This window comes from Corvus kubaryi, unplaced genomic scaffold, assembly GCF_017639235.1.
Source record: "Corvus kubaryi isolate FWS band 111438036 unplaced genomic scaffold, C.kubaryi_AGA036_p1.0 138, whole genome shotgun sequence".
NCBI lineage: Eukaryota > Metazoa > Chordata > Aves > Passeriformes > Corvidae > Corvus > Corvus kubaryi.
In genome coordinates, this window is record NW_024580672.1 from 5320211 (window position 1) to 5390255 (window position 70045).

General features: G+C 45.6%; 2 protein-coding genes across 4 annotated transcripts; one reads left to right on the forward strand and one right to left on the reverse strand.

The window, feature by feature from the left end:
- The first annotated feature begins 3799 nt into the window (after positions 1–3799).
- Positions 3800–35056, forward strand: SEC31B (SEC31 homolog B, COPII coat complex component). Of its 3 annotated transcripts, none has more exons than XM_042018794.1 (27): positions 3800–3821; positions 4137–4225; positions 6245–6368; positions 7168–7363; positions 8142–8237; positions 9317–9457; positions 9939–10081; positions 10321–10420; positions 12373–12534; positions 14392–14544; positions 15280–15510; positions 16910–16984; positions 17561–17641; positions 18571–18679; positions 19064–19242; positions 19895–20021; positions 21105–21250; positions 22642–22815; positions 23449–23631; positions 24322–24535; positions 24918–25241; positions 26284–26322; positions 29175–29230; positions 30478–30624; positions 31053–31160; positions 32564–32635; positions 33171–35056. In XM_042018794.1, exons 2-27 carry the CDS (start codon positions 4147–4149, stop codon positions 33348–33350), a joined length of 3639 nt encoding a protein of 1212 aa, XP_041874728.1. In that variant the 5' UTR covers positions 3800–3821; positions 4137–4146; the 3' UTR covers positions 33351–35056. The 3 variants fall into 3 exon arrangements, with proteins under 3 accessions (XP_041874728.1, XP_041874727.1, XP_041874729.1); XM_042018793.1 differs by having other exon boundaries at positions 3801–3821; positions 31044–31160; XM_042018795.1 differs by lacking the exons at positions 3800–3821; positions 26284–26322 and having other exon boundaries at positions 31044–31160.
- Positions 35057–38490: 3434 nt separating this feature from the next.
- On the reverse strand, positions 38491–51857 carry WNT8B (Wnt family member 8B). The gene is made up of 6 exons (XM_042018796.1): positions 51584–51857; positions 45559–45592; positions 44436–44574; positions 42939–43064; positions 40789–40931; positions 38491–40404 (listed from the first exon to the last, which is right to left on the reverse strand). Exons 1-6 carry the CDS (start codon positions 51640–51642, stop codon positions 39847–39849), a joined length of 1059 nt encoding a protein of 352 aa, XP_041874730.1. The 5' UTR covers positions 51643–51857; the 3' UTR covers positions 38491–39846.
- Positions 51858–70045: the final 18188 nt, after the last annotated feature.

The window sequence follows — 70045 nt, forward strand, 5'->3', positions numbered from 1 at the left end:
GTCCCATGGCACCGTTTGTTCTCCGCCGGCTGGCAGGCAGCGGGCGGGGAACGGCCGAGGGAGCTCAGCTGTGTGACCTGGGCCGCGGAGAGGCCTCTGGCGTAGCCCAGAGCCTGTGTCTGACACCCGTGTCCGAGGTTAACGCTTTCCTCCTAGACCCTTGCTCTTTTTCACCATCCCACCGTGTAATGCTGTTGTGCAGACAAACACACGTGAGACGCGTGTGCACTGCCATCTGAGCAGCACTGTGTAGTGGGCAACAGCTTCTGAAACTGCGCAGAGCACAAGAAGTTTCTTTACATACCATGGGAGCTGTCATGGAGGAATGTGCTGAGCCCTGCCCTGCAACAACCCCGCCTTGAACACACCAGTGATTAGCTGAGATTAGCTGAGTGTCTCTGTGCTTTCTGTAATCGGGGTTTATAATAAGCACATACGAGAACAGCTTGGCTATAGGGTGTTGGGGAGCTGTGGAAGGAGGGTGTCAGAACAATGCAAGCGGAAGGGGCAGTACAGAGATTTTAAATTGACACTGGGATGTGAAAACTGTAGGGACAGTTTGTGTCTTAACCATTGTGTCATGGTTGAGGGGTGTTTTTCAGGTCTTGGGGTGGCTGCTTGTCACCCGGGTGACCTTGGACAAATCTTTTTGTTCTGCCCAAGTTTCACTTTTAGCTAACTGGGGGGAGGTCAGCCTATCAGGTCCATTGTGTGCAGTGCTGGAAGTCCAATATCAGCAGGAACTGTTCAGAGAGGAATGGTTGGGTGTCCAGAGGCAGGAGGAGGACTGGGAAAGTCAGTGGGAGGGGAATTCTGATTGACAGTATTGGGGTGGTGCAAGAGAGAGAAGGCCTCTCTAGAGTGCTATTAGGGATAATAATCATGACAGCTTTGAGGGTCAGTTAGCTCATACAACAACCATAGTCTTATTATAATGTACTGTAAAGCTGTAAGTATTTCAGGTTAGCAAAGGTGAGGAATTTTTGCCTCTAACAGCATTGTTTGCATGGTCTATTGTGATTTGGGAATTTTCACTGTTTAGCTGCCTGCTCTCCATTTCTCAGTAGTGAGGTGTGCTCTGACCTGTCAGGTTTTGCTTTGCAGCCTGTTACCCTTTAATGTCTGTGCAGGAAGCCATGGCTGGGGAAACCTTTGGGGCTGAGATGCATTAATATATTAGATCTGTAATCGGATGGATGTCTGTAGAAGAACGATGAGGAATTGTCATGATTAATTAATTAGAGGTCCCGAGAAAAGCATGAGCTTTCTTGGAAGTCTTAGATGCTATTTTGAGAGACGACAGCAGGTGGCAACCTCTCCTTAAAAATTCTATTGTGGAAGAGTTCACTGCTTGCAAGTTTTTCTCAGGCAGCTGCAGGAGTTTGCTAAAGAAGGGCTTTTTCCCCGCGTTAAGGATTATGAGTCCTCTCTTGGATCCAGACACGCATAATGTATAGAAGGATCACTTCTCTAAAAGTAAGACTTAAATCAGGCTTTTTTATTTTCCCCTTGCAAACTCAAATCTCACTGACTTAAGAAGGAGATGCTGCTGTATCTCTGCAGATCCTCATTTGCAGTGGATGCGAACTGCTCGGATGTTCTTAAGAGATAGTGTGATACTGTGATCTTTTGGCTTCTTATGCCCCCTCTGTGGGCCTTCTCAAGTGTTGGAACTACTGCTGGTGTGCCTTTAGGGCCAGGGACACAGTGAACCTGTTCAATACCTATGATCCAGCACTTCCAGTTGTTCTGTTGACATTGAGCCACTCTAAATGGAGTATTGTTTGCTTTCCTCCATTTGGGTGGGCTACCATGACCAAGACACTTTACCTTCACATTCTATCCTGACTTAAGTTTGTGAAAAGAGAACAGTAATGATGCAGTAATTGACTTTCTTACGTAAAACACTCTATTGACAAGAGAATCCAAACAATTGATTAATACTGTTCCACACAAGTTTTGCAGCTTATCTTTATTTGCTCATTAAATGTAAATTATTTCAGCCATGCAGTCAGTCCAGCACAGAGGTAAGGAGGGGGAGCTTGTACCATTTACCCAAGTTTGCGATGGTTGCACTCTTCACTAATTCCTTACCAGTTAATTTCCTATAGGGAAGAGGTCTCTTGGCCATTGTCTGTTAATGTTCACAGGGAAGTTGCCCTCTCAAAAGTCAAGAAACAGTGAGGTCTGAGTGTACAGCCAGCTCCTACAACTGATGGATTGTAGCTGGAGGAGGAAGAGGCAAGAAAGGGACTGGTAAGGAACATACCAGCTGTCCTGCCCTCCACACTGGTGGAGTCAGGTAGAACCTTGTGCAATAGACTGTTGCTAGCAGATTCACCTGACTTCTGGGGATATTTTCATTCCCCTCTGCCAGTGAAGGGAGAAGACCTGGACAGGGTTCCTGCAGTAGTACAGGAGACATGAGTAGGTTCTGGAAAATCTTGAGAGATGCACTGCAGAGAGAATGTGGTGGACCACTAATGAATACTCCACAAAGTGTCTACTGGAAGATTGGAAAGTAAGCTTTAGAGTTTTGTTATGGTGATGAGATGACCTTACCAACTCTGTTCCTTTGGGGCATGAAGAAATAGTTGCACTTTTTTAACTGTTCAGAGTCTGTTGGGCCTTAACTAAGTTGGGATAAGCTTAATGTGAGAATAGCAGTTGGCAGTTTGAGCTCTGGGAGACACTGCTGCAGACTAACGCTAAAAAGCATTAAATAGATTCTAGTCAATCAGCATATACTAATAGTACACGGGCGAGAGAGAGGGGATGTCCTTAACTGACTGGTGGGGGAGAAGAAACCCTAAGAAGAGGTGTAGAATTATTAGCTGGGAGGTCCAAGCCCAAGAAGTAATGCTGACCAAACTTCCCTTGTGTGGACCTCAGGAGGCCGTAGTTTCTTACAAGCCCTGCATCTGAACAGAGGGCCATGTGATGCAGGTTGTGGTTTATGCAGTGTCAAGTAACCAGGATAGGTTAATCACAGCAAGCTGACAAGATGCAGAGGGTTTTGCTGTGCTGCCTGCTGACAGTTTTGCTTCATTCAGCATGATACCATCTGAGCGTACAGTTCTGTTTAGCTGGAGTTAAAAGACTGCAGTGCAGCCAAGCTCGAAAAGTTTAGGAACTGCTCATGAGAGTGACACCACTAGCCTGTGAATGCTATGTCCACACATCACTTACGATGCTTAGAAGGTCAGTTTGTGGTCAGCGATGGAGAGGTGCTGGGTGCTTTCTCCTCAGCAAGAATGGGATCCTATGCAGAAAAAGAATTATTTGTATTGTATTCAATTTTATTTATAATCAGTTTTGCAGCTTCCCAGCTGCCTGCTGTTGATGTTTGATTTTCAGTTAACCTGCTACATTGTTGGCCGACTAATCTCTATCTGGAGACATGGGGAAATTTTGTTCCCATTTTACAGGTGTCACTTGATCTATCCTGAGTAAATAAAAAGAATTGCTGTCAGCAGTGCTGAGATTGAAACTCCGTAGTTACTTGTGGATTACTTCTCACCTTCTACCATTTGCTGGTTCAAAGAGAAAGTCAAATTATTTTTTTCCTTTTGTTTTTCACGGGAGTAAGAACAAAGTACATTAACTGAATTGGCACATTATAGCATTGCACTTTGTTTTCTGTTGCCACGTCACTTTTCTGCTTGGAATTTAGCCTGCCCTGAGATTCCTTCTGCTCCCTTTTTGCTTATGTACATACTGAGATTAGCTTGTTTGGAGAGAGCAACTAGTGCTAGAGCAAAATACATTTGTTTAAATTAATTTCTGCAGCTGATCTAAACCAGCCTGGACTGAAGACTTGAGTATGTTGTTTAATTTAGATCCCCTTCCTTTTTCTGAAACTCTCCTGTTATTGGGACATATGAAAAAGAGAGATATATATGAAAGAAAATATGGGGTCAGACAGTGGGATTGTAGGGGGTGTTTTTTAATGACTTCTTTAATGTCCTGATTCATTCCAGTAAAACTGTATTCACTACCTCAGGAAGTAGCAATTAACTTCATTCTTTTGAGAGCAATGTGTTCTCATCTTGATAAGGGGAATATTTTGTTTCTGATGTGACCATTTTCATGTCAACTGTATCTCTCTGTTCTAAACTGTGTGAAATTTCTTTCAGAGTCTAGAAAATGAAGCTAAAAGAAATTGAGCGAACAGCTGTGCAGGCATGGAGTCCAGCAAACAACCACCCTATTTACCTAGCAACAGGTAAAGTTCTTCACAATTTGTGAATATTAGAATATGAATCACAGAGAAATTTTATGTAGAGTTGTATGGGTTTTAGCTTTCAACAGTTTCCACCTTGGTAGTCTCTGGAAAACTTAAAAGCAATATACCAAAAACATTACAGCTTTTATGTGTTTTTCAAGTAACTAGTAGAGGATTACTTCTATGCCCAACTTTGACATTTTAAAGGCGAGTGATTTTTCAAAGGTTGAATACATGATTTTTTTTATTTCTGATTTGTAATTAAGACTGTATGGACTCCAGTGCTGCTTGCTATTCTACATTACATACTTGCTATGCCTGTGGGGGGAAAAAAAAAATTAATTCAAGTAATGTTCATTTAAGGTCACTTTTATTTGTCTGTCTTCAGTCATTATCATGTGGCTTGACAATCAAATACTATAAACCTCTTCTCCCTAAAGTTGCCTGTTTTGATTAACATTCCATTTTCAGTACTTCTGCAAAACCTTAAATTATGTTTTGTTGATTTTATTAATTAATCACTATTCTTACAGTAATTTTATTTCCTGAAGCAGAAAGTCAACCTCAGTCAGTCACCGAGTTGGCAGCAGGCAAGTTTGTCTGTGTGGGGCTGACAGCTGTGGTGGTTTTGTTGGGTTTGCATGGTAGGGCTTGGTAGCTGGGGTGGCTTCTGTAAGAAGCTGCTAGAGGCTCCCGCTGTGTCCGCTGGAGCCAATGCCAGCCAGCTTCCAGGCGGACCCACGGCTGTCTGAGCCCATCAGCGGCAGTGGGAGTGCCTCTGGGATAACACAGTAAGAGGGAGAAAAAATGCCCTATGGAACTGAAGCACAAGAGAGGAGAGAGAGTATGTGAGAGAAATAATGCTGCAGTCGCCAAGGTCCATGCAGAAGCATGGGCCAGAGGTGCTTCAGGTGCCAGAGCAGAGATCCCCCTGCAGCCCCTGGTGAAGACCTTAGTGAGGCAGGCTGTCACCCCCACAGCCCATGGAGGTCCATGGTGGAACAGCTAGACGGCTACAATCCATCATGCTAGAGCAGGTGGATGCCAAAGGATGCTGTGGCCCTGTGGAAAGCCCACGCTGGAGCAGGCTCCTGGTAGGTCCTGTGGCCCCATGGAGAGAGGAGCCCACACTGGAACAGGTTTGCTGGCAGGACTTGGGACCCTATGGGGGACTGAGGCTGGACCAATCTGTTCTGAAAGACAACCCCATGGAGGGGACCCACATTGGAGCAGTGTGTGAAGAACTGCAGCCTCTGAAGAATTCGCATTGGGGAAGTTTGTAGAGAACAAGGCCAGAGTTTTGGTTAAACCAAAGGTCTTGGCTTCAGTTTGCTTTGCATCAGAAACTGTGTTGTTTCATAATTTGTACTGCTTTTTAACAGTCCTTTGGGCACTTTCCGTGCTGTAAGCATCCCTGTGGTAACTGGGGGACTGTTTGCCTGGCAATGTCCCACTAGGCAGTGTTAAATCAACTTTTAGCTTTTATTCTGTAAGAATAAGGAGAAGGAAGGAAGCCACCAATTTGTGACTGCTAGCTGTCTGTGGGTTGCTGAGGCACGTTTAGTTGGTTAAGGTTGAACTTAGGCTGTAGAGTAGGTTTAGAAGGTCTGATTAAGACATATGGTCATGGTTGAGGAGCAGTGTGCAGAAGTACTTGGGATCATAATTGTAGCTGGATTTTATGATGTCACTGCAGTTGTAATTTAGAGAAGAACTTAATATCAAAAGCCATAGCTGCTTGGAGGAGGTACGTGAGTTACATCTATCCCAAGAAAGAAAGTTATCTGTGCAACAGTAACCTTGGTGTCCAGAATCTCCTGAAGAACTTTTAATTTCTTTCTAATTTGTTGTCATAATTGTTGATTCCTTTTTCTGAGGTGTTCAGGCATGTCCTGTTTTGAGCTGTTACAACACCAAGGTTGTGTGACTATGAAGAACAGGTTTTCAGTGCCTTGCTCTTTTTGTATCTTGTGCTTTTGATAAAAATACCCACTTGTGTTGCCCTTGTACTTCTACTAGGAACATCTGCCCAACAACTGGATGCATCCTTCAGTACAAATGCCACCTTGGAAATATTTGAGGTTGACTTCAGGGATCCCTCCCTGGACATGACGCAGAAAGGAACACTTCCTGCCTCAAACAGGTACTAGAGGCTCATACTGATGTATCAATCAATGAAACTGGAAAGGGTTTTCTGGTGCAAGAAAGGAGAGGAGGAGGTAATGTTTACAGCATATAAAGTGATCTTTTGAATCAATTGACCTCTCTTCAAAAATGGAACATTTTTGTTGATACAGATCTTATTGGGTATAAAAGTAGGGCAGTTGGACTGTTACAGAAATCTGAAATTACTTGTATGATAGTCAGTCAGTAGAGACATTATGTATAATGTGAAGTTGCTGGGACTAACAGTTTGCACTGAAGAGGCTATAGGGAGTGAAACTTACCTTCCAGCTTTTTAAGACAAGATGGTTTCTTAGGCTCATCAGTGTGAGTGACATTACACCCAGTGTAAAATACAGCCGTGATTTCTAACTAGTGGATTTTAAAGGGTGTTAGCATATATTTCAGATAACAGCTCTGGAAATGATGGCACATAGATCTCTTAACTAATTTTCAATAAAGTGTAGGCTAGAGGATTTCACCCACCAAATCCCATGTGAGGTCCTAACAGTTTTAAACAAACAATGAAACAGCCAAAAAAATAGAGACAACCTCTTCCTTTTTAAGTTCCCTTTAAAAGTCTTGGGAAGGAAGCTTATTTCCTTTTTTTGCATGCATGAGCCACAGTCCTCTTAAAAGGGAGATGATTGTTTAAAGTGCAGACTGATGGATATGTTTGATAGGTTGAAACATTTATGTGAGTTTTGGTAATGAGGAGGGTGTCTTGCTTTCCACCAAAAATCATGGCTTATGCCAGCTTTATTTTCTTCTTTTTTTAGATTTCATAAGCTGATCTGGGGGAACTTTGGAAATGGGGCTCTGGAGTCTTCTGGAGTGCTCATTGGTGGAGGGGATAACGGAGTCCTGACAATGTACAGTGTGCACCGCATCTTGACTTCAAAGAGCGACCCTGTCATTGGGCAGACAGAGAAGCATTCCGGTCCTGTTCGAGCCCTTGACTTCAACCCTTTCCAGGTGTGTAACATTAAGATACCAAAGGAAAGTTAACCTCTGTGTTAGAAAATACGTTCCTTTGTGCATAGAGATTTATAAATTGACAGAATAATTTTTAAATTTAGAGGCATGGTAGTTGTGGCACAAAGCTGGTTTGAGACTCAGATTTGGGTTCTGTTCGCAGCTTTGCCACTGAATTCCCCTGTCATCTTGTTCAAATCTCTTACCTCTCTATAAAAACATGTCCTGTAATATTGTTGTATGTTAAACCATTGTTCTTTCGAAATTAGAGCTTCTATTTTTTTCATTTGTTCTGTTGGTATTTAATTCAGTGGGTCTCTGATCACACTTGAAGGGACTGCAACATAAACGAGGAGTGAACAGACCATGGTTCTTGTGGTAGCACAAAGGCAAATGGAAAATTGTCTGCAGTCAGTTGTGAGAAACCTGCATCTTCTCAGAAGAAATGTCCTTGGTGCCAGGATGCAGGGCAAAGGCTCAGCTGGCCAGAGATGGTGGCTTCCAGGCCTGCAGCAGAATTTCATCAGATTAACAGCAGCCACCTGAACAAAACAAATAAATTTTAAATGTGTCTGTACTATGCCACAGTGGAAGGCATGCAGGCCAGAGACATGCTTGGTTTATAATCCAGTTAGTACCTTTATACTTGCCAGTGGCTGTGAAATACAGCTCTCATCTCACTTTGGAAGATTTTGGGGTTTTTGCTTCCACTTATTTTTAAGAAATCTGTACTTTTCCCTTGTGAGCAGGAATCTCAGCTGAGCTTTTCCTTTTACAGAGTAATCTCTTGGCTTCCGGAGCCAATGATTCTGAAATTTTCATCTGGGACTTGAATAATTTCAGTGTGCCTATGACTCCGGGGACTAAATCCCAGGTAAACAAGCTTTTCCTCTGGGCAATACTCCTGCAGTTTTATATCTCAGTAGGCAAGACAAAAAGATGTGTGTGGACACATACCAGCCTAGTCAGTGTGTGAAAGGGGAATGACTTTGATGTCTGTCAGCAGAAAGATGAATCAGAAGAGACTGATTGGTTTCATGCTTGGGGGTGGAAGAACTGCTGTAAAGGGGAGGTAGGCTGGCAAGTTCTGGAAGGATGCACTTTGCATGGATGGGTAAGGTCTTTGTGGATTTGAATCGAGTAACTGACCAGTTTTATCTTGTGATCCAGCTGGGGCATGTACGATGGATTAAGAAGGTTTATTGGACCTTCTCTGAAGAAAGAATTTTTTTCAGGCTTCAGCTGAGGCTTTTCATACCTCATGAAAGTCATATCCCTAGCAGAGACAGCAAGCCATTAAATGCATCTTGGCTATTGCTCCCAGATAATGTTTCCAGAGTTTGAGAGGAAGAAGTTTCTGATCTTCTGATGCTTATTATATTATTCAGGGCAATCAACTCCTGAAAGTAGAAAAATCATAGTAAACTTGGCTAAAAGCAGGCCAGGATTTTCCTCCATTAAGTCTCTTGTTTGTTTCCTTGCCTATCTCCTGCATTGCAGTAGATACAGTAACAGCAATTAGCCATGAATACTTCATCGTTTTCCATCTCACTGCACTCCTGAAATGTTGCACAAGGTCGTCTTTCCATTTAAGTTCATCTAAGAAGTTGGGGTAGAAACATACATATATGCTCAGCTGCAGTTCTCTCTGGAGTGATTTATAACACATTTGGCCGATGTCGAATCCAGTACCTGCTTCTAAAATGCAAAGGTACTTTTCCAGGTGACATTCCCTCATAGAATTTTACTGTCCACTGTACTCTGAGTAAAGGACTTTCCCATGTCTTTCTGGTCAGTGCTGCTGGTATTTCCAGTTAGTTGATCAGCAGTTGAAGAGAGAAATCTATGTATCATCAAATCTCTAATCCCTTAGTTAAGCTAGTGGCAGACTCCTGTGATTGATGTTCCCTCAGCTTGGGAATAATGGACATGTGGCCTTTCCTGTCTTGGCAGCCTCATGAGGACGTCAGTGTGGTGTCCTGGAATCGGCAGGTGCAGCATATCCTGTCCTCTGCTCACCCCAGTGGCAAGGCTGTGGTTTGGGACCTCAGGAAGAATGAGCCCATCATCAAAGTTAGTGACCACAGCAACAGAGTGAGTGGAAAAAAGCCTGCATTTCTAACTACCTTAAAACATGCCACATGTGACTACAAAGCAGTGGCACAGACTCTTGGCATAAGGGGTTTTATTCTAGGAGCTGTTGGAACTAGTTCTCTTGGAGCTGTAGGATGTCATTTTATTCTTTCTCTAATGAAATGGGGCAACAAGATCCCTTACTTTTCCTAAAATTCAGGCACTTTTGCATTCAGTTTCAGTGTTCACAACTCATATATGAGAAGCTTCCCAGCTTTCTTCCTAGGTCAGCTTTGGACTTTGACTTCTGTGTGGTTAGTGGGGGTTTTTTTGCTGTATAGAGAAGGTAGAAATACTTGCTGCCTGGAGCAAGACATTGCTAGACTTGGTTTATGTCAGGCATTCAAGGCAAGTTCAGTACAGAATGACATGGCTCTGTGCCATTTGTGCTTTTGGCAGCTTGCTTTGCTGAATTTTCAGCCTGTGCTATTTTTGTCCCTAGATGCATTGCTCAGGAATGGCCTGGCATCCAGAAGTTGCAACCCAGCTAGTCCTTTCCTCTGAGGATGACCGTTTGCCAGTGATCCAAATATGGGACTTACGCTTTGCTACCTCTCCTCTTAGCCAGCTGGAAGGGCACACCAGGTGAGGACTTGCGTGTTGTGTTGCATCTTTTCAAGTCAGATATCTGGGAGACTGGACTTGGGGGGGGAAGTATGATTTTCTCCTTGGTCTGCTTTCTTTCCCAGATGAATCTGGTTGAAGGTAGAGATGAGAACTAGCATTTCTGAGCCTGAGTGCGGGTGCATGGTGCTTTCTTAGTGACTGGGTGACAGAGTTGTCTGTACAGGAAATACGACTGATTTCTTTCTGATCTATTTTAGGGGAGTTCTCTCTGTTTCTTGGTGCCAGGCTGACCCTGAACTGCTGTTGAGTAGTGCCAAAGACAACCGAATCTTGTGCTGGAACCCAAGTATGGGGGAGGTACGTAACCACAGCTAGCAGTACACATGGTATACTTTATAGAGTTGTGTGCTTTGCTGTGTGTTTGTGTCCTTCCCTGTATTCTTGTGGAGTGTCAATGTAATTCCCTCAAGCATGTCTTCTGCACTCTTTCTGTCTGGAGTGAATGAGTGTTGTCCATATCCAGGCTGAAATCGGTTTTCATTGAGTCTAGAGATCATAGAGGGAAGAAAACATTAATTTAAGATTTAGTTTCAACTATTTATGATTACTCTTGCTGTGCTCATACTTTAGTGTTCTCTGTTTCCATGTGTTTCTTCTTTTTCCTTTTCCTAGAGTAGTAAGTTCTTTTGGGAGGAAATTTGAAGGAGAACTAGTTAGAGAGGGTCACTGAGAAGCCAACAATGTAGCTAAATAATGTGTGTAAACTTTGTTTACAGTAAAATGGTTTCACAGGTATGTGCTTACCTAGTCACACATCTGAGAATTACCATACTTGGTATATTTAGGTATCACCTGAATTAAACTGGGCTTTAAAAAAAATTTTTATGCACACCCATTCATTCAATGCTGAGTTCGTGGGTAAAACTGAACTTTGGACAGTGCAGTTGATCTTGATGATAGCATGGGGAAAGTACTCTAACAATACTGAACAAAGTCCATCTGGGATCCCCAGGCTAGATTCATTTCATAGGACAATATCCTCAGCTGACCACTTTTGCCTTGGAGGCAAGGAAAAAAATGAATCAATTTTCCTAAAATGCATGAAATGCTGCCGTTGTAGTTTCATGGGATTTGATGTTCACTTTGTCTAGATCTCTAGTGGTTAGAAGACAATCAGACTCTAAAATGTTCCTGATGCCTAATTTTTACAAAAGTATTTTCACTGTCTTTTAACGGAAAAGTTAAAAAAAAAAATAGTGTGGCTGACTAATCTTTGTGCATGCTGCTGTAGATTTCCGGAGTCCAAATTCAAATTAGACTTTCACGTATAAACGATTGTTAGGGGGCTCTTTTTGACTTGGTACCAATGAACAGCAAATTTTCACGTGAAAAAGCTGGGAAGGTTTGCAGTATTAAGGATTAGTACAGTTATACACAATGGCTGACCTTATAAGGTTTGAGGGAAGTACTGGTTTCTTTGGGTTTGGGCAATGTTTGGTTTTTTGGGATTTGTTTGTTAGTTTTTCTATTTGGCAATGTAGATTTTAATATAAGCAAATTACATTAATTTGCTTGTACCTGGAAAAGAAAATACAGATCATGTTCCCACAGAAAACAAAGTTGTGATTGTCTATGCTTTGTTCCTAAAAACTGTAAAGGAGATATATTTATTTTACAAACCAGAGGTTTAAAGTCAAGGCTGCATTAGTGAGTTGCCCAACATCAGGCAGGAAGTCTGTGACTGGGCCATGAATTGAACTTTGGGTTTTTGAGTGCTGAACCATAAACTTGTTGGCTGCAATGTCCTTCGTAGTTCATGTGCAGCTATTACATTCCTCTCTTCTTGTTCTTTTTTTTTTTCTTTAGGCTCTTTATTTTCCTTGTCACATTTGTTACTCCACACTATTCTTTCTGTTTATGTGTTCTTGCTCTTGACACATTCTTGCCTCTTGAGTTCTGGTTTTATTGTATTGTTTTCTGGTGTCTCTCCTTTGGTTAACAGCAAATGTGACAATGCTCTAGTACTCTGATTCAGCAGTATTTGGGAAGCAGAGCAAAAGTGACTTCTTGCTTTTGGATTTTGTTCTACAGTCAGAATCCAGTTTTTCATGAGCTTTCTGTGACTTCCAACTGTTTGGACTCAATGTGCTATAATTTGGTTGCAAATGCACCCTTCAAGAAGCAAAAATAAGAGATTTGTATGGAATGGTGACATGTAAATAAAGTGATGTGCTTGCTGTGGGCAAGTAATTCGGGGAAAGCAGGAGGCTGTTAGTGTTGTGCTTCTGTCTTCTCTCTTTCTATGATAGGTGGTGTATGAGTTGCCCATTCGGAGTCAGTGGTGCTTTGATGTTCAGTGGTGTCCTAGGAATCCTTCGGTCTTCTCTGCTGCCACTTTCGATGGGTGGATCAACGTTTATTCTGTTATGGGTGGGAACTTGGAAGCTCAGCAGAGGACGCAGGCTGACAAGGTGAAGTCCTGTGACCGTGTTACACCTTGACAGACTGGCAGTTTCTCCCGTGACTGCTCAGAGTGGTAGAGGCACACGTGTGTAACAGTGTGATTTTTAAGCAATGCAATCTGTCCCATGCACCAGGACCTATGGTTGTATGGTGTGGGAACCGGAAGCTACCTGTGTGGGAGCTTAATAATCCCACCAAATCCCAAAGGTCCACATGGCCTCTGACAAAGTGTGTAAAGAGAACCAAGATCAAGTGTAGTTGTGATGTTAAGATCTATTTTATTGTTATTACCGTTAGACTAAAATTAAAGCAGCACACAAGTTTTTCTTGTCATTAAGTTAACATTAAATACATTGATACTAATTAATAGGATACATTATTCTTCATTACTTTAGAAGATAATTTTATAAAGTGGCTTGCAAACAACTATTAGCAATTTTCCTCAAGTGTGTTGACTACAACTTGGAGCATGTTAATATTTTTGATACTGAAACCCATTACTTAGTCAATGAATAGATGAGCAAACTCTGAACAGATTAAATGTCACTACTGTCTAAAATTTTAGTTTTAATCTTGTGTCTGGTCTTTTAATTCCCTCCCTCTGTCCCAGCCAACAAATGCCTTACAATACAGGTTTTAAGAGAATACGTATGAGCTGGCTTAAGTGTTATTTATATAGTCATTTACAGCTGACTGAGTTTAGTTTCATAGGATTTGCAAGAGACCGAAAATACTTTATCAAGCAACAGCTGTGGGAGATTAAGGATTTATTTAACCCATGGAGAATTTTCTTTATCTGTGTTCTTTATGTGCATGCACCGCACTTCCACTGTTCAAAACTGGGGAACAGTAGTGTCAAATAATTCCTGCATAAATTGAATAACAAGCTAGAACACAAGCAGAAGGAGATAATGACAGTTATGGTGGCAGGGAGTTTGTGACCAAGAGTTCTCTCTCTTACAAATTCAGTAGTCTCAGGACAGAAACTCTGTTGCAGGCCTGGTTGTGTATATTTATTTCTTTAAGGTTTAGGATGTTTGATTTGTTGGATATAAGCTGTTCTTCAAGAAATATTCTTTCTTTGGAATTGATTTCCCCTGAAGAAAGACAAAACATTGCCTGTGATTCTAAGGTTTGGCAACCTTAGCTTGATCAGGCTGATGTTGCTTCCTTTTGGGTGTGCTAGTTAGCTGAATTTTAAGGTTATTTCCTATGGCCCAGTCAAACTTGAGCAGGATTATCTTTAGCAAACAACAAATCTCTGCGAACGATGTTAAAAATGAAAAGTGCTTGTGAACAGCATTGTGCCTATGTTCACTGACTCCCTATATGTAGAAATCTGGCTCAGGGGCCACTTTTGACTCTTGTCTAGACAAGAAAGTTTTATTTCGTCAGTCTCATCTAAGCTATAAAAGCTTGAGACAGTCCTTGAAATGAACCCATTTGAAAGACTCCAGCAACAAAAAGGGAGTCAGAATTCCTTTGTAAGAAAAACAAGAAATAAGTTGGACAACTTTTGACCATATGTTGTCATTATCTTGCATAAAACAAGTAATTTTGCAACTGCTATGTTTGAGCTGGGTGCTAGGCCTAGCAGTGTTTGTTAGGAAATTCGCATCTTGCTAAGGAAAAATTACTTGAAAATCTCTTAGGGTAAAAAATTCCTTGAGAAATGTTTTCTGGAACTGTTTTGAAATGCCATTTCTCTTGCATCGGGGCTTGGTGTTATTCCAGAAGGAGGTGCTGTATTAGTCTCATTCTTCATCAGTGTGGAAAGTAACTAATTCCTAAGCAATGTTTTATTGTGCTTACTCCATACAGAAAGGAATTGAATTATATTTCTTCCTATTTCCATCTGATTCTAGATCTCTTCCTCCTTCAACAACCTGGATCCCTTTGGCACAGGACAGAGCCTTCCTCCTCTGCAGGTGCCAGAGCAAGTAACTCAGACTACGTTGATTCCACCATTAAAAAAGCCACCCAAGTGGATTCGCAGACCTGTGGGGGTTTCATTTGCCGTAAGTGAATGGAGCATCCTTAGCTGAAAATGCAATAGATGTGTTGTCATGTGACACAATCCTTTTCTTTCACTGGAGAAACCTGTTGCTAGTTGGTTTAATGCCTGTTTAAGGTGCATTGTGGTGTCCCATGAAGTGAATTTTGTTTACTCTCTACATTCAGGTATATTTCCAACAAGAAAGAGTCCTGTAGCAGAGAATGGGAGATTATAAGTAGGAGTTAACAAATCTAAGAAAAATTCGTAAAAGCTGTCCTTGTAGGCTGGCATGCATTCCCATTCTTTCCTCTCTGTCTCCTTCCTATCCAGGCATTTAATTTTCTTCACATCTTTGCTCCTAGATTGTAAGGCTGAATTGTTCTTTTAGCCTGTTGCTTGACTTGTTCTCTGTCTGTCTAGTGCCTGCTCTTCACCTGATAGTTTTTATCATTGCAGTCTGCCTCTCCATGTAACGGAAGAACTAACAGTTCCAAATGGTACTTTTTCCTCTGTGCCTCTCTGGCATTCACAATTGGCTAGGCCTTACTGGATCTGCACAAGCATCAAGTTTATCAGTGTTCAGCTGAAGGGCTCGTACTGTGAACTCCCTCAATGTTCATACCGTCCATACACACTAAACTCTTGGGTTCCTTGTGATCACTGCTGGAGCTTGGGTCTGCCTTGCTAAATGAAGAACTGAGTAGCTTTTACCTTTGTTTATAAGAATACTTACTGTGTCTCCCTCTGTTATTCTCAGTTTGGAGGAAAACTGATTACCTTTGGTCTTACCAAAGCTCCTGGGCAGCAAATGCAGCAGACTTACCCACACCAGGTATTCATCAGTCAAGTCACTACTGAAACTGAATTCCTACTCCGATCCAAAGAACTGCAGATGGCCTTGCAGTCAGGGAACCTCCTTGATTACTGCCAGGGCAAGATCCAGACAGCCAAGCTACCATTTGATGAGAACCTTTGGAACTTCTTGAAGGTAGGATGGCTGTGGTGAAATACAGAGGTCAGTTCTTTTATGGTCCTGGGGTGGAATATGGTCCTCTCTAGCCATTTATATTTCTGTTCTTCAAAATATAAAATGGAATTGAATGAATAGACTAGTTACTTATCTAAAGAAAGTTGAGGTCTTGGAGGTTGTCTTGGTTTTCATTAGGAGTGGATTTGTTTGGGCTTCCTGAAACAGGATGTTTTCATCTCAACACACTGCCAAGCTGTATCTGCCTGCTACCTGTGGAGCTGTACATTATTATTTTTCAAGGTGAAGTCCAAATGGGCATTGAGATACCCCAGAACAAGGGAGAGAGCTGTGGTGGCATGAGGACTGACTAGCCTTCATGGACAATTTGGTAATGTGAGAGTTTGGTAATAAGAGGTGGTCGTCCTTCTGAAGAGGCAAGGCTTAGTCTTGGCAGGGGTGTACAGACACTCATAGCAGACTGTGTGGAGGGCAAAATACTGGGATCTTTTCCATAGTATTATATTTGCATAGAGAATCTTGAATAGGATGGCCAGCTGTTAGTCTAGGTGGTGACAGTGGTCTCCATTGCCACAATGTCTTCAGTTGCATCAAATGAGACACATCAAACTGTCATTTTTAGTCACTTTTTATAATCCATCTGGTGAATGGTCCCAAGAGACCAGTCCAGCACTAAAAGGATCTGTTACAATTGATTGTCTTAAAGTACAAACCAGGCTTCTGTACAAGAAGTGTCCTGCAGCACCATTCCTGCCTCTGCAGGAACAGTTTCTGAAATGGACTGTTTACAAGTATCTTATCCATGTACAGTTTGATCATTTGTGTAGTAGGAGCAGCATGGGACTTGACTGAGACAGGCAGATTCTCCTTGCAGAATGCTAATCATGCATTAAAGCATATAAATAGTGCCTATCAATTAGGCTATGTGCAGCCTGTGGGAATTTTTTGGATAGTCTGAAATCCTCATCCAGGGAGCTTCTGTAACAGTTAACTAATTCTTGTGAGGCCAGCTAGCAATTCAGGCAACCACCTTGTCTCAGTTTCATCCAGACTCAAATCAGTCAATTTTCTCAATGAAGAGATTAGCTTGGCTGTTCCTAAACTATCCAGGGAATTGATGACCAAGGACACTGGGCAGGTTATAGTCATGGTCTTGATACACAATTGTATCTCAGTTGTAACTGTGGCAAACTTGAGTTTTGCCCTTTTATTGTGATTATAACTTAAATTCTGTAAATGTTCCCACAATAGTCATTAGGTGGACTTTTCATAGTTGAGTTCTTTATCTATAAGCTGAGCTCTAAACTTTGCTGCTGCCAGAAGGAGCTAACTATTGTCAATGTGTAGATGTCCATGATTTTACATGTTTTTTATCTTTTTAATATCCATTGGGACTCAGGTGAATTTGGAGCAGGACTCCAGGATTAAACTTCTCAAGCTGCTGGGCTACAGTAAAGAGGATCTGCAAAAAAAGGTAAGGGGTATTTCCAATAGAGAGAAACCTTTACATGACTAAAGCTACTGCAGGAGAGTTTGTAGGGTCCCAACTGGAACTGAGCAAGTGATCTCATAGCACATGAAAGACCAAACTGTATGAAATTTCAGCTGGGACTCATGTGAAGTATACCCCACTAAAAAGCAAATGCAAGCACTTGTAAGGGTGTAACTGTAGGTGTAATGAATCAAACCAAAGGGGTCTTGAGCCCATTTATCTTTTTTTCGGTTGTTGGTGCACTGGGAAATGTTTAACAGCAGTGCAGTTGTGAGAGCTTCTTTTAGCATTCAGCTCTCTGCATCTCAGGAGATTCCTTAACCGGGAAGAAGGTGACAGGTGGAGACAGTCTGGCATAACACTGATGGATGCTTTGAAAGGAATAAATAGCCACTGATAGGCAGACAGCCAGGAATGGGGTGAGGTGGAAGTTTTCCAACAGGTGAAAGAGCTGGGAGAATTGCTTCTGGGACTTGGCAGTTTCTTGGTAGTTTTGCTGTCCAGGTGCTTACTTTGATAGAGACTTAGATACTCTGTGTGTGTCTGTTACTTTTCTAGATTGCCTCATGTTTGAGTAACGGGATCCCAGATAAACAGCCTCGTCCTGAGGCAGATGGTACAAATGCTGCACCAGATCAGGTATGTCCTGTACCTCTTGCCAGCCTGGGAGAGCAGAGGAGGGCAGAATGAACTGCAAGGTCTAATTCCAACCGCAACTTATTGGGCTCAATGCCGGCATTGCAGAGGGCAGTTCACAGGCCTGTCAGACCCTCACAGGGTCAGACTAAATGATTATAACTTTCCCTTCTGGCTTTAAAACTAATCCATGAACAAGGAAGAAGGACTCCTGGCTGTTATTCCTGGAAGAAGGCTTGCTTCTGTGTTGATTTCTTCAGTGGTAGAATTAGCCTCACCGCAGCTTAACTTCATGCTACTGTTCTGGATTTCCTCTGTGAAGCTTCTGCTGTGGTATTTCTTTCCTTTTCACCTCTATCCTCTGAAATGTATTTTCACATAATTTTGGGATGTCCATCTTCAGATGCCTTCCAACGCCTGGTACACTGTACATTTTTCTCCTCTGAGGTATCTAAAACTTATGTCCTCTGATTAGTAATCTTCTTCACAAGCCTCAAACACTGGCTGAGATACTTTAGGAGTAGCAATTGTGTCCTGCATTTCAGTAGAGCACCAGGCATGGCTGTGATCCAACCTGTTATTTATAGATTTTACTTGTTGGTCTTGTCTCTGTTCCCTCCAAAATAGTTCAGCTTGCTCAGGGGCTGATGGTTGAGCTGATGAATGCTGCCCAGCAGTGCTGTTGGCATTGCAGGTCTTGCACCATCATTCTCCTAAGCTTTGTTAGTTGCAGCACTGCTCTTGTTACTGCCCTTGTGAAACTGTGCAGATTGATAGCGCAGTGACAGGAGTTTCCAAATTGAAATTAGATTTATATGAGCATGCACAACGAAATGGAGAGCAGCCCTGTCCCACTCTGTGATCCACTAAACTGTTTTGGGTAGGATCTGTGTCTGCAGTGAGTGAAATAAGTTCTTGCACTTTTTGCACAGCTTTTGATGAATTCCAGCGATGATGTAGCTGCTGTTTCTTCCTCTTCAGCCTTTTTTGATAACCTCATCCCACAGAATATGAGCACATTGGAGATTCCTGTCACAGAAGGTACGTTACATGAAGAGTATTTCTGCCCTCTTAGGAAAAGGGGAGAGGAGAGAGAACCAGAAAATTAAGGGGGACCAGGAAGAATCTAGTTCACTCCAGCAGACCGACACTTTTAAAACACATGACCCCTTCAAGTGTCATGCAGCATATCTCATTGAGCAGAGAAATACTTTGCCCAGATAAGAGACCCATTAAAAATACAGAAGAATCTTCTAGATGATGGAAGACTTAGAGTCAAGTCAGTGGGTTTTTTTGGGTCTCCAAATTTTCCTTTAGCTGGGCTTTTAGCTGTTACTGCTTTTTACTGCCTGCTCTTTAAAACAAGCATCATCAGTGCACCTGAGTGATAACCCTTTGGGTTGACTCTACTTATCACTTCTGTAGATACAGATGGACTCATCAGCCAAGCCCTTCTGTTGGGGAATTTTGAGGGTGCAGTGGAGCTGTGCATGCGAGCAGAGCGCTTTGCTGATGCCATCATTTTAGCTATAGCTGGTGGGGAGAACCTCCTAAAGGAAACCCAGAAGCGCTACTTTGCCAAGCGGAAAACAAATCTCTCTGTGGTAAGCGATGGTTTTGTGTGTACACTGAGCAGGGGAAGGTGTCCACTGTCCTGGCAAATTTTTCTCTGAATATATGTGGAAATGCTTTTTCCATAATGCAGGAAGTAGAATGTCAGCAGAATCTGGGTGTTTCCTATCATGGGACATTTACTCTAATATCGTGGTAGTTTTATGACAACTTTATGTTGTCTACATAGTGTGTCTGTGTTCTCTGTCCTTTTTTTTTTAATGGTTTCTGTCTCAGCTTCTCGTGCTTATAACCTGTGGTGCATACTGCTCCTTTACAGCTCAACTAGGAAGTTCCTAGCTTATTAATTTATGAATGAAAAGTGTAACAGAGGTTGGGATATCTTAACACTGTGTTCCAGTTACTGATACCAGCTGCTCTGAAACAAGATATGTGTTAGATCTTTAGTCTTGTCTAGTATGGCTGTTTCTATATTCTTTGAAGTGCTTTGTTGGGCATTTTTACTTTCCTTAGAGGCATCAGGTTCCAATTACTGTTAACACAGGGATGCTGAGATTGTTGGACCTTAACGTACAGTGAGGTAGTTGCTGCATAGTGGGAAGTGTGTTTGAAAGTGAGCTGTTGCTTAGGCTGTGAGCTTATCTTTGTCTTCAGTGGTTGACAGGCCTTCTGCTTCCCTTACAGCTGCTTTCCTGCATTGTGCAGCAGAACTGGCAAGATATTGTTTGCACGTGTGATCTACAGAGCTGGAAGGAGGCACTGGCCATCTTGTTAACATACTCAAAGCATGAAGACTACACTCAGCTCTGTGGTATGAAGTGTAATATGTTTTGATACAATTTCCCTTGCAGGGGGTTCCTCTGGACTGCTTACAGAAAGAAGTGGATAGAGTTAAGAAAGGAAAGCACTTCTTACCCATTACAGCTACCTGGAACTTAAATAAGTGTGGACTGTTGAGTCAGGAGAATGATAGATGCACACTGTAGCTGAGAATCATGGTGTGAAGTTACATTTGTGGGTATTTCCTGTGCCCTCTAGGAGTAGCATGGAAAAAAACAGGATAGATGCTATCACTAAGCTGAGACATGAAGAAAGTGATTTTTATTCCATAGAGAAAGGTATTTCCTTTACAGTAAAAGGTCCAGTGGGCTTCACTCCATCTAAAACGGGTTTGAGCACCCTACTATTGCCTGGAGATTCCCACACCTGTTTTGGAAATTCAAAAAAAAAAAAGGTGTTGGACCTTTTCACTGAATTCATCTGTCCTTTCTTTCTTTTATGTGTTGGGCAGACATACAAAAATTGGCAGATGTAGGAAAGGTACTTTTTTTTCAACCAAGTTGGCTTTGGGGTTCCTTCCTGATGCCCATTTCTGTGTTATCCAGTAGTTATGCAATGGAGCTGGTGAAGGGTCTAGATCACAAGTCTTATGAGGAGCAGCTGAGGGAGCTGGGGTTGTTTAGCATGGGGAAAAGGAGGTTTGGAGTGACCTTACTGCTTTCTATAACTACCCAAAAGGAGGTTGTACTTCTCCAAAATAGCAAGTAATAGGACAAGAAGAAACAGCCTCAAGTTGCACCAGGGGAAGTTTAAATTGGGCATTAAGTAAACCAGCTGCACTCAACGGGTTGTCAAGCATTGGGAACAGGCTGCCCAGGGAAGTGGTGGAGTCACCATCCCTGGAGTTATTTAAAAAACATGTACATGTGGCACTTAAAAACTTGGTTTAGTGGGACCTGGCAGTGTTAGGTTTATAGTTAGACTTGATCATAGTGGTCTTTCCTGATCTAAATGATTCTATGATTCTAATTAGGTGCAGATCCAAAACATCAGGGTTAATGAGCTCTTCAAAAGGGGAGTGTGTTAAATGTTGGCTACATCTCTTCCTCTCTAGATGTGCTGGGTGCCCGCCTGGAGTCAGAGGGAGATGCAGCCCTGTCCAATGACGCCTGCCTCTGCTATATCTCATCAGGAAATGTGGAGAGGTTGGTGGAATGCTGGGTAAAAAACCATGAGACTTCGTCACCACTTGCCCTACAGGTACAGGTGCTATAATGTTGGTTTGACTCTTCTTTAGGCCAGTCTGGTAGCCCTGAACTGTTTGCATTATCCCATCAGAGTATCTGGTTTCCAGCAGACAGTGGAGACCTGTTTGTACTCACCAAGGTATCTCCTTCTAGCCTGAATTGTGGGCCTACTTTGAAAGGAGGCTTGCTCTCTTAATCATTCAGTGTTTGTGTGTTTACATTGCACATAAATCCAGCCATGGACAGGAGTTACAGCCTATCTGCTTCTCATACATACTGATGTCATCTCTGAGCTTCCTTTTTCTCAGGGAAGTTTGAGCTGTACCTGTTTTCTTACTGGTAGTAGCCTGGGAGTACATTTGCTGCTGTGCTTATCATGTATAACTTAATGTTCCAGTTATCTGGCTGTACCTTCAGAATAGCCTTAGCAAAATAAAATGAAGTCTGGACCATGTTATTCCCACTGCAAGTAAAATGATCACGTAGGGGGAATCGCATCTTGCAGATGAATCGGTACTTCTAAGTCAATGTTTTTACCTACCTCTCTTCATTCCTATTGATTATTTCACAGAATTACAGAATAATCCAAGTTGAAAGGGACCCACAAGGATCAAGTCCAGCACTTAAGTGAATGGCCCATATGAGGATTGAACCCACAATTTTGGTGTTACCAGCACCATGCTCTGACCAACTGAGTTAATCTCAGTAGTATTACATTTAAACCTAAGTCACTAAGCCCTGTTGTGTCTGTCACTTGCTAGAATGAGCTAGACAAGTCTTCCACTTGGATATCTGTAGATAATGCCTTCTGCTACGGAGTTCCCTGGTTTTGTAATCCCACTAGTAAGTAAAAGCAACAAAAAAAGGCATCTTTAGCACTCCTGGTTGTTTTTGAAACTGGCCTCCTCCCAGTTGCCAGATATGAGCACGTATCATTCCACAGCTGTAAACACTCCTTTGATTTCTAGGAGTCGAAGGAGTTTTGAGTAACTAAAAACCTTCTGGTCCTTTTGTCAGCAACAGTAGTTTTTTTGCATTTCTCTTGGTATGGTTTTAAGCCTTCCTCTTCCAAGCTGAGAGCTTGTAACAGTAGTAGCTTCCTAGTAAAAAGATTACAGTTGACTGAAATGTTCTTGTGGCTTCTGATTTTCTTTTCTTCCCTTACTGTTAAAGTAGCAATGTCAGGGTTTGCTTCTTGGTTCCTGTTTTTCTCCAAGTGCACCTGAGGAAATGGTCATCAGTGACAGTATTTGGTGCAGAGTGGAAGTAACTTCTGTCCACATTGGACCCAATGTCAGCTGAAAGTGGGGAGGGCCATCTGGTATTGTCTCAGCGTGAGATGGACCAGTAAAGCCAGTCAGATTCTGAGCAGTCTTATTTCTTTGCTCCCCCTGGCTTATTCAGGATCTTATAGAGAAGGTAATGGTGCTGAGCAGATCCATTGAGATGCTCCGAGGCACAGCAGGACCAGCACCAGGCCCTGTCTTGGCAGAACGTATCACCCAATATGCCAATCTCCTGGCATCACAAGGATGCTTGGGAGCTGCAATGAATTACCTACCCAGCAGCTCTAAAGAGGTGAGTGAGCAGCAAGCTGTTGTGGAAAAGAGTAGTATAGCGGGGGGGAAATGGTGCTTTGTATGAGAGAGCTGGGGTTTTGACATGCATCAGGACTTAAGGTTTCACCTTAGTTATGCTAACTTGAGAATAGAGGGGGAGGGGGGAAGGTGTTCCAGGAAATGGGTTTTGTCTTCATTTGCATTTTCTTTGTAGTGCCTTTGATTCAGGGAAAAGGAAAAGAGCTATAGAACTGTAAAATGGACGATGGAGAACAACATTAGGAAGCAGCTCTCCAGGGAAGCTGCCTCTCCTCCTGAAACTAGCTGGTAGAGGAAGGGAATGGGGAGGTCACCTGGCAGTTTGAAACAAATCCATCTAGTGCCTAAATGTGGGTAGGGTTTGAGGAAGGAATACTCTAAGGACTGGAGGAAGGATCAGTGAGACTTCATCTGCTTGGGAGTTTGGCAGGTGATGTCCCAGACTGTCATTTACCATTTGCTGAGGTTTTTTTTTCCTGGTGGCTGTTGGGGAGATGGTTAGTTTTGCAGTTTGATTCATAGTGCTTTAGGTCAGGATCTACTTTAAATGCCTTCCCAGCATTTTCCATCTGGGGCTCTCAAGGTGCTTCTTCTAAAGCACAGTTTGTTTCAGCTCCTGATTGAACAGCTCCGAGACCGGCTCTTTCATGCTCAAGGAGACAATGTGGGTGATCAGCAGCCACCCCCTTTTCCCTACACTCGTGTCAGCGTAGGGGTCAGTAAAGCCCCAGCAGCCAAGAGTGGTTCCACCCTTGAAGGAGCAACCCACAAAGCAGGTCCCAGACATCCAGAGAAGGTAGGCCTTAAACTCAGGTGTTCATGGCTTGGGAGGAGGGAGGAAGGCTACTGGGTTGTGGAAGGCATGTGAAGTAATATGAGATGACATAAATTGCAGACACTGAGGAACTCCTCAGTGATGTCCTTCACTGGAGCAAACATAAGCTCTGTGATTATCCAAAAGTGAGCTGTCTGGCATCTTTTCACAAAGCCCTGTCCTACATGCAGTCCCTAGAGGAGAATGTTACTAGTGTAGTGATCCACTGAGATCTCAAATCTTAGGGTGAAAGGGGATGTGGTCATTTTCCTATGCTCATGTTACCCTCATATCTTAGTAAAATTAGTGTAGTATGGCTTAATCTCAGTTCTTGCACAAGAAGACTGTTTGCAAAGTTTTGCTTCCAACCTCTATTATTCCATTATTGTTCCTCTGTTCGTCCGGTTGTGCTTCCAGGAAGTCACTGTATGGGAGCTTGCTCCTGAGGACTAATCCTTTTGAGAGCTGGAGAATACTCTGAAGAGTGTGGTGCTCATCTTGTTGAGCAAGTTATGTGGTGGGAAAGGCCTTTGATCGAGTGCATCCAGGGCACCAACAGCAGCAGCAAGTTCTCTTGCCTGAGAAGTGACAGGGATAGAAATTTCATCTGCTATTATGTGTATACATATGACTCTGTTGGCCATTTGCAAGATCTTTGTTTTTTAATTGCAGCCCAACTATCAATCATCATTTACCCCTTCAGCACCATCTCAGCCTTCAGTGCCTTCCCTCTTCACACCTCAGCCAGTGCCAGCGATGTCCATAGCACCTCACCATGTTGCCCCTCCCCAAGCCAGCACAGGTCCACAAACAAGTGTCTATTCCAGAGGACACCCGTACCCACAGTACAACTTGGGCTTGAATCCAGCAACTGTCTCAGGGCCAGGTAAGCATTGTCTGATAGTTGTGTCCATTTTCTAGGTTTCCTGAGGTTAAAGCCTTCAATATGGGTGGCTGCTGTACTTTTTTCCTCACAGGCCTGTTGTACTGACAAAGAACAAGTCAGCCGTCTGACAATCTTCTCAGTGCCTCTGACACATCTAGCTGTAGCGACTGTTGCTGCATGTGCACTGATACTAAGCATACATAGGGGTGGAAAAGCCACAGCTGGCTTGGTGACAGTTTGAGTGATGTAGCCTGGGCTAGGGGGGACACAGATATTAAACGGGATGGCTTGAAGAAGGGAAGACTTACTACCAAGAAGGATAGTGTCGTGAGTAGTTGGCACATGAAACAAGTGATGCTGATACACTCTCTGTTGTCTGTAGCTGTGCCACAGTCTCAGCCATTTGGACCAGTGGGAGTCGGACCTGTTGGTCCTGCTCCCTTCTCCAGCCAGCCGTCTCTGCCAGGACAGCCCATGCCCATTATGTCTCCTGGTGTTCCACCACCCAGACCTGCGCTCTTCACTCCAGCCTCAGTCCCATCATCTCAGCTTTCTGCAGCTTGTCCTCTCCCTGTGGCAAGCCAGTCTCCTCTAGACTACTCTTCAGCACCTTTCAACTGCCCCATGAACATGGGTTATCCTCAGGGCGGTCCTGGAGCTCCATCTACTAAACCCTTGCCAGCAGCCATTCCTCCTCCTCCCACAGGTAAGTACTGCTTGTGTGACTTGTGTGTCCAGGACAAGCCAAGATGGGGTTTGTAGTACATGATGGACATGGATCTTCTGAGGTCTGGTCTGTCCCCACCGAGGCTGGATGTAGTGCTGAGGCAAACCTTACAGGCACAGAGTGCTGAGTCTTGCTGTGGTGGTGAAGCAAAACAATGGTAACAGTTGCATTCAGCCTGTTCAGTTGTTCTTTCTCCCAGGCTGCGGTTGCAAGATGTTGTCTCTTCAGGTCCTCCATGCACCCTGAATAGGCATCTGCTCTGACAGAAAGGGTGGTGGTTCCCTTGGAACTCCTGGTGGAAGGTTTGCTCATCCCGCCCTTGCTTATGCAACTTACATGAGAAGTGCATTTGAAATGGTGGGAGAGCAGGGTGCTGCTTCCCTCTCCATGAGATACCCCTTACTTAGCTTCAGGATTAAATTCCTCTGTCTGCTGTACTCCAGTGCTCCCATTTTTTTCCTGTTGTCATAAAGGGCTTGTCTGGGAATCACTTCTGGATTCCTCTCTGCAGTGTTGTAGACCCCTCTGGGTCTATAGTTTCAATCCAGTCTGGCATGTGAAGTCCTTGCTAGCATGATGAAGAGAAAGAGGGTTGTTGGACCTAGTTCCCCATGGATGGGCATTCCTTCTATTTCCCAGAATATCACCATATCTGGTGTTTGTTAATGCTTTGTTTGCCATCTCAAGGAACAGGTTCAGCCAGGCTGTGGAGATCCCTAACAACAAGGCTGACAATCCGTAGATTTTTGAGCAGATGCTTCTCCAAGCCACACGTATTCTGAGAGTGAAGGAACTGAGGCTATGATGTTTGCCTTCACCCGAAATCCTTTGCTGACCTGTGTTTAACCAAGGATAGCAAATCCCACTGTGTGAAGTCTGTGGGGACTACACACAAAGGCTCTAAGCTACAGCTGGACAAATTCCTTCCTGAAAAGCTTTTTGGTATAATAGTCCAGTGAAATTACTCAGTGAGTGAAAGCTGTTGGTGATCATGCCTTTTCCACCCTGCCTTGATTTTCAGGTTTCTTCCCTTGGCTAGATCCCCACGTGGATCATGCAGGTAGTACCCAGAGAAATCTCCAGACCTGTGGGGCAGGCAGTGTTGCTGCTTCTAGTGAAATGTGTGCATGTATTGATGTGTGCGCATGGGTGCATGCTCACTGCTGTTTGTGGTTTTGTTGCATGCCTGGGGAGCTGTACAGCTGGGGTAGGGAATAGACCTGTCCTGAGGACTAGTAAGTGACAGCTGGGGATATTGGAAGTGAAATAAAAGTACTATGCTATTACTCATTGGTTTAGGTACAGAAAACAGGGTCTCCCCCTTCTTCCTTCTCTATTTTCCTCCAGTTCTGGAGGTATTAGACCATTTTCAGTCTCTGTCTTTTCAGGCAGTTGCTGGGCCAGCAGGACAGGGAAGCAGACAGTTTTTCCTGTCTTGGTTCTCTAAGCAAGGAACAGGCCAGTGGTTTTAACTTATCACTCATTTTCTCCCTGTTACACTCCCAGCCTTGTGCACAGTTTTTCTTGTGCTTTCTGCCTGTGGTTTGGAAGAGGTGAGTCCCAGCATAAGCAGTGGTGGAGTAGAGCTTCCCCAGCAGGATTTGGGGGCTCTCTTCCAAGAGGAACTGGAAAGCCCTTTTGGCTTTAGTTAAAGGGTGAGGTTTGGCTTTGAATCTTAGTTCAACTATTGGGGAAAATTTGGACCCAGGGCGTTTTCTGACTGATACTTAGTACTGATTTCTCCCCTTGGGATTCACTGGTGGTGGAGGGTAGTCATTTTCTAGTCTGCATTGTCAGTGAGGTAAGACTCAATGTCTTAGTGGTCTGTCACTGCAGTGATTGGTGCTCTTTGGAGGGACCATCTGCCAGGCACGAACCTCACAGCTTTATTTAGGAAATCCAAGTACTTACAGGCACTTACACCACCAAGCAGGTCTGGCTGTGTGAAGTGGGACTCCAGAGAGGGAGTTGTCCCTTCAGCAGAGAAACAAAATACCTCAGTTTCTCTCTGTTAAAGAGAAGATGATTCCATGACAAGGATTTCAAGCACTTTCTTAGGCTGAAGATGCCCTTCAGGAATTCACTGCTGAGAAATTCCCTTTTCCTTAGCAGCATTTCCCCCCACTTTTAATGGCAATGTATAGCATGCCTGGATCAGCAGTGCAAACTGGCTTCCTTGAGAGTGCTTTCTTGCCTGCTGTTATTGTTCTGGTTTTGATTTGTATTTTTCTTAATCTGAAATGGAACTGTAAAATCATTCAATCTGACTGGCCAAAATTGCTTGCTTTGGAAATTCCTGAACATAGTATCTACAGCTCATGAGCATCATTACTAACACAATGAAGAGACACCTCCACTTGTAGAAATCCCAAGTTCCTGAGAGTGTCAGGGACACGGCGAAGGACAGCAACATGTTGTCTTATCTCCTTTCTGGCCAGGATAATCCCTGATTCCAGCCTCTGGTGGTCTTGTTTTTTCTAGGACAGGCATTGCTGGAGACTGCTGCCATGGGGCACTCCTTTCAGGGATGGTGAGAAATCCTATTTCACAAGTAGTGTAGGAAAGATAGCATTTCACCCCAGCAAAATGCAACAGGGTCTCTTGTCTCTCATGTCTGATGATTAAGTGCCTGGCTTAAAGAGCATAATTTAAATAGCTGTTTCCAGTGAGGATACAGTGCCACTGGGTTGGAATAGTGCCAAGGATTGCTAGGCCACAGGCTCAGTGGGGGCCAGCAGAGTTCTAGGGCACCGAATCCCCAAGCTAGAAATAGGTGCCAACTTAATTAAACTACTGATCCAAACTCATCAGAGAGCGAGTCTTGAAATCATGGGAAAAGGGAGGGCAAGAAGAGGCTGCCAGAATTTTAATAATAAAGGTAATTAAAGTAATAAAGCACCTTTTGCATCTTTCCCCTGTGATTTTTAAAGCTCAGTTCAGGATCAGTAGCTCATTAAGTGTGGCTCTGAGCTCCAGCAATTCTGTTATTGCCGCTTAGAATTATTCCGTTTTCTCACAGATTATTCCTCTCTCATGGGCTTGAGGTTATTAATACTGGGGTTTTGTCTAAAGATGCAGGTACCCTTAGAGGACAGCAGCAGACAAGGTAGTTGCAATTTGACCTTTACAGAATGAAGAGTGGGCAGAAGTCTTTTGATGTCATGTTGTCTGATGGATTTTAAATTACCTGGAGTGAGGTTAGAGTACGACAGAAGCATCTGCTGAGACACCCCTCTGCTCCCAAGGCAGACTGGTTAAGTCTATTCGCTTCCATTCGGCAGTCAGCAAATTTTGCTAAGCTTTGTTTCTGAACATGATTTTGGAAGGGAACCCACCCCTAAATCTTTCCGCCTTTATCAGAACAGCCTGTATGGCTTTGGGCTGCCACCATGAGCACTCCTGTAAGTGCTGGTGAAAAGCCCTCTCACCTGCAGCATAGCTCTTGCTGTGCTACCACAGTGCCAAATTCTCTGGAGAACCCCAAGAACTTCCTGAACTGTGAGGTGCACACTTATGCAGGTCCCCACCAAGCTTCCAGCCTGACTCTGAGGCTGACTTCTGCAGCTTATACAGGATCCAGAAAGCTTCAGGTAGTTCCAGAAAAAGTTTTCTGTGTGGGAGTGGGTGTGTGCCAGTTCAGTCTGATCAGACATCACCTCATGAAGGCTGTGCACATACTTGGATACTAAGAATGAAATTAAGAAAGGGAAAGCTAAGCAAGAGCATCTCATGGGCCTGTGAGCTGGGTTTGAAATTCCTCAGTTGAAACAGTCTAAAGGTGCAATGACAAGGGAATTGGAGCCAAAGGGCCTTCTCCTGAAGGAAGTTCTGAACTGTGCAAGCAACCATGAATTGTTGCTGCAGCCACCTTCTCACAGTCTGAGGTTTGTGTCTTGTCCTCTGTCCTGGCAGCTCAGGAATCTTGGAGTGACTCCTCTACTGGAAGAGGAGGCCTTCAAAAGAAAAAGGTAAGTTTTAAGCTACAATATGTGTTGGTTGTCTTTTAGCCAGCGAGTTCCATGTAACAGATACATTCCTATACATGCTCACTGTCAAACTCCACAGGTCTCTGTCCCTGTAGCTCTGTCTACGTCTGCACTGCATGCATGGCTAGGACTGGAGTCTAAGTAATCTTGACTCTTTGCCATCCAGAGCCACATGCTATTCTGCAGGGTGGCTGTTTTCTGACATGGTTATCAGCTCTAATGTTGCATCCTCTGTCAGTACTTCCCAGGCTGGCTACAGTAATTTGTTGTTAGTATGGATTTAATCTTATGCCCTTGCTTATACAATTTTTTTGATAGTGGCTGAGGAGGTCACGTTCCCTTCACACCTGACAGCTGGTGGCAGCATTTTCCCTCAGCTCAGTGGGACCAACAGTGATTTTCCTCAGATGCCGATACCAAATGATAAGGCACTTGTGCTGAGAGAAGTTGAGACAGGTGTAGCTGTGAGCTGCCTGCCGTGTTGGTCCTGCAGCTCTCTGCCTTGTCATGATTGTACTGGAGGGCCTGTGAGCTGAGCTTTTCTGCAACAAATGCTCTCAGTACCCCATTTCTATCATTGCTGCCTGCTGGCAGGTGTGACGAGAAGCTTCTTTGGCATCCTTCCCACCCCCCACTCCTCTTTTTTAGATTGGAACAGACTTCTCGCCCTTTTTTCTGGCAGCATAGCTGGGAACCTGCTTCAGGCTGTGCTCACTACAACAGGATTAGCCTCTTGTTAAAGCCATCTCCTTTTGATCTAGCCCTGTTGGAGAGAATCTGTCATGACTCTCTGGCTTAGCAGGGGCATGATGAAGTGTTTGCAAGGGGAATCTCCCCCCATGTCGTGGGATTTTCCCCAATACTTGCTCAGTTGGACACTTCACTGCTGCTAATCTCTACATTCAGGACTCGTGCCGTTGCAGAGACCAGGCGGCTTTCTGAGGACCAGTGCTTTCAGGGGTAACGGATCTGTTTGATTGAACAATCCCGGAGGGGTTTTCTTGCTGTCGCTTTGACTGTTCATCTGGGATGCAAGAGGAAGGGCCCCATTCTCTGAGTCAGGGGGCTGAAAGAACAGGGATGTGTAACACATCATCTTGAGAACTGAAGACATAACTCTTCAAGTTAGAAAAGAAGCTGAATTTTTCTGTGGAGAGGCAGCCAACCCTTCTTCCTTGGACTTGGTTTTCTTGATCATTTTTTTTTTTCTTTCCTTCCTTTGCTGACAGTTGCCTGAGAAATTTACTCCTCTGGCCCCCATCACAGCTCCAGTAATGGGCCTGCCTGCTGAACCCCAAGGGATCCATCCTCAGCTATCCAGGTTGCAAGAATCTGGCCAGTCACCCCCAGGAGCACCCAAGGAAGGCAGCCTACAGGTATCAGAGAAAATGGGGCATTCCCCAGCCACCAGCATCTTGTCAAGTAGAAAATAACTCAACTTTTGAGGTTCTTACTGCTTGGCAGCTGTAGAGGGCTTATGCTGCTCCCTAGCCCTTACAAGGCATCTCTGCCTGAGTATTAGAGGAGTTGCCAGGTTGGAAAAATGACACCTGGGTATGGGTGGGAGAGAGTGAGGGAGACCAGGCAGGCTGTCAGCCTGCTGTGAGTTGAGAATCCAGAGGCCTGGAGCTGTATCACAGTCTGAAGATGATAACCTAATTCTGTGCTTGCAGTATTCTCTGGGTTTGTGAAGGGGTGAAATTCCTTCTGTTCTCTAGTTTCAGGAGGGGAATCTACCTGCTCTAGCCTTTCATGTTCCTGTTGCATTCATTCAGCTGCTTTTTTTGTCTGTCAGTATCACCAGCTACCTGTGGAGAGCATTGAGAGGAAGGAGCTGCCCCCTGAGCACCAGGCTTTGAAGGCCACATTTGAAGGGTTGGTGCAACGCTGCTCGGCTGTTGCCACTGATCCAGTAAGTCCTCCCTTCTCTGATCTTTGACTTTTTTTCCCTTATAGATGTTTGACTGGTGCTTCCTTCTTACAGTTGGTAAAGAGTGGAAAAGTCTTGTCCCTATAACCAAGTCAATCTCCATCTGCCTCCTTCCTTTAGGCTGCAGGCTTGTTCATCTTTGGGAACTGAGATGCAGTCTCTAGCATTTATCCTCTGCTTCTCATTGCCTTCTTGGAGTAATGATTCTGTCCTCCTGGCTCTTTCTTTTAAGGGAAGTAGAAGAATTTACTCAGCTAATTCAGTTTCACTGGCTTGATCTGCAGATAGTTCCTGCAGAGCTGGTATTACCAGCTGTCCTTAGAGCTTAGAGGGAAAGGCTGAGATATCCCAGGTGGAAAAGAAAGCCAAACAATCTTTGTGTTCATGTCACTGTAATTTCTCCACTTTGGTTCCTGGAAGGCTGTTGGCATATGTCACATTGGGTGAATGTGTCAGGCCAGACTGTCTGGAAGCAGAAAAGCAGTGTTTGCACATTGTGTTAGGTTGCTAAGTCTTCCCAGGGCTTGGGGCACTAAGAAGCCTTCCAGAATACCTCTGCTTGGTAGATGTTAGGATGAACACTGAGCCCAGATTGCTGTCCCAGAGTCAGGCAATTAGAGCAGCATCTCCAGTGTGTTTGCTCTGTGCTTTCTGAGAGTGCAGCATAACAGTCTGGGGGATAACCTAAAGGTTCCCTCTATGGACAGAAAGGCTGTAGGTTTGGGCTTAAGCACTTGACTTAGGTGGTGGTTGAATAGCTGTCTTTGTACAGCAGTGCAAGTCAGCTGAACTTCCAGGCTTCCAGGCCTGTTCCAGCAGTGCCCAGAGCCAGGCATTTGTGTTCATGGAATAACTTACCCATGAGTGGATTATTCAAGATGGGGTTAATGAAGTCAGTCTCACAGTCTTATCAGAGCTTCAGTACTCAGGCACTTTCCTTGGTGGTTACCCAGAGGTTCCCTCTTTACCTTAAGGAGACCAGGAAGATGCTCTTTCTTGGGCGAGCCTGAGTTCAGTCAGGGTGAGCCTGTCTGAGCACCCCATGGGTCAACTAGTGGATGTTTCTCACACTTTGGAAGTAGTCACTCTATCCTGTGGTCTGCAAGCACTAGCAGAAGGGAGGAATGCCTAGGCTGGGAGATGGGAAAAGGGGCAGTCCATCTTTCTGTCCTGGGGAGAGAATGTGCATATATGTACATGTATGTACACGTGCAGAGTGAGGGCATGGCTGACTTGTATCTCAGTCCCTGGCTGTCAGAGGCTGCGATGCAGCTGAATTATAAGGTGCTGTTGAAAGAGGAAGGGAGGGACTGAATGAGAGAATTTGAGCTCTGGAGAGATGGCTTTGAAGCTCTGGCAGACAAGCAATACCTGTTTTGCTTCAGAAAACACGAAGGAAGCTGGAGGACGCGTTGCAGCGGCTGGAGTGTTTGTATGAGAAGCTCCGTGAGCAGGCGGTAAGTAGATGCCACCATTCCTTGTGGTCCAGCTGGCTCCCTGAACCCACCTTTGCACTGGGTTGTGGGTCTTGGTGTCTGTACCAGTGTAACCAGCACATACTCTCTGGGAAGACAAGGGGAGTGCCAAACCTTGTAGCGACCATGAATCCAGACAGCCTTTTATCTTCTTTCCTAACTTTGGCCCAGACATAGTGTAAGGAAGAGCTGAGGAGGTATTTGCAACGTGCTTGTACTCTTCAAGAAATATACTGGCACATAGACAGATCCCAGATGGGAAGGGGCAACTGGGGGTGGTTAAGTGTGTAGTGTAACTCGCTTAGAAAACTCTGAAGTTGCTAATGCCAATTGCTGATGCCAGCTGGCAGTTGTTGTAGTCTGGGAAAGCAAGGGAAGAAGCAGACTATCCTTCCTGCCAGTGCTTGACTGTATAGGTGCTGTTTGGTGAAGTGGACAACAGTAAGGAAGGGTATGGAGGGAGAGAGACCTGTGTTATATTGCTGAACATGCTGACATTTCTGCTCCCTCTCCACAGCTCTCTCCAACCATCCTCATGGGTCTCCATGAAATTGCCCGATGCATTGAGGCTAAGAACTACCCACAAGGTCTCCTGGTTCACACCCAAGTGGTGAGCAGCAGCAGTTTCAGTGAAGTGTCTGGTTTCATGCCCATCCTGAAAGTCCTCATGACCATTGCAGGCAAGCTGAATGTGTAAAGTGTGGAGCAGCTGGAACAGTGCACACTGAGAGCTGGTGGACTGCCTCACCTGTTGATGTGCTGCAAGTTGTGGACTCTCCTTCTGACTCTGGAGAAATAGGTCTGTGCCAGTGCCTGGAACTGTGCTAGGCCAGCACGCCTAGCCCCATCCACTTTCCAGTCAGCCCACTGGTGCCCACAGCTCCTGGAGACTGTTCTTTCTCTCTTCTTTCTTACTAGTCTGAAGCCACTTTCCAGCCCAGGGATCTCAATTTCAGGCTGTCCAGATTGCACAGAGGTCCTTCTTCTTCCCTATATTCCCAGCACAAAGGGGAAACTCCTTCCCTTCTAGGCTGACATTGCTTTTTATTTTTCAGGAAACAAACAGGGCTGGTACCTACAGCACCACCACAGAAGAGCCTCAGGCTCTACTCCCTGCTGCAGAGTAAACTTCCTGAGTGGTAGCTGGGCTGCCTTGGGAACCTAGGCTGGTGTGTCCTCACTCTGTTGGGCTGCAGTGAGGATCTCTCCTGGCTCCTTTTTTCTCTTCATTCTTATCCTTGACTCACCTTTTCACCCCTCTGCACCCATATCCTGCTACGACTGGGGCTAACTACTAATCTACTCTGGGCCAGCTTTGGTTCTCTTTCTTCTTCACCCAGCTCTTTTGCTTTTAAAAGTCAAGTCTCCTGTTTACCCTCTATCACCTTCCTTTATATCTTTTCCCCCATCAGCTGCAGGCTCAAGCCCATAATGTTTCGGGTCCAGGGATGATTTCCCTTTCCCATTCCTGGGACTCTCCCATTCAGGAATGTTGGGAGGTTGTGCTCTGTCCACTTCTCCCCAGAGCCAGTCACATCCTGTCTTGGGGCTAAAAGCTGCCCTCTCTGGCTCCTGGCCTTTTTAACTTCTTTAATTTTAGCACAGCTGGACTTCTACTCACTGGTGTTATCTAAAGGCTTCCTACTTCAGGCTTTTCAGATGGCCTAGGGACTTTAAGAGCAGCAGGGATTGTTTAAGTCCCATAAAGATTTTCTTTGAGCTATCCTGACCAGCCCAGACTTGAGCAGGGAGAGACAGCTCATTGTTCCAGGTATGGTGCATTCATCCTGTCTACAGTTACAGATACATGCAAAGGTGGTTCTCAAAAGCCTCTTGGCACTATGGTGGTAGAAATATGCTGCAGGAGGTGATGCTGTCAGGACTTGAAGATCTGGCTTGTGCTGAGACTTGTCATCACTGTGGCAATTCCTCTGGGAATAGATGAATGAAGCATATCTGTTCTGAGGAAGAAGTCTGGGAAGGCAGATGGGATTTTAGGGCACATCTCTGTGTGTGTATATTTCCCTCTCTTCCTCCCTCCTTGCCTTCTTTCTCAACATCCTTCTTACTAACCAGGCAGCATAATCATTGATCCATAGCTGGGAGTGAGGCTTCTTCCCAAGGTTTGGATGCAGCCAGCCCCCGCTTTCTCTGCTTGCTGCTTGAGTGATAATGCTATTGTGGGCCTGCGGTTCAGTGACGTACACGAATCAGCCTAGTCTACCATGAGACTTAGGAGGGAGGAGAATCAGAGAAGGGAGGAAGAGGACATGTCTCATTCTCTCCTTTCCAGGTCAAAGTGCCTCCTTGTTGCTGCTGTGTTGTTTCTATTGCTGCGGTTTGATGCACTGAGAAATTACAGAATGGTGAAATAAAAGCTGTGTTTTGTGATGCTTTTTTTCATAGGCTTGTCACCTCTGGCTGCAGGGTTCTTCCTCAGTCTGCATGGCCACCCACTGAGGGGGCAGTTGAGAACTGTGTGAGGCAAACCAGATTTTGGGCTCTGCTGCTATGGGCAGCATCCATCCTGGTGTGGTGAGACCTCAGGTCTTACCTACTCCCAAAGGCTGCAGGGTCAGAGCACTGATCTTCTCCAGATCACCTACGTCAGTTGTGAATGTTTATCTGCATCAGACACAAGAAGGCCCCCAGACTCAGGTTCTCTTGGGGAATCTCAGTGGTGTTGGGGATTTTGCACCTGACATCAAGAGCTGGAAGTATGTCAGTAAGTAAACAGAGAGCCCTTGATGACATCCTCTCCCACTGGAAATAAATGCTACACCACTGAAGCCATGCTGCTTGAACTAGGATAAGGATTGGACCTGTGTGGAAATTTATACCATTGAATTGTCAGTTCTTATCATTAGTTAATAACTTAGGAATCTGTTGGCTGATTTCATTTAATCTTTTAAGGAGGTAAGAAGGCTGAATTGAAATGTACTACTGAGAAAAAGTTGGGGGAATCAAACTTGCTTCTTATAAAGAAAGAAATTCTGATGTAACTTTTTTTCCTGTCAGCTAGCTAGTATGTATGTACAAGCCTGCCAGTTAGCACACATGAAACTCTGAAATATGCAGGACTGTATTGCATAGCCCAAGGCTGGATGACTTGGGAGGAAGCAAAGGCTTGGAAAGATTGTTTGGATGGTGAAAATGTGAAGGGCTGTTGCTGGGAAGGGCCCAGGGTTTATGAGAGTTTTGGGTGTTAGGGGCACAGCACATGCATTCAAGGAAAACAAGCCTTTTGTAGTTCTGCTGCTGGCAGAGGCAAACACCCAGTGTGAAGGAGTCTTGAAGAGCTTTTGCAGCTTGTGCTGGAGCAGTTAGCAAACAGCCTGGCCTAACAGCTGTCCCCCAGCAGGGGCATGCAAAGCTGATTTTCAAAGGTAGCACTTGTGCAGCATCCAAACCGGGTCATAACACAGGTAGCCCAGGTGGCATGCATTTGCTTAATGAGTGCGTAAGGGAAGTCCCAGCTTCTGAGATTCTGCCTTTTGGGACTCAGTTATTGTACCCTGTGCAGTCCAGCCCTTTGCTCTCTCAGGCCACTTCTACTGCTGAGAGATAAGCACAGATTTTCCATGTATTTCTCAGATACATTTGATGTTAGTTTCCTCCAGCACACATAGCTGCTGCTACCCAGGACTTGCGCAGAGACTGGCTGTTTATCCCACCTTTGACGTGAGTCCTTCCCACCTGCCCCTTTGTTGCTCTGTTTTGCTTCATGTTTACCCCTGTAAGCACCATCCCTGAAGGTCTTTGTAGTGAAAGCAAGCGGGGGCGGGGGAAGTGAGGTGACTCGCTTGTAAGTCTTGGAGAGGCTTGTGGGAGAAGCCGTGTCTCTGCAGCCCTGGTGTGGTATATTACCCTTCAAACCCCACTGGAAAGTGCTCCTCCATTTATAGCACCCTCTTGGCTGGCTGGTAACAGCTTCTGGTCTACGGGCAGTGGGCACTGCCCCCTCCCATGTGGGCACATGGTTTCACAGCAGTCGGGCACTAGAGAAAGCAATTTCAGTTGGGTGAGTAGGCCTTTTTGTTGACAAAGAATTTGGGGGGAAGGGGGCAGTAGGAAAGGATCCCTGGGCACAGAGAACAGAGCTCTAATCCTGTGGCAGATAACATCATGTCTGCAGGCTAGGCTTGTGTGTGTTTGGGGGAGCTGGAGGGGCAGAGATTGTTAGGCAGTATTTGTTTGTAAAGCCACTTGCTCTGAAGATAATGCTTGCACTAACTTCTATTGAGGGAGCAGTGTGAGTCCCCACAAAGTCCTTTCCCAAAGTGTCTTTGAAGCCAAGAACCCATTGAAAGGAAGAAAGGCCAAGAGAGGGGATTAGTTTGTTCAGCAGCTGTGAATTTCAGTGGGAGGCTGATGAACTCCAAAGTCTTTGTTGAGATGTTTTTTGTAAGGAGCCCTGCTGGAGGGAGAGACCCACACCGGGGCCGCGGCCTTAGACAAGAAGGAATCTGAAGCGGTGGGGAGCTGTAAACGGGCCACAAGGACTTTTCCCAAACACTTTTCGGAAAAGGTGTTGTAAAGAGATCGGAGGGGGATTAGCATGTGAAATGACACTTTCCATTGACTCCACTGAGGGGAGGGGAAAAGGGCTGGCTGGCTGATTTATTAGCATTTTGTTCCCTTCTCTATTCTGCTCCCTCAGCAGCCCCCCCTCCCCATCTCCCCTCCTCCCGAGCCCTCTAAAGAGGCTTGGATTGGAAAAGGGAGCGGGGGGCTGCCTGTTTGTGTGTCATCTGGGTGAAGGTGACCACCTGGGAAGCTGAATGTAAATATTTCTCCTCTGAGGAATGCGCCTTCATTAAACCGAAATGAATACATGGAAGCATCCAATCCTGCCCACAATGGCAGCAGGGCCTTTACTGCTGCGGGCTCCGTGCGCCGGGAGGGGGGACCCGCTGCTGAGGTCAGCACATTCTGCAGCTGCGGTGTCGCCGTTTCCCCAGCGGAAGCAGCGTGTGGCCGTGGGGCTCACACTGAGGTGCCCCACATCTCCCCTTCGCCTGCAGCCACAGCCCGGGCTGTGCCACGGCCTTCGCGGGGCAACAGTGTGGGGCAGCAGTGTCAGCAGGGGAGGGATCGACTACGAGTGGAGGAAGAGGGAAACGGCTTCTACAGCTTTTCCAGCTGACTCTTGGAACGGGGAGGGCCCACAAGGAAAAGGGAGCCCCATGCTGGAGCTTTCCCTGGTGGTCGAGAAGCTCTTGCCACCTCTTTCCTTTCCTGGCCAACCACAGGGACATAGAGGAACTGCTGATGGGGAGGCAAGAGAGACCTACGGCAGGGTCACTGTGTTAATAGTTGCTGCGCACAGTAATAATCTGTGCACACTGTGGTGGTTTGTGTGTGAAGTGGAAGTGTTTCAGTTTTCCCTCAGAATGGGCCAAGATTTCTTGCAATTTTTGAAAGGCCAGATTACTGCTTGAAATGAATGCTCTTGATCTGGTGAAACCCTAGGTCCAAATTCTTATTCCCTGTGAGGTAGTCCTAGGATTTGGGGGCTAATTGATAATGAAGAGACACATACAGGCTGCTGAATGTCTTTAATGTTTCAGCTATGAAGTGGGCAACTGGGCCCTGCCTTCCCCTGTCCCACCCTATTTCCTCCTGGCAGCTGCATTGTGGTTGGATGCACCTTCAAGCAAGCTCAGGGCAGAGTAAACCCTTTCCTTTCCTGGTAGGGGCTGAGGTTGTGCTGGCTGGAACTGGTTAGGTCTTCCTGGGCTCAGATGGGTAAGCGGTGTGTTTCAATCTCCAGGACTCTTATACATACACACACAAAATGGGATGAAAGAACACCCAGCCACTTAGACACAACAGCATTTTGCAAGCACTTGGCTACTGATTTATTGCATTGGCTATCGGTTTACAAATATTGGCTACAAGATGGGTCTAATGGCCAGTAACAGCTCTGCTGGCTTTTCGTCTGGCTAAAGGACACTTCAAACAGCAAAGTAGATGGTATTATCACAGCACTGGGGAAGATTGCTGTGATGGTGCAGTGAGCTTATCCAAGTCCTGCAGCTTCTTACCTCCCTCCCCTAACCTCAGCAAGGGAACAGAGATGCATCACCCAAATCTTCCTGCTGCTTGCTTAGCCTATAGAATATATACAATAAGTGGTAGAGGAAAAACTGTTACGTATACATCACAGTAACTGTGCAATAAATTAAACTTCAAAGTGCTTCACTTTCCTATTTACACCACCATTAAATAGTAACTGACATTATTTTCTCAGACTAGGAAGAAGTATTTAGTTAGTTAGCTGACAGGGTAAGAGTGCTTGGCAAGTACATCAGGACATGGGGAGTAGGCTCAGCTGGCAGCTCCTCTCTGGGAGAGATTTGGGAGGAAAGAGGGAGTGGAGAAGTGTGAGGGCATCTTTATGGCATCAGTCAGGGCCTTTGGCAGGAATGCTGGCCTGAAAAGAGAGACCAGACCTGGAGGCTTGGAAGACAAAGAGAAAGCATGTAAAAACTAAGTGATAAGACCCCTTTTTTGGACAGCTGTGTAATGGGCAGGTCAAGCAGCAGCTTTGATCTTGCTGCTGCCATTTCAAATGCAAAGTAAAGCACTGGAGAGCTTAGCAAAGCTGTCAAAGGATGGGACCCAAGCTGTGGGGTTCTGGAGGCTGGCTTGCTGAGGAAGGAGTTGCATGCCTTTTCTATTTCCTCATTGTGTAGGCCTGGGGCAATAACTATTTTAGTGCCTATATTTTTTAAAAGCTTCTTCTCATTTACAGATTACTGATCTGAGTTGCCCAGCTGTTGGTGCCATCTCAGTTTCCTTGTACTTTTTATCTCACTTACTCAAAAGCCCAGAGCAGGTGCTTGTTTGGGGAACAGACAAGCTCAAAACCACAGGAGCCACCAAGACCTCCTGTGTTTTCAGAGATAATGCCATAGTCACTGGATAGAGTGACACTGAGTTCAAGGGACCGAATCTCACCTTGTTTTGTCAACACTTGGAGGTCTCCCCAGAAGACATTACCCACTGCACTAGTGCCCTGTATGGGCAAGGCCTGAGCACTCATACAAGGCTCTTTTGCCTTGTCCAGGCCCCAGTGAGGCAGCAGTGGGAATGAGACAAAACTATACCAAATGGAAATGGTGCCAGGGGCTGATGGGAAGGGCAGGAGAGGAGAGGGGCAGACAGGACTGTGGAGGAGCAGAAGCAAGTTAGAGCTTTCTCTTGAGCTTGCGGCTGGCTCCGCCTCCTCCGCTCCGCTCGCGCTTCTCCTTGCGGACACAGAAGTACTTGGTGACACGTTTGCGGCACTGCTCGCAGCGCACAGCGCAGCACCAGTGGAACTTGCAGTTGCAGCTGGACACCATCTCAGCTCGCCTCTCCTCCACTGCCAGCCCACAGTCCCCACACAGCCGCCGGCAGCTCCGCTTCTCCCACTTGCTGAGCGCCTTGCCCCTCTTCAGGCACTCCCTGCCCTCCGTGCCCAGCAGCCCCAGTGTCTTGTTCTCCAGGCAGTAGTCAGGAGAGTCTTCCAAATGGACCAGTTCCTTCTTGGAGATGGAACTGAAGGTCTCAGCAATGGCACCCCGGCTGGCAGCACTGTTCCCTGCTCCCTGCAGCAAGTCTACCTTCAGGGCTTTGTGGTACCTCTCCTTGAGGTAAGTGCCCACCTCCCGAAACTCAGGCAACTGCAGCCAGCAGGTCTGGGTGGTGCAGCTGCCCGACACACCGTGGCATTTGCAAGTCCGCTTCATGGTCCCTTTCACTGCCTACAGGGTGAGCAGAGAGAGGGGTTCAGGAAAAACCCCCGGAGGGGCCACTTCTGTACTGCAATGCATGCAGAAACATGGCTCCAGGCCTATGGAGGAGTTTGGTATCAATTCTCCCTGCACGATAGTCCTGAAGCTCACAGATTTGCTTTTCCCAGTGCTCCCCTCTGTGAACTGGGAGAAAGAGGACTGCAGGAAGTCATTAACACTGTAACACAGAAGCTTTGCTACCTTAGAGCAGACACCATTGTACTGCTGCTGTCCCCCCCCCAGAAGTTGTTCTAGACATGTGATTTTAGCCACAGCAAATTGTGACTCTCCACAGTGAATGTTCAGAGCCAATTTGGTATGCACCATCAGCTCTGGAGGGAAAGAGGGGCTCACCTTTCTACCTGCCTCATTGTTATGCAGGTTCATAGCAGCTCTGGCATCTTGTCCAGTCTCCAGGGCATCCACAAACTGCTTGGAAATGGCTTCCCCAAAGCCCACATTATCGCTGCAGCCTCCCCACAGCCAGCCTTGTCCCCCTAAGAAAGGAGATGAGATGTGTGCTGTCAAAGAACCAGAAGAGGTTTCAGAAGTGAGGGGAGGGAATGGAAGCCATGGGTCACATCCAGCCTTTCACCTCACAGTACTCCCAGGTTCCCTCCTGTTGAGTTCATGGCATTTCTACTGAGGCCTGGATAATAAGTGACTCAGGCAGGCTGCAAAGGGGTATGTCCTGTACTACAAGTGCAGGGCTTTCCAGGCTTTCTATAGAGCAGGATTTAGAAGCTGTCAGTTATCACGCATTAGCAGACATGTAGATAAGCCTCTGGGTCTCTAATCACCTCTCAAACCCTGACTTCAGCTGGTCCAGTGTGACTTGCAGGGACAGCATCTTGCTAACATTGATTAGCAAACTGGTGGAGGCATCCTGGTCAGAGGCAACAGATTCCCCTGTGCCTGGAACAGCCCAAGCCTGGCACACGTGTATCGAGGAGGAGGCCCTGGTTTTGGCACACCCAGAATTCTCAGACGATGTTTGGCATCTTAGAATGGTCTGATTTTCTAGTTACCGTAAAAAAACAAGGGAGTCAGTACAGAACTGTGAAACTGCACAAAAATATGTGGAAGGTACTTTTCCTAACTGAGTGGGAACTGAGTGGGACTGGAAAAATGCCATGCAATTTTCTTTTTTCCCTCCTAGAGAAAGATGCCAAATTATTAATGAAGATCTGAAATCTGGAATATTCTGACCCTGACATGCCACATTGGTACATCTGGGGAGTTGTGGTTTAATGACCTCGTGCCTCTCTGGAAAAGCCTGGCCCTTGCCTGGACTTCCCCAGGGCATCATGATCCCCTTTCCCAGAGAAAGACAGGAGTGTTTCATGAGAGGTGGGTAGTTGCAGTGGATAATGCAGTCCAAATCAAGAGCTGGGACTGAAGGAAGTATGAAAACCTTTCACCGACTTGGATTCAGTGCAGTGGCTGAATTGAATCATGCTGTTTTGGTCAAGCCCACAAGTTTTGTGTACCTTACAAGGTTCTAAGTTCACAATGGAAAGTTTTCATGAAAAACAGATATATTTGAGGGAAAAAGAATATGCCATGACTAACTTGGTTTTCCAGAGAAGATAAAATTTGATGTGTTGTTGCCCAAAAGTCTTGCTCTGCTAGAGACAGGCATTCCCAAACTTTGGACACCTAAGCAGCAGCAGCTGTTTTCAAAACTATCAGCCAGTAAAGTAAATTACTAAATACTGGACACTCCAGAGGAGTTTGTCATAAAGTGACACATACTGACTGCCGAGTGTGGCTGGGTAGGGCATGGCTTTTAAAAGATTTTGATCGCTTGAAATTTGACCTTTTTCTATTCAAAACAAAACCCCTAAATGTCAGTGTTTTCTGTGAAAGCTGAGCAGAGAGCTGGACTGGTGCAGCCTGGAGCTCCCTACCAGGGGTGCTGGGCAGCTGAGGGCCTAGATACCACAGTCATGTGGATGGTGCGAGGGCTGTGTGCTGCCACAGTGGTTCTCCTGGTTGTGCTCTTGTGTGCCTGCCATGCTGAAAAGCGCTAGAGAGGTTTATGAATGGCACCCTGCCTTTCTTTTGGTCATTCTGCTGTGGGGCCACCCTGGTCCTGCAGACCCTGGGAACCCTGATGTCCCTGATCTGTGCTGCTATAACAAGATCTACCATTTAGGTGCGTGGCAACAGATCCATTTCTCTGCCCCTATGACACAGTCATTCTCTCCAGAAGCTTAAATAGAGTTCTCGATTTGAACCAGGGAAATTGCAACCCCTTCTACTCTCCTGCTCATTTAGAAAGTACTGGAAAGCATCAAGAGCTTGGCTGGTGTAAAGTGGAGGTTGCTCTGTTACCTTCCACAGAGCTACTTTGTTTTGAACCAGGGACAGCTCTGCTCTGAGCATTATTCCTGGGTGTGGGGACCAGGAAGGGGAGGTTTTTCTGCCGGCCTCAGAGGAGGAGAGAAGAGCTTCTCCTGCCGCCTGGGACGAGAAAGGGGCAGCAGCTCATCTCTCCTTACCCAGCTGTCCATTGCGGGAGTCGTCACAGCCACAGTTGTCAAAATCCCCCAGGCTGCAGTTCCGGGTCAGTGTGTACATGACGCCCGCAGAGCTGATGGCATGGACAAAGGCTGTTTCTCGGTTTGCTGTCAAGGGGGAATACAAAGAGAGCAGATGTGCTAAAGATTTCATGGCAATGGCAGTGTTAGAAATTGTTCCTGCCATGCAGGAGTCTGCACAGGACATCTGCAGTGGGGAAGACTTTGTGAGGTGGAGAAGAGGCCCTACACGTCAGATTACCTTAGTTCGGGCTTGAACTGCATGAAGGCAGAAGCTCCCAAAAATGATCCAGACTGACTCATGCCATTTCAAAGGGTGTGGACGAGAGAGCACCTGGCTGTCATTGTGGGAGCTCAACAGTGGCAATATAGCACAGACAGCCAAATGTCCCCCACTTCTCACTAACACATCCCCAACAGGAAGGAGGCCTCTCCTAGGATCAAAGAGCTCCTTCCCCACAGCTCCCTCGAGCCTTACCTTCTGCTGGAAGGGCTCTGAGCAGTGACCATACCTACCCACCAGGATCAGTTTGGGAATCATCAGCTAGCTTCACTGAGCCTTTGGCTTTCATTTACTACCAGCAAGGTGTGGATCTGAGCAGATAACCTTGACAGGAATGATTCAGGGATCTGCTTCTGGTCTCAGAGGGGGCCTTGTGCTGCAATTTTCTCCTCAAGGCCTAGCTTTGAAACCTTTGTCCACCTCTGCCTTGGGCTCTGGTCCCTTGTCTGCTGCCAGTCCCACCAGAGGCCTGAGTCTCTCCTCTACACCCAGCTCCTGCCCTTACAGAGCAGGTATGAGCCCAGCCCAGCATCAAACATGGATCTAGGGGGCCAGGTATGCACTGAAATATTTCCTGGGACCTGCAAATAGGTAAGGAATAGGATACAGTAACAATGACCACAGCCCCATGCCCTACAGTGGCCTAGGTCGGGGTACTGGATTTCTGCCTAGGGTGATTCTGACATCTGGAAGATGTAGGAAGACTTTTCTCCTGCCTCTTGGCCAGAGCACAGCCACTGATGAACTCTTTCCTGCTCCCTTTAGCCTTATCCCCCTGCTTGCTACCCAACCAGCCTGCACTGGTTCTCAGCCTCCCTGGGATACCCTGGGACACCATCTAGGCATGGTGTGGCCAGCAGCCCATGTGCAGGTCAGGGGGGGGGCATCCTTGTGGGGAGGCAGTTGTGTGAGGGTTGGTCCTGCGCCATCTGGGGTTCAGCAGGTCCGTAGGTGAGGCTGGCATTGCAAGGATGCCTTGGAGCTAGACCCCCGTGTGTCTGGGAGCCGATGGGTGAAGGGGTCTCCTGGAGAGATCCCTCTGGGGGATTCCTGGGAGAAGCACTTCCCAGGTGGGGATGGGGAAGAAAAGGAGGTACTTGGGAAGAGAGGAGGGGGCCATGGGCTCTAACCTGTAGCAAGGGGGTCCCAGTAGTGGTATCCAATGCGTTCCTTACCACTGCGCAGCCCACCGTGGCTGGAGAGCTGCAGTGCCCTCTCTGGGCAGTTCCAGCGATCCCAGGCAAACTGGAACTTGCACTCCTCGATGCCGCTCTGTGCCCCAGCCGCCACACTGCTGGAGTAGATGAGATAGGCCTAGGAGCAGAGCTGGAGGTCAGCACAGGGACGATGCATATTTTCAACTGAAAGTAACCTGCATGCCATCTTACAAAGGCAACACATACAGAGCTGAGAAGGTCTCCCAGCCTTGGCTTCCCTGAGAAGTGGTGCTCACCATCAGCAGCAGCAAACCCATTTTCTGCTGTGCTGGGTCAGAGCCTGAGCCTCCTGGGGGAGAAGGCTGAGCTCTTGGCTGTTAGCCACGTTAGGAAATGTGCCAGCCAGCCTCTGCCATGGGGAACCCCTTATCTCTTCACCATGAGAAGAAACAGAGCCTTCTGCTCAGAGATCAGGGAGCTCTAGGCCAGCAGATGCCTCAGCCTGCCACCTTCTTCACCACAGCTCCAGGGGGAGAGCTAGTGCTTTGGAGCAAGGTTGCTCCACCAGTGTATTGGGAGCTAGATGGGCCTGGAGGTGTTCCTGGGGAATAGCCAGAACAAAAACTGGGTAAATTTTTCAGCTGGTCCTGGCTAAGAAAAAAGGCCTCTGAAAGAGGAGCACAATGATGTGAGGGGTCAAAAATATGGAACAAATTCCTGGCAATTTTAGTTGGGCTCCTTGAGGAAGTATGTTTTACAGGGCTTAACAGCAAATACTTTCCAGCTGGATCAGTGTGGGCCCTGACGCCAACCTGATCCTCAGGAAGCAATAGATGGCAGGTGAGAACCTTGGCTGGTGTCAGTAGACAAATCTCCAGAATCTGGCCCCAACCAGCTTAAAAGAACCCCAGGTCAGCACTGCTCAGGGCTGGTGCAGCCCAAGGAGCTCACAGGTTGCAGCTCACAGCAAATCTTTCCTGGCCTTTCTCTGCCTTATTGCTGGAAACCTGGGGGTGAGGGGAGCTCTGGCCAAGGCTGAGTGGAGAGGAGTGGGAAGGAGGAGCACCTCTCTCTCCCTCTCTCTCCTTCCCTCTGTGGGTTTAGTAGAATCAGGGACAGAGATCAAAGGGATTTCTCTTACCTTGGGGCCCGTCATCAGGAAATTATTCACTGACCTGGAAGACAGAGACAGTGTCAGCAGGGAGGGGATGATGGCAGAGGGGCCTGGGGAATGCCAGGCATCCCATGGCTCTCCTCTTACCCCCCACAGTCTGCCTGTCTCCTGGCTGCAGGCACCTCTAGTCTCTCCCTCATGTCCCCTTGCTGCTCCCTGAGGGACAGGACAGTGCCGTCTCCTTCCCCCCGCCCTGCTCCCCTCAGTCAGGCTGTACTGGGCTGCAGTTCCTTCACTGCTCTGTCTTTTTGCTTTCCTCTGCTCAGCTACCCTTTGTACCAAGCCACCCATTATTTTAGTCCTTTCCTGTTCCCCTAGCCTTGCTTTTTACCTCACTTGACTAAACTCAGGGTAGCATTTCCCCCAGCCCCAGGAGTGGGACCATGCTGAGGGAAGGAGGGCATCACACCACTGCCCTTTGCAGTACGTGTCCAGATGCATCTCTCCAGATCACAATCCCTTGTTTTCCTGTGGTGCCAGCTCTGACTGCCCATACTCTCCTCTTGGTCAGGTTATGGTGATGGCTGAGCACAAATATACATGTCCTCCCCACCCTCCTGGACACTGTGCAGGGGATCCCAGGGGTTTGGGGTGGGTGGGAGGTCCTAGACAAAATTAAGCTTTCTGATGTTCCCATTGAAGGCGTGGAGTGATCATCTCCAAGGGCCAGGCACTGTGGCTTGTCTCCAGCACTGTCCCTATGGGCTTGCAGAACTGATGCTGTCCAGTCTGAGTCCTTCTCTAGTGAGAAAGTCTGTTTCTGTGCAAATGGTCAGTCAGCATCAGGACTCCATATGGTGCAGTGACCACCTACAGAATCTGGAGAATGGCTGGGTGAATCCTGCTTAGCAGTGTCACAGCAGAAAAGACTGACACTTTGAAAGAGCCCAAGAGCCAATTCTAAATATCCCAAGTCAGAAATGAAGTAAGAAAAGAGAGAGTGTCCTAAAAATACCTAATCCCAGTATCTCCAGGTTTGCAAAATAACACTCATCACTATTTCTGGTGAGTCTCTGGAGCATTTTCCCTGCTCGCAACCCAGCACTTCAGAGAAAAGGGTGAGTGTTGTTATCACCCAGAGAGGACACTGAGGCCAGAGAGGTGGCATGAGTGGATTGAGACCTTGCAGTGAGTGAGTGATTGGGAAAATGACAGAGCATGCACTGATAGAAACTTGGCTGTTCAGCTTCTTATGAAGATGACGTTCTGCTTCAAATGAGCCACAAGTATCTCCTTGTAAGGGAGAGAAAGGTACTGTCTTTTTGTGCTACAAATCCAACACAGACACTGTGGGGACATTCCAGGGTGAGCTCAAGCACAGGCAGAGGCAGGCACTGCTGTCCCAAGCTGAGGGTCAAAGTGCAGCCCTGCCACAGACACAGCAACAGACAGGGTGGCAGGACTGGTGTCCAGACATCAGACACAGGAGAGATTGGGCGAGGACGCTGTCCTGCCTTGGAAAACCAGTCATGCAGTTAGCAAGCCCATTTCACCTCCACTAGAACTGCACCCACAGAGATCCTTTCCAATGTACACCACAAAAGGAGGTCTCATTACTTTAGCTTGGTCAAAATCACAAGAAACTTGATCTTTGCTGTTAGAATTTAGAAAGAGTTGAGAGAGTGTGTTTGCAACATTTCTTTCTGGCAAGTCTAGCTTTCTTTTGTTTTAGTTTGGGTTTTGTGTTTTTTTTGGTGAAAATGTGTTTCTATTGATGAAGCTTGCTTTGGGAAAGATTCCCCTGGGTCAAAACAGGAGTGGGCTGTGCCAAGGCACTGCGAGAACAGGAGATTCTTTCCCTTTGTTCCAGGCTTGCGATTCAGACCCGGCTGTGCTCCAGCCCCCATGGGTACTTTAGCACGAAGTCGATGGTTGTTTTGCAGAGGAATTTTCCTTTGGGAGCTGCTTCTGCATTGTACAGCTAATTAAATATTTCCTGGGACTTGGAGAGAAGGCATCTGTAGCCGAGTGATTAGAGCATCGGGTGACCTGAATCACACAGGGCCATGAACCTGGGGCTAATCAGACTGTGTAAGCTCCATGGGTCCCCATCCTAACGCAACTGGGTAGCAGCATGAACAAGTTATTTTTCCATCTGGTTTCCCTTCTGTCCATTGCCTTGACCTTAAGTGCTTTGCTATGGGGACCACACTCAGGATGGTGACAGTGTGAATCTGAGCTGTGAGAAAACTCTTGTAAAATGCTCTGCGTAGGCAAGAGCTAGAAAATTGCAAGTCCTCTCTTATCTTGCTTTTGTCACCAAAACAAGAGAAATATCCTGTCTGCATTGCTTCCCATGTGGGTAGGAAAAACCAAATTCACAGCATATAGGAGGGATTTGCCTCAAACCCTTGGATTAGGAACATCTGGGAAGTTGCAAGGATGGCGTTAGGAGGAAGAGAGTAATCCACAAATTCAGCATTTACAGCAAACCAGCCTGTTAAGCAGGAGTCAATTGACACAACTTCATTGAAGCAGAGGATCTGCTCCTTCCAGGATATACTTTAAGGTTCACAAAAAGGCCAAGTTCAGGATATGCCAATTCTCCATCTGCAGCTGAGTAAATGATACAGTAGCAATTTCCCAGCAGGATATTCTAAACACTTTATAAAGTCAGAGAGACAGAAGGCATTTTCCTTGAGCTCTCAGATCAACAGGCAGGTATGCTGCTGGCTGGGTTTGTAGGACTTAGACAAGTGAAGGATTCACAAAGATTCAAGTGTTTGGTGCACTTGACACCCCAACATTTAACTCTTGCAACTGCAAGTGGGTTCAGGAGAAGGGGAGATGGGACTGTCGTATGGCTGGGGGCTGGCTGAAATTTTTCTTACTTGTGTTGAGGGGGAAGGAAACATAATAATGGAGACAGAATCTGTGTGCTTTGTCTTTTCTCCCATGATTTAGTTAAGAAAAATGCATTTCCATTCTGTATATAGTCTCCAGTAAGGGCAGAGAGCAATTAAGTCACTACTTACACAGATGTAGTACAATAGTGACAGTGTCTCTAGAATCATCTCTGTGCTGCAAACAGGAATCACTACCAAAATCTCTCTTCATTATTTTCTCTGTGATTTTTAAAAAGAAATTATGTATTTCTACTAAATTTTCATTCCTTTGCAAAGGAAAGCAGAATGTAAAACTAAACTAGTTAAGTAGTTGCATTCACAGCTGGTGTGAACCAGCCCAATTCCCATGACTTCGGTGATTTTTTTGTACCATGCACATGAAAGGAGATATTTGAAGCAATTTCTCTTCTCTGAGGAAGCTCACGGGGTTCCTATCTGTGTAAACCCCTTTCCCTCCACCTTCAAACTCCAGGACAGCATTACACAGACTGAAGCGAAGCAGGCTCATAGCTAAGCAGGTAGAGAGAGGAGACCTCCGAATTCCTCTGCCCCCTCCCCAGGCTGTGCAGGGCCCTGGCCAGGGTACAGTGCTTCCCTCACCACAACTCTGTCTCCAGGTAAAAAGCAAATCTAGGGCAAGAGATTTTCATGGGATCCAATATTAGGAAATTATCTCAAAGCTAATGAATATCTTTAGCAGGAGTTTTCTATCATAGTTTTATTGAATCTGAAAGCAAAGAACCCTGCCAAGCAGCTGTCCCATTATATTTTACTCATATCAAATACTAATAAGCCTCAAATAATTCTGTCTCAGTTACAACTTTAACCAGTAACAGCACCACACTCCTCGGTTTAATATGCCCTAAGAGCCTTATCTAATCTCTCATTACAATATTTGTCTGATACCTTACCACCCACTCAGGTTACTGTGCTGCTGGTTCTGCTCTTTAGAAAATGGTAAAGCTGTATTTAGATCTTTGCCATCATTATTGTAAATAGAGAAAATTGATAGAATTTCACTTTGGATCTGAGTTTCATTCTCAATATGAGCTCCCTGATATTATTAGAAAACCAGGGAGGCTGGAAACCAAAGGCAGTCCCACAGTTGAAGTGTAGAAAATACATTTAGAAACAAACTGCTGCATTAAAGATCATTATATTATTCCCACAAGAGAGGAGACTGGGTGGTAACTCAATAACCTTTGAAGCTTTACTTCTTTTTTCTTCATTTTTCTCTATTTTGTTATATTTATTTTGGGGTTTTTTGTTCCTAAATGCAACCCTGACATTTTGATCACCTAGAAATACACTGGTTGAATGGTCCGTTAGATGATAAAATCTAATGCACACTCACAGAAGGGAAGTGGCCACATATATATTTAAAGAAATGTTTTGTTGTTGTTATATATTGCTCCCCCCCATGCTGCCACTCCCAATACTTGTGATTAAATCACAGGAAAAAAAAAACTTGTTGTATTTTAAGCTGTTGGATCAGATAAAGAAAACCAGCACAAATTTCAAGCAGAATTATTTTATGATTCCCACAAACTTGTCTTTTTTCTCCTCAAGGGTTAAGGGATACTGTCTGCAAAATGGTCATTTCAAATAAAGGTTGCAATTTTCCTTTCTCTCTGGAACTCATGACCTATGAGCAACATGCAGAGAGAAGCGGGGTTGTCTTGATCTATAAACTTTTCTCTTAGATAAAAACTGCTGAGAGACAGGGAATTTAAACATCCAATTTCGAACTGAAAATGCCTTGGATTTCCATATTTAGCTCTACTTTGTGCACTGAAATTTCTCTCCTTTGAACTGTTTCTTTAAAATGTTGATTTTTTTTTTTTTAATGTATTCTAAACCTGTTTTTATTGAGGAAAGCAAGACACATACACAGGAAGAGCAGAAAAATAACAATAAAATCAGCATGAGCTCTTGCCTAGTCTCTCTGTAGAACATATGTATTCCCCTTGTTCCAGAAGGGAGTTTTATCTTGAGTTTGCTGCTTTATAGTATTTAGACATATACAAATTGTGGCACATTCTTTTAATGAAGGGAGTAGAAAATCTCTGAAAGAACATAAATTTCACTTCCAGACTAACAGGAATGAGTTCCCATTTACTCTTTAGTTTCTCTTTCTGTAATTTTGATTTCTCCATCCATGGTAATAACCCTAGAGATCTGCTGTGGGGAAGGCAGGGGATTTTAGTAATTGAATGGTAAAAGACTTTCCTTGCCGTTAGAGATAAGTCTGTAACCTGCTGAGCAGATTCCCCAGGGCATCACAGCAATGGAGAATAAAGTTTGGGTACTCAGTAAAAATCCCATAGGAAAAATACCTGCAGAGCCCATCTCCCTTTGGGAATAGGACTGATATATCCCACAAGCAATGATAGGAGATTTGATGCTAGTGCAATCTCTTTCTGTTCACGCTTATAGAACTTTCTGGGAAATAAATATAACACCACCCTTAGGACAGAGCAAGGGGTCCACAGCAAATGGCCATAGATTTATGCACAGCAGAACTGGTCTGATGGGACTCAGGTGGTTGGAAACCACACCGTAGCAAAATCCATACCAATAGCTGCTCCCCAGGAAATCCTAGTAGATGAATTTCAGACATGTAATTCTGCCCCGTGTGTGCCAAGGAGCTTGGGTCTCAGGCTGCTCAGCCAGAGTGACACTCCTGTGTATCTAACTCACTCCTGCTGGCTCTGAGCTCTTAATCACGGACTGTCCTCCTTGGGGAGCATGAGAGAAGCCCCACTTGATTTAATTAAGACAAGAGACAAGCTGACTGGGACCCTTTGGAAAAACAGAAGTCCCTGGCTTTTCTATTGGGTTATCTTCCCACTTGAAAGTGAGGGGCCAGGTCCTCAGCATCCGCTCTCCTCTATTTTACTATTTTACAGCTCACAATTTGGCCCATAGTTATTTTTGGGAGGCGCAGGGGCAAAGGGGGACTTTCATAGATCTAACCTCTCTGCCAGTGAGTGTGTAGGGACTTGGTTAAATATCTGATTCCATTAAAGACAGAACTGAGCTAAGTGAGAAAGATAAGACATTTAGGAAGGTGAAGAGGAATTTCCTTAGGGTATCTGGGAAGAACACCTGCCTGTGACACAGACTGAGGTGCTCTTGATACTCACCAGGCACAGCAGGACTGGAAGAAGGGAGTGAGGAAGAAGATGCCCAGATAAGGGTCCATGTGAAATATAAAATCCAAATAAGGAGGGAGAAAGGAGATCCTAAAAAAACCCCAAACTTAGGTACCACCACCAGAGAAAAAGAAAAAAAAAAGCAGCACAACTAATTTAGGGAAGGGATGGAGTTATTTTCTACCCGGCAGTCCTGGTGTGATGAAGAGGCGGATGCCTCCTGAATCCCACCTTCTGCAAAGGGTAACCAATCCTAAAGTAAGAGCTAAAGGGGGCTGGTGAAATGGAGCCGCAGAACTTCCTAAGAAGAGATTATCTACTTAATTAAAGATTTTTTTTTTTCCCTAAGTCCTTCAGCCAATCAGCACTCAAGTGCCAGAGAGAGATTGAACTGATGAAAAGAACACCCCAGGTTCCTCGAAGACAAATGCACCACGAAAGGGATAAGAGGGAGGGAAAAGGGGGGGGGAAAAAAGAAAGAAAAAAAAAGAGAGAGAAAGGGATAAAGAAAGAGACAGCAAATCCCTTAAAGTAATCACTAGATTCAATCTCCACCAGCACTACCCTGGCTCTCCATTCCCGGCAAAGGCAACTGGAAGGGCTGCTTTTGGAGTGTCCTCTCCTCCTCCTGCCTTGGAGACACCACCAAGCTGGGGTGCACTGGGTGCTCTGGGATGGGGGGATTGGGTTCAGGCTGTCTGTGTCTGCTGCTTGGGTCACAGATATGTGATCATTGTCTCTGCCTCAGTCTCCCCCAGAAGTTTAAGGAGGATCAGGACCAGTTCCTACCTCCATCTGCTTCTCCTTCATCATGGTGACCTGCTCCTTCTTCCCACCTCCTGTTTTCATCAGGCCATCCTCACCCCCGGAGAAAGGCCTCTGTCTAAACCTTCCTATTCACCCTTAATTTTTTTGCTTTTGGCATTTCCTAAAAAGTCCATGAGAGGGGTCTTTGGTTTGGAAGGGTTATCAGTCTCTCACTGAGGGCTTATCCCAGACCAACAGCTGCTGGAGCTGCTTAGAAGTGCATCCAGCCCATGCCAGCTGGCCATGTGGGACATCCCAATTACTGTCACAGCACCCATCACAGATACCCTGACTGGCCCTAAATCAACACAACCAGTTGTATCACCATGTCCCAAAGCCATAGGAAGATCTCCACACTATACAATTGAATTTTGTGCTGTGGACATGATCAGCCAAAACAGGCTGAGACCAGTCAAACTCATTTCATCCAGGGCCAGCTGCCAAGCAGAAGGGCTGGACCCAGGCAGGATCTGAAGAGGACTGAGACCGTGTGGCTGAGCCATCAGGCAGGGCTGGCAGGAGGCTTAGCTTTGCTTGGGGACCCTTCAGATAGACAAAAGTCCCTCCTGGGTTGCACAGTCTCAGGAAAGGAAACCTGCCTGGCAGAGATATGCTCTCTGATGGATTTTGGCCATATCACACAGCTATGCTCAAGTCAGGGAGCCCTGTCCAGGCACAGCACGTAGGACACTGCTGACAAAACACTACATTCACCCAGAGCACTGGCTGTCCAGCCAGGGAACCCCCTCACCCCAAGGGTGGCTGGGCAGTTTATGGGCACCTAGAGGAGAAGAAAATGCAGGTGCCAGCAATTTATCCCAGGGCCAGCTCTGCCCCCAGCTGTGTCCTATTACAGCAAGGCTGATGGTATTTGCACTCATTAAAGCCCTAGCTCTTGGAGCCCTGAGCATTTTAAAAACTAAGGTGTTATGTACACTGAGAAAAAGCTTGAAAATTTGTCTAGTAGAAGATAAAACCCCAGAAACTGAAAGGTGAAGGAAATGAGCCCTTTATTTATTATTAAATTATTTTTAAAGAATACTATTTATTAATTATATTGGAACAAAATTTCAGTGCTGTGATGTTTACCACAGTTTAATGATTTTGGTGGTCTAATTCATTTAGTGGAGGTGGCCGTGCTCCCCCTCCCAGGCTGTCCTGGGCTCAGTGTCGGGAGCAGCTGCAGAGGCTGATGCTGCCTCAGGGGAGCTGAGGGTCTCTCAAGGGGCTCAGTCCCACTGGGACAATGCTGGTGAGATGCAGGAGGTGCCACCATCCTGCACTTGGCATCTACTTCTGATGGTAGGAAGGGGAAGAATTTTCAGTTGTTTCTTGTAAGTCTCCAACTGTCTGTTTCAGGGCTCTTGAACTGGAGTGTTCACATTTCTCAGGTCTGGCAGCAACAGCTGTTTTGAAATCGTGCAACACTTCAGACATTTCTTGACCAACTGGAAAGGAAGGACACCACTGGGTTCACTGGGGTGAGCTGTTTTTGTTACTCTGAGACATATTAAGTAAGAAGATTACAAAAAGTAGGAAAAAATTAATAGTAGGTGGATCCAAAATAAAGAGATGCAATTAATTGTTTTTATTAACTGTTGCAAGAGGCAGCCAGGCCTATCTCCAAGCTCACAGAAGCACCAGCAACTTTGGAAACATCAGCCTCCTCTGCCAACATCTAATTCCAATTAAATACAATACTGACTTTCCTGGAAACAAGCACGTTTTTCAAACCAAAGAACCTGGAGGCAAAGTCTGAAACAAAACCATCCCCAACATGTTTCGAAGTATTTAATTACAGTTCTCAAAAGCTATTTAAAAGATTCTATGAAGCACTATCTAAAGAAATGGGATGCAAAATTGTTTTATATGTTACTCAAATTTTGTTATTGTTACTGACAAGAGCTCTGTAAATTTACTAAATGGATGCACAGAGCAGTAAAATACATTTTATGGCCGGGACTGGTACCTTACCCCACTTGACCCACTGGCCAATACAGATATCTTCTGACCTTTGCACTGAGTACTGTAATATGTGTTTGATTGTTTGTTCATCTCCCAGAATGGCAGGCAGGGCTTGAGGACAACAGCAGATAGAGAACCTGCCACCAACTGCAATAATTGTTTCCAGTTTGTTTTAAAAAAATTAAAAACCCCACAAAATTTTAATATAATACGTCTAGCTTTGATTTCCAGAGTACAGAGAAAATCTGAACTATCGTAAAAGAACTTGTACAAGTAATCACGAAAACCAGAGAAAAGGTGAAAAATAAGGCCTTTAACACTCCTGCTGCCTTCCGCCCCAGTAGCAACGCAACTGATGGATATGAAAAAAGAGGTTAAGAAGGGGGGGGTAATAATTTCAAGTCTGGCTCACAGATATCTCGAAAGTTTCTTGGTGTCAATGCAAAGTGCCCAAAGGACAGATTTGTCAAAACAAATAGCCATTAAAAAGGTCAAGAAAGAATTTGACATTTCTTTTGTTAAATGATATGTAAAAGGTATGAGATCAAAATAAAGGGAAATTAATCTTGTCTAGGCAACACACAGAATTCAAACCTGAAAGGGCTGAAATAGTCTTAGGAAGGTCCAGCTTCCAGTGCAGTAAATGAATTTCAATTCACTCGACTGCAGCTTTGCCTTTTGGACCAGCTAAATGCAGCTTCAATAGTGTCTAAAGCCTGTCAAAATATCCACCTGCGCCCCAAGAAGAACATGTGTACATGTTGTTCACAATCCTGTGCTGAACATGCCCTGTGCTATTCTGCTTCTTCAGTCAAGTGGCTCCAGAAACAAAGCCAAATAAAGGCTGGAGAAATGCAGTAGCTTTAATGAGATGGAATGGCATGCAATGGAAGCAAACATGGGATTTTTAGCATTTTGGCTCTGAAAAGGCAGGAAATGTGCTGGTATACCCAGAAGTCTCTCTGTTTATTTTTGTGTTTAGCTGTATCAGTCTGAGATTGTGCCATTAAAGACAGTACTGACACACCAGAACACACCAACAACAGTATGCCCTCTTTGCTGTAAGCTTGATTTTGTAACCTAACACTGTTCCCTAATGCTGCTCTCTGTGCAGGACATGCCTCCTGTGAGGTCTGCTTGTGCTTTACCAGTGTTGGAAGTACCCTCACATTTGTAGGTTCTCCATAGGGTTCATGCAGGGACAGCTCAGTAGATCCTTGTCCACTGCAGTGAACTGTGGACGCATCTGTCACACATCATAGGAAGTGACTTCTGTCCAGCTGTGGAGAAGGCAGAAGGGTCAGAGCTTTGGGCTGTTCTTCATTTGTTGGAGAAAAGCTTAAGGAAAATCACATCAAAAGGGTCAGAATTGTTGCAATGGCTATAGAGGGTTGCTTCAGGGCTCAAGGCAAGGACATCTACAAAGCATTTTCCACCTGCAGTGAAAGTACCTCAGTGAAACAGCTCCCCACTTTTCTCATTTCACAGGATACAAAACTGAGGCCTGGAGTGAGCCAGGCAGTGGTTAGGAGATAGATCCAGTGCCCTGCTTCCTAGGCTGGCCCCAGCCACCATTCAAGGCAGCCAGGTTCAAGGGAAAGGCAAAGATCTTTAGGGAAACATCCTCTTTAGTCATGGTATGTAGAAGTTGCCTGTGCCCCGCAGCAAGTGAGTTTAGGGCACTTCAAAATCTCTGGTTCATCCATAGTATGAGCTACAATGATTCCTTTATCACATGTTCTCCGTTACAGTACTAGAGGAATGGTCTTGCTGTGAAAGTGACTTGCACAGGCTCATGCTGTCTTGGCCAAAAAAAGTATTTCTTTTGAGAGTTCATGTGAAAAACGAGGTTCACTCTCCTGTGAGAATTTAAAGGGTTTAATATAAAGACAATAAGAGACACATAAAATAAAGCAAAGGGGTAACGGCCGGGTGCCTTGGTGCTCTGCCAAGAGCACACCTGATGCTCGAGGTGAGTCCTTTTTATACCATTTTTACTGTCTGTTCTCTATTCATATTCAAACTTTTCCCGGAGCTGTTTTACATGGCCACTCCTTGGTTCCGCCTTTTTAGAGCATGCGTAGTCTTCTGCCTTGCGGTTTTATTTCTTTTGATTCTTGGGGTTGGGCCCGCTAGGTAAGAGTCGATGGTAGGGTGGATCTCTTAATTCCCCAGACAGTCAGGGCTGATTGCAGCTTTGGGCCTCTTTGCCCCCCGGGCAGAGCGGTGATAGCGGCTCTCGGACCCTCCTGGCCGCCCGTTCTCCGGGCGGAGCAGCCTTTGGGCCCTTTTGTTCTCTGGACAAAGTGTTGATCAGCAGCTTCTCGGGCCTCATCCTCTGCTCGCTTGGAGGTTATCTTACTTGCTCACACTTGCTAACATTCTTGCTAAAAAGAGAGAAAACTACATCCACACAGCAAATAGCATTTCTAACATTATATAATACCTACCTTAATGCTTTGCGAGAAGCCAATATTATAATACATTTTTATAACAGTTCAGAAAGCAAGTACGAGTCCAGTGCATCTTTTTTCCAGCATTCACAAACTAAGCAGCTGAGAGCTGTGAGAGGGAAAGAGACAGAAGTTCTGAGAGGTGGGTATGGGGATGAAAATGAAAGGAAAGTGAGAAGGTGGTGTGCCGCTAAAGGATAAGCAGGATCAGCTTGGAGAGAAAGGACAGTTGGGGTGGGAGGGAAATCATGTACAGCACACCAGGAAGGTGTAATTAGGTTGAGCAGGACTGAGCAAGTGAAAGCACATTCCTGGCTGGCTAGCAGTTGGTGGCATAACCCCTGGAGGTGAGAGGGACCATACTGAGCTCCCAGGTCTAGCAGCACACCCTGGCAGCTCACCAGCCACACCCCACTCCTGTCCCCCCACACCCCAAAGAAAAGCCCGAGTCCCATATGTAGTGGCATTTGCAGTGCTCCCCAGCACAGCCCTTTGGGGACCAGGAGCCCAGGCCATATGCTACTACTCGTCCTGGACACAGCCAACATCCTTCAGAGAGCCTTGCTTGGGCCACCACAGACGAGATCGGGGTCATGGGATATAAATGTCACAGGCATCAGTGTGGGCAGTTCTGCAAAAGGAGCCTCCCTTCAGCACCCACGAGAGCTCTGCCTCTCAAGGGGGAAACATACTTGGCCCTCCACATGAGGATTTGGGGCGTGACAAAAAAAAAAAAAAAAAAAAAAAAAAAAAAGGCAGAGGAATCCTTCTGTACTGGCCAGAAGGATTAGTAGCTGGAAGAGGAAAGGGCTATGGATTTGAGAGGTACATGGAACTCTGTGGACCAGAGGATGAGGCAGGTACAGCAGGAAGATGGTTCAGCAGTGTGGTGTAAGTAATTGTTAGTTTGGGTCTTTGGCAGACCTGAAGAACCCAAGAAAAATCTACACGGGAGCTGCTTAAACAGATCCACTGTTGCACCAGAGACATAAGTTTCATTTCCCTTTCAGGCTCCCAGTGCTCCCCTCAATATTATTATCAGGAATATTTGTAAACAAAACTACATTTTGAGCTGTAAGAATTAAGCCTTAAGAAGACTGCCCAGTGACATGCTTCAAACTTCTTTAGCTGAAACTGTTCACAAGCTCTGCAAGAGCCCTAAATAACTCCAGCTAATTTACAGCTGGATCTCCTTCACCCAAGTCAGTTTGTTTGGCTCTAGTGCAGAAAGACAGACTGGTTTGGAGTCCCTTTTGTGAGGCTGACAGGAGGAGGTTTAGCTGAGGGATTTGTCCAACTCTGTGATCTTTTTCATCTCTAATGTGCTATGCAGTCTAATGACCGTGCAGTGGCACATGCAGCTCTGTGTTACCCTGTAATTTGTCCTTCTGACGAGCCAGCCTGCCGTGTCAAAGCCGGCAGATGGTGCTCCCAGCTTGGCCTGTGGCTGGGCTGCGGCTCAGCACTGCTGTGGAAGAGTATTCCTGAATTGCAGGGGTGCAGGGAAATACTGCTGTGTTAGACATGGCCGTGTCCAGCACAGACAACAGGCTCTGAACAAGATCGAAGCCTAAAAGTTCTCCTTTCCTCCTCCCTGCTTCTCCAGACCAAGTATCTTGAGGCCTCTGAGTAGATAAAGTCCAAAGATGATTCTGACTGGTTGTATCACAGCAGTGGTGTGGAGCTGCTGGTGGCTGTGCCCACGGGCAGGGGTCAGCAGTGCCACGGTGCAGCCACCACCCATGTGCTGCAGCACACTTCCCACAGCCAGCTACTGTGGCAGCCCACAAGACTCCTACCAACACCTGGCCTTAGCTCAGGGACAGGTAGATGCTCACCAACCTGGATGTAAGGCTGACAGTGGCATGCATAGATCTGTATCCACACTTTCTCGGTGCCCCTTGACAAACCTGGGACAAACCCCAAGGTCAGGGGCCAGCAAATCTGGCTCAGCTCTTTGCCGTACAGTAGCAATGAAAACTGCTCTGGGGTAAGTCCAGTGAGGTCCTTCCTCTTTGCCTACAGCTGACTATCATGACTAACCTTCTGCATTTATCCAGAATGAGTCAGACCTGTAAAATCATGAGACCAGCTTGAAAACAATACACAGTGCGAGCTATTTGTGTCCAAGTCTTTAAGATACTCTTGGGGCTTGTTTCCTCTGGAAATGGCAGAGCTGGGAGCATGCTGTTCTCTCTCATGAAAGGCAAGCTGACAGTCCTAGGCTCCAGGCAATCGGACTTTCCAGTGAACACCAAATGTCAAAAGGCTTGCCAGAAATTATGGGCGTAGTGAGACTGAGCAGGCATATAGGGCCTCACCGTGTTGACCAAAACTTCCTGAGTGTGGGTCCTGGCTGTTTGCCTGAGAGATCTCACACATTTAGTGTTTGTGCATTAAAATACTGGATCCTTCTTGCTCTGTCCTTGGCCAAGGACTCCTCTTGGCCTTGTGTGTAATACTTGTCGCTACTCTTCTCCTTGGGAGTGGCTGCATTTTAGTGGTGAACATCAGATCAGCCCATGGGGTGCGGTGGTTCCCAGTGAGCTGTAAGGAAAGCTGAATCATTTCACCATAAAACCCAGAGTGCAGGATCTGGCTCCAGTTCCAGCATTACCCAGTGTCCTCTGCATTGACTAGGACTATTTCTTTTGTCAGAATTGTCAGCCAGTCCCAATAAATGGTGATGATGATGAGCTTGGAGGCTGAATCAGGCAGCCAAGATGAAGAAACAGCTCCAAGATGGTCAGGATAAACTGGCACCACAAAATCTATCACCAGTCCTTTGCAAATGCCATTGCTGACAGAGCTACTATCCATCTTTCTGTCACAATCTAAAACATGAAGCACTTTTATTGATGGTTGTTGGAAAAATGTTGCAGACAGACTGTTGTTGGACAACCCTTACCCCTTTTATAAGTGTCCCAAGAAAGAGGTGTAAATAATAAAGCATCGCTTTTTTTTTGCCTGTTTGGAACAAGCCCCTTGGCTTTCATACTGCGAGCCTGGACAAGGTTTCACCACTGATGTGGGCCACCACAAAGAGGTGCTTTATTGAAGCACAATGCTCTCTGAAGGAGATGTTTCTTTTCCCATTTAAATGGACCAGATATTTTGGTCACAAGTTAAGAGCATGGTCTGTGTCCTAATCAAGATTTTCCCCGAGTCCTAAAGACCAGAGATGCAGACAGTGAAGGAAAGAGAATTGTGGCTAAAAGTAACAAGCTTTTTTTGACTGTCACTCAAAGGAAAGATGGCTTTGTGCTGTCAGGTGCTGCTGAGGGGAGTCAATACATGGTGACAAACTTTTGGCTGGTTATGTTCATTTGTCACAACTGACAGCAGTCAGGCTTGCTTTGTATAAATGTTTTACAAAGTCATCCTTATCTCACCTCCATCACTGCAGCATCCCAGGACATGGGCCACTACAACCTCTTGGTATACTTACAAAGTGTCAGCTGTTGACTAGAGGCTGGTAACTGAGGCATGACACAGATAATGCCTTGCCCAGATTCAGGCAGCCACATGGTGTCTCATATGGTACATCTGAGCTGAAAACAGACCAGGGTATAGCCTGCTAATAGGAGAAGGAGAGGGAGCTGAGGGTGCCCATACAACATATCACTGCTCAGAAGGAAGGTACCCTATAGCAGAAGATGCAAGAACATCCTGGCTTCCAGACAGAGGTTGCTGAGACCCCAGTACACTGGGATGGCAGTACCTCAGGAGCACAAGAGGATCCTGTATAAAGTCAGCTCTTCCCAAACATTGACATTTATATGGGAACCTCTATCTGGTGTCAGAATGAAAATCAACAGCAAAGTTTGCACTGGTTTCACATTAACATATGCAAAGCAGGAATGAGCCCTACTTTGCAGAGGACAAAGCATTCATTGCCATGAGAGGAGGCGGCAAAAAACCCCAACCACCACATTAGAAGAAACTTTTTATATAGTTTCTTTATACAAATGTTTATATTTATCCATCACAGGGTGGTATTTTTCAGAATAATGTACTTTACTTAGCTTTATCCTTACTCATTGCCACTGTGAAAGATGTGCTAACTCCCAGACTTTGTGTTGTCAGATTGCAGTACCTCCTTGGAGACAGAGTCCAACCTTTCCTCTCTTCAGTTTTCAGAAGCATGGCAACATAGTTCAAACCTCGTGCCATCAGGGTGACCGAAGAGGAATCTGTAATTCAGACACATTGCACCTGCAGTTCCCTGTGTGACTCCAGGATGGCAATGCTGCCTCGGCTCTTACTCCAGCTAATTATGCACACTGTGCACTCTGTGAAAGGATTTTTTTATTAGCACCACAGGGTGTGCTGAGAGATGATTGCATATGACAGGAGTCATTCTTACAACCACGGTCCGCCTGTTTTTGCTACGTCCGAAGCCTTGCATGCAGCTGCTGGAACAGCCCTTACATGCCCGTGGATTGTAACCAGAGGAAGAACAGAATGTCCTAAGAAATTACACGTGTCTTGTTTCTGGGATGCCTTTTATTATGAATATTTACAGATGGTGTCAGTAATTGGTAGGTGGTTATGCTAAGAGGAGATAACAGATCCCACCCGGGACACAAGCTCCTCTAATTCCAGTTCAGCCTTTGATCATGGATAAATTATTCCTCTTTTACATGCCTTAGTCTCCCTCCCCATTCAAATTCTACTTAGACTGTAAGTTTTTGGAGACAGTGAGTGTCTCATAGTGTGGAGATACAGAATGTAGTATAGGTACTGTCCAGAACAATGGAGACCTTGATCCTGATGGCAGCCTTCACTCATTATCTTAATAGAAGCATCCAAGTCTATATATGAAACAATTTATGTGAACAATCTTTTGGCCATACTGACTCCAGATCAGACATGAGGTAAGAAGTGACAGAGGAAAGTGTGCATGTATAAAACCATTTTGTGTCTTTGCAGGGACTGAAGATGTAACTTCTTTGTTCTGAGGGGAGGTGACTGCCCTCCAAGTGGCAGCACTGCACCTCAGACACAATGTGTGTGCCGTTTCCATTGCCTGCTAGAAGCTTTCTTCCGAGTAGGAACGAGAAATTAACTCCAAGTCTTGGATCCCAAAGGGCAATTTTGTAGCAATTGTGATGGCTCTCTTCAGGGAGCAACTCCATAGAGAGCTGAACTAATACTACACTGGCACCAGAGATTGAGCTGGTACCTCCATTGCAAGGGGATACTCGACCCATCTGAAGAGGGAGCAAAAACACAGGTTTGAGGAGACTAGACCCTCCAGCCTTCCAGTCCCCTTTTCCATTTTAAGTACATACTAGAAACACCACGGGAGATAGGAAGCATCAGTTCTTAAGGAAAACTCCCTTTTGACTACAAAAAGTCTCACAACGGACATTTTAATGGGGATGTTTTCAGCATAAGTAGTGTGACGACCATTAGTACTGTTTCACTATCATTTAGAGAGTGAACTTCCCATCTTGCATGGCAGAAGAGCAGACCCCAGTGTGTACCTCACCTCCAAAGGTACGTCTTCTAACTTTGCTGGGCTGCAAAGAGCGGATCTGTGTGCAGCCTCTTCCAGAGAGAGTTTATTTCATTGGTGTACTACTACCTCTCTTGACCAAGACATCAGTCCATCATCCAAAAGACCTGGTAGTGCTTCCTCAGGCCAGTTTTATGTCTTATGTGTCTCCTCCACTCCAGCTCAACAGACCCATATCCATGCTGTGCAGGATTTCCTGGCAACACTAGGCATCCTGAAGCAACAGTGAACCTCTGTTCCTCATTTGCCAGCCACTTTCTAATCCAAGCCTTGCTATTTTTATCCAGTTAAAATTTCTTCACTCCTTTAATAAATACATAATGTGGCAATCTCTCAAATGTTTGGCCAAAGGCATTGCAGTTTGCAATCATTTCTGGCCCTACTGCCAGAAAACAACTGACTAATCAAATGGCATCTTGCTTGCTGAGCTGACCCCAGTAGCAAAGTTCTCCTCTCAGAGGAAGCATCTGGATATCAGGACTCTGTCAGCATTTCCACTAAACTGGGGGTTTCTTCCCCTTTCTCTCCCAAAGCAACTGCATTAATGATGTAGTAGAGGAGAATTCAGCAGCATCCTACCAAGTCCACCATCTTCCCCAAACACCAAAGGAGCAAGTGCCTTGTGTGCCTCAAGGGAGGTTATAGGACCTCCAAAAAAATCACTCAGTTCTCTGAGATTTCTGCCCTTGATGTCCCAACAAATGGGAACAGTGTCCATGTCTTCTCGTGACCTCAGACCCAGTGTGCCCTAGATATGATGCCTCTCACTGAGAGCTGAGTGACTCTTCCGGCTTGGACCACCAGTGGACACAGCTGGGGCTTCATCTGAGGTGAGTCAAAGCACACACATTCAAAATGTGCTAAGCCCTATAATAACAGGGAGAAGGTGGCCCCAAAAATGTCATTTATAGCAGCATCAGCTAAATGCTAATGTGGAGCCGGTTTTCCTCCCACTTTGCTGGTTTATCTCAACAGAACAAAAGCCAGAATTCCTGAGGAACTAGCAATTACTAGTGAGTTTCCAAGGGCAAAACTCAGAAAACATCTGAGGGGAAAAAAAACCCAGTCATAAAATCTCTGATTTCTGGAAAAAAAAACAAGAGTCCCTACCCTCCGAAAACTGTGCTTCACACTATCTTTGGTAGGATTACCAAAATCACCTGTATATAAAAGCCTTGGGCTGCGTGTCCTCTATGCAAGGCTAAGATGGTGGATCATTCCCTTATGGTCAGTCACATGTGTTAATAAATTTCTTTCAGGCATAATTAGGGGCTCAGCCCATGCATTTTAGAGTTTGTGCTGCAATTAGCACAAGGTGGAAACTACTCTGCTGAATAAAGGTAGATTAACCCCCTCTGAGCCTCAGCTGTACATTACCCCTCCTTCCAGGTAGGGGGATTTCTAGGGAACAGAGGGCAGCTGAGCAGTTGGACTTTCCTACAAAAGGAGACTACGGAGGCAGAACTACTGGAGGCATGGGCAGTAGCAAAACTGTAGTGCAGGTTTGGAGATTAAGCCTCAGAAACTCTGTGGTTTAGGCCATTGTTTAAGGCTGATAAAGCAGCTGCTAGAGAATAGGGGAACCAGATGAATTTGAATACTACTTATTATAACTGGTACTGTGGAAGGGAAGGAGGGCAAAGCAAGGCATGGCCTGCTCTCAGGGAGGGAAGCATACTTGATTGAGTAGAGACCTACCTTTTTTAGCTTTCCCTTGTTTCTATCTCTCTTCTGTGATTAGGTATGCTCTGGATTGTGTAAAGGAAACTTTTTGGCTCTGATACTGGGAGCCTGAAGTAACCCTGAGGCCCCAGACCCTGTAAATGTTTTTTGAGAGTTTAAGGTCTCCTGCTGTTGTAGAAAGCAGTGCCCTTGTCCCTGGCCTTACATGCAATGAAGGCTTGTGAAATTCTCTCTTCCGATGATGATATGGCAGCCTGACCTCCTGTGTGGCATTTCTCTGCTTATTGCTGGGACATTGTCAGAGTCTAGAAGTTTATTAATTAAGTTCTGGGGACACAGCTGCTATTTTAAGTGCCTTTGTGCCTTCATAGGAAAGCTATGGTTTTTAGGTCTCTGAGCATCTTAATAGTTGATTTGTAGGCTCTTCCCTATGCCAGAGCAGGTCTGCTGTGGGATCTCTTTGACCAAGCCAGGAGTATTTCTCAGCTGATGACCTCTCAGATACTGGGGGGGGGGGGGGGGCAGAGCACCAGGAAGTGCCATCAGAGGTGCTGGAGTCTGAGGCCATTCTTGGATGAGGTCTGTCACTGACCTGCTGTCTCAGTTGGCTGATGTCAGCCTTAGCGAGTCTTAGTGTGCTGGCAGTGTCTGGTCAGGACATTTCACTTAAGTAACCCCTTGCTCCTCACATGTCACAGAGTGCCAGGGGTGCATCAGCCAGCCATTTGCCTGCCACTGCCCTTATCTGAGGGTTACTGTTCCCAGGTTTCTGTGGTCAGCCAAAGATTTTGCAACTCCCTGGTGCTTGTAGCCAAACAGAAAATCTGGCACTTGTGTTAGTGTGACCATGTCCCTGCAGTGGTTGACAAGAACTGGTCTGAGGGAAAATGACAGAATTTGATCTTCAGTGTCCATGGGGACCCCTACTAGATCTGAACAGCTATCATATCTCCTCTGATATCTGAAAAGCAGGTATTAAGCTGAAAGGCTGCCAGTGGCTATACCCCTGCTCTTCCATCAGGAGGCAAATAAACGGTTTGAAAATCTTTTTATTACTTAATGATGTAAAATTTTTTAAGGCTTTTGGACCTGAAATTGACTTTTTCCTTCATTTGCAAAAAGATCTTAATCAAGATTGCAGAATCCTATAGGCTGTGGATGGTTCAAACCCAAGTGCTCTGCCAAGCCTCTGGCCATCTAGGATAGGTCCAGTTATTCCTTTAATGGGTGCAGCTGGGGTTTCTTGTATAGGGCTAGGTGCACTGGGGATTAGTACTTCTTGTGAAGAAGGAACGAGAAGACACGGCTGAGGTTGCTTAGCTGATCAGTGGCAGAGTGGGAATGAGCTCCAGTCCAGCTCATGTTTTATGCATCAGATGAAAAAGCACATTTTTTTAACCCTCATGAGACTTTTACAGGGGTAAAGGGGAGTTGGAAGTTTCTACCCTATTGATGGAGAAGCAGTATGCTCACCTTGTTGCATACAGAGCCAGACCAGAGACACTTCTCTGAGGGGAGGGAATATATGTAACTGGGGTTTAACTTGAGTAGGTGTATAAATTACCTCATACAGGTTCCCTTGCCCCGTAATTAATTTAAGTCATAAAGTGATGGGATTTAATCTTAATGTTCTTGCTGGCTCCCTTCTGGCATTTCTGGTGATACAGCCTTGGAGTACTCTCACTTGATACCCTAAGGCTTTCTAAATGCCACAAGAGGTGACATCTGTTTAGGTTGCTGGCAGCAGCAGTGTGGAAGCTTTAGCGGGCACTGGAGCCATGCCATCAGCTACCCCACTTGCTGGTGCACGGGGAGAGGTAAAGGCACGTTGCATTCTGAAGTTGAGAGGCTTCTACATGAAGTGTGGGGATTTTACAATGTTTTGGCACTGGTAGAGAGGATTGGAAATGCATTCCTCCAGCTCTACAGGTGCTGACACCCCAAAGGCTTTCCTCAAAATCTGAGGCAGAGGTAGAAGTAACAAAGCTAAGCAAAGTTTTCAGGACTGATATCATCCATTTCACACAAATGAAAGAGATTAGAGGAAAAAGGAAAGCAAGCACTGAGAACATTGAGTGAGTAAAAATTCATAACTAATACCATTAAAGCATAGCTGAGCCAGCTCACTTTCCCTATTCTTCGATCATAACCAATTGGGCATCTTTTACTTGAGCACTAAACAAATCCAACAGCTGTAGGCAAGGTGTAGGCTCAGGAGGTCCCACAGCCTGAGGGGCCTTCTTTTGCCCTCAAAGTGAGGTGCTGGGCACAAAAGCAAAACATTACATTGTCTGCCTGTGCAGGCTGCTGATTGCAAGTGTTTGCTGACCACAGCTTGCCAGCTCCAGCTGCCAGCACCCAGAAAGCTCTTAAAGGCAGGACCTCATCAGTGATGACAATGATGGGGGAGGGGAAACACTGGGAAAACTCTGTTCCGTGTCTTAATAAATCATAATGTTGCTGATATCAGTGTGCTGGTATTGAAGGAGTTACTGGAGGCAATAGGAAATAGGCTCATCAAGCAGAAAGTTTTGTTTGGGTGGTGCATCAGCTGGGCATGTGTTAGCACTGTCCTCGTGCACACTTGGAGGTCAGGTGTGCATGAGGGATTTCAGTGATCAGGCTGAAACAGTGCCAGAAAATCTGGAAGGAAATTTCATCTGTCAAAACCTTTGTTTCTTCAGTTTAATCATTCCCATCATGTTTTGGACAGATAGTTTTGAAAATATAACCTAGTGGCAAGAGACTGCATTTTATTCTCAGCTTTGCCATGAATGAGCTGGGCTGCCTCCTGCAAGGCAGCTCTGTGCCTGCATTTGTAGTTGGGGCTTTTGCCTCTTGGGTTATAAACTCTCTCTCTGGGGTAGGAGCTGCAAGATCATGTGATCTGCTCAAGCCTTTCAGCACTTACATGGAAGGAGTGCTTCACAGAAGGTGAGGTTATTAGTGGTTATTAAAAACAGAGGTCCAGATATAATCTGGCTGTTCCTTAGGGCTCAAAGCATCTGCTGCTGGCTGTGGTTAGTCAGAGGATACCTTTGGTCTGACTCAATAAAGCTAGTTCTGTTGCAATAGTTATTCAAACAACCTCACATTCTTTTTATAGATGGAAAAATCTGGCTGTTCTTTAATTGGAGGTACAAACTTGACATCCCTGGAGAGATGGGAATCCAGATTACCTGGAGGCAGATTAAAAGGGAGACTCGCAATATAAATTGTCATGCATCTCACTAATTTGCAGCAGTGTGACTTGCAACACTTGCTACTTTTCTGCATTAGAAGTGCTGAGTTTAAACAGATTCTCTGGACATCTGTGGAAGCCACAAGGCATTGCCTATGGAGATGCTTTAGTAAAACAGCAGACTCGAGCAATGCCCATGTTTGCAGAGTGACTAAGTCAGAGTGCAGAGTTGGGTCTGCCAGTTCATGGTCCCCAGCCATGCACACTGAAGCATGAAGAGAACACAGCATGTGGGTGATGGAGCAGAAAGCACTCAGCTGGCTCTTACACGGAACCTTCTCCCATTGAACAGATCTTGCCCTTACAGGCATGCACGTGGTTCCTGTCAAGTCCCTCCACAGGGCTGAATTTGAATGAATTTCCTACAGTACATTTTAGGAGGAGGAACATGTTCCCCACAGCCACCAATTCTCTCTGGCAAACAGTAGGATGCATTTCACTGGGCTTTCCACAAACCGTTTCATGGTTTGTTTGGTCACAGAAGCTGTCCTGTGCTAGCACTGTCTGTCCTAGCTGGATCTGCAGGTGTCAGCATGAAGAGTTATGAGTGCCACACTGTCTTTAACATGTTTTTTCCCAAACAGGTAATATAAGGTCCTTTTTCCTTTGATAGGGAATACTCTTAGGGGAAAACACAGATTACAACTGCTGTTTCTTAAACTATCTTTTGTTCATTAGCTGCTGTTAATAGAATCAAGGTGTTAGTAGTTAAGCAGGTAACTATTCACACAACACACCACTCATTCAGGTTCCCTCATTAGTGGGAGCAGCCGTTAGAAGGCCAATGCCAATGTGAACGCTTGGAAGCAGAAGGTCATCCTGGCACACCACTGCCTTCTGGGTAGGTCTTTAGAAATTCCTTCAGAGGGCACTTTGTTTCACCACCTGTATACATAACTCTCTATTCTTAATCTGTGTAGAGCAGCCACTGCCCTCCTGGGTGTGACCCAAGTTACACAACCCGTTGCAGGTGCTAATGTGTGCTGGTGGCCTTGTACAGCATTAAACACTGGTGGTCCAAGTTTATAATTTCTTGCAAATTCATGAGGATTAATTATCTCTGGAGTTTATCAGCCCCTAGGAAACTTTCACATAGTATCTTAGCATAAATGTATCTTGACTTTGGCCTGTAATATTTCCTGGTAACTATTTTTCCATCTGAATCTATAGACGCATACAAACTTGTACAAAGGGGGCTTCTATGATACCAGGAGGTAGTATTTAACTGGGGTGGTGGAAAATGTATGTCCTCTGCAGAATATGTGATATTGTGGCATGAGGTGGGCTCAAATTCATTGGGAATAAGCTGGATGGATACCAGTACTTGGGCACACTGATGCTGTCATCTTTCCGTGGATGGAGTTGATATTTACCTTCTCCAGCTGGTTTAAGAGCCTGTGACACATAGAAAGACTCCCTGCCACAGCTCCTCTTTATGTTTTGCAGGCCGGTTGGGGTCCCCCTGATCATCCAGCTCTCTCATACATGGAGCAATGACCTCCTCTGACAGCTGTGTTGTAATGCTCAGCCCAAATGCTGGTGGAGAACAGAGCTCCTTGCAGACTCTAGAAGGGTTAGGAGGAGCAGTGTAACTGTGTGGCACCCAGTAGATACCAATTTACGTCTCTGCCCTATATGGGAACTTACCAGAGCAGGATGGCCCAAGCTTTGAAACCAGGAGAGAGCTCTGTGGGATCTTAGCCGTACGGCATGCAGTGCTGGTTACTCGTGAATAGGTTCACTTGGGGCTTTCATATACGTGCAGTAATGAGACAGTCTGCTCCTTTAGCAGGTCTCAATTAGCCTGGCTCCTTTTTCAGCAGCACTAGCTCATGCTGGTGCCTTTGCTAGTGCTCCTGGTTGGCTTTCCCTGGTCTCGCCCAGATGTGTCTTGGTCTTCTACTGCTGAAAGAAAAAACCCTATTGCTGCACAGCAAGCATCTCCAAAGAAGTCTGAGCTGTAGCTGGTGTGGAGCTGGCCAGCCTGAATGTGAAGCCAGCCAGAAAACCTGGAGAAAGGAATGTTACCATCTTGGGTGCCCAGAGTGAAGGAAAGGGATGAGTGCTCTGAAATTCTTCCTAAATCCAGCCTTGCCTTTTCACCTCCATGGAGTCTGGCCCTCTGAAGAGGCTCCTGTCCTGAAAAGCCAAAGTGGATGGGAATAAGGGTTGGGTTAAAGGAGCCCTGAGATAGAAAAGTTTGAGGGCTCCTGATCACCATTACATGGGCCCTTCCCTACTGCAGGATCCCTCAGATCTTGTTCCCTGTCTTACCTGGAGGGCTGGCTTTCAGTGCAACTGCAGCAGACCCTGTGGATCTGATCTATCAGCAGCTTGATGCTCTTGATCAACGTTACAGCCAGTGGCAGGAGAACAGGGATGCACAGGGGGATCTGACTAGTGTAACCAGGGAAACAGGGGGAGTAGGCTTTTTAGGAGCAACCAAAATGCAGAAACATTCTGAATTAGTAAATTCATTCACCATATAGCACAGTGGAGAAAACCAAGAGGGCTGTGCTGCTGTGTGTGACAGCTGAATGTGTAGTTACCTTTGATGGTGGAGGTGAAGTCGGCAGGTGTGTATCCATGTCTTTCCATCACTGGCATTTTCTGTTAGTTTTCAGACTACATTCAGAAGTCCCACACAGAATTATAAATTTAAAACATGTGGTAGCTTGTGTATCATATGAAAAAAAAGTATAAGCCAGCAGGAAAGTGTGAAAAGGCCATGCTGACATGTCAGTGAAGCAGAGTCACTAGCTGTGGATTTAAGTGCTAAGTGA

Bases quoted from the DNA above. Each gene is read 5' to 3' on its own strand.
- SEC31B (XM_042018793.1), top strand. From the start codon at position 4,147: ATGAAGCTAAAAGAAATTGAGCGAACAGCTGTGCAGGCATGGAGTCCA. The intron at 21,251-22,641 runs GTACAGGTGCTA...TGGCTTATTCAG, and splicing joins CGTCACCACTTGCCCTACAG to GATCTTATAGAGAAGGTAAT. The intron at 26,323-29,174 runs GTAGTACCCAGA...CTGTCCTGGCAG, and splicing joins TCCCCACGTGGATCATGCAG to CTCAGGAATCTTGGAGTGAC.
- WNT8B (XM_042018796.1), bottom strand. From the start codon at position 51,642: ATGGACCCTTATCTGGGCATCTTCTTCCTCACTCCCTTCTTCCAGTCC. The intron at 45,593-51,583 runs GTGAGTATCAAG...TCTGTCTTCCAG, and splicing joins TTCCAGTCCTGCTGTGCCTG to GTCAGTGAATAATTTCCTGA. The intron at 40,932-42,938 runs GTAAGGAGAGAT...CTCCTTTCTTAG, and splicing joins CTCCCGCAATGGACAGCTGG to GGGGACAAGGCTGGCTGTGG.